The following is a 63,766-nucleotide window of genomic DNA, read 5'->3' on the forward strand; positions in this document are numbered from 1 at the left end:
AGTATCTAGAAAGGAGTGACGTTTCACCTTAATTTTTTTTGGCCAGTTTGTAAAACCAGCACGCAGTCGTGGCCTAGGTATTTCCCGTTGGCTCACTTGGGCCTCACGAGAATGAGTTGTTCTGTCACCCCACCAGGGGTGAGATTAAGAAATCAGCTATCGCAGTTAGCAAAAGTGCAGGGCGCCAGCCTGCCAGGGAGCTACGAGGCTGTCCGGAGGGCCCTGCAGCCGACGCGCCGCTGTGCAATACGGCCTGCCCCAGTTCTCACTTGCAGACTCAAATTTAGACTAGCAGCTTTCAGTTGTCCTGAACGTAGCAATAGGGTCGGGAGGCCTGCTCTCCAGTGTGCTGATTTCGCGTGTTATTTCCTGAACCTGACGTGTCCCAGCTAGGACACAGATAAGGGGCAGTGGCTAAAAGCCGGAGGAAAAGGTTAGGCGTCCTCGGCTCGGCCCGGGCCCTCCTACGGGTTCGCGACACTGGCAGCGTCCGTCCGGAGAGCACCAACCCTGAGAACTTGGGCCGAACTACTTACTCCGACTCGCTCTAAGCTTGGCACTTGCTAATTTGGGGCTGGGCCGCCAGCGCAGCCAGCAGAGAGGGCCTACATGCCACCCGGCAGTCTGCAGCGCAGGACCTGGTCCCCGGGGCCCAGCCGGCTCTAGGGTGGGCGAAAGAGCAACGCTCTCGCGAGACCTGGGCCCAGAGGGGCGGGGCCAGCGCGCGTGCACGCGCCCAGCGGCCGTTAGGGCGGACCTCTTCGCGGGAGGGGCAGGGCGGGGCAAAGCCAGCTGCGTGGCGATTGGCCGAAACCTCACGGGAAACGACTCGGCGCGAGCGACGTGCGCGCTCCCGTCGCGGTGGCGGCGGTGGCGAGCGGCGTCAGAGCTCGCTAGGGGGGGTTGACGGCTTCTGGCGGGTGTCGGTGTCGGGAGGCGGCGAGAGTCGGCCTAAGCCCGTGTCGCGCCTGTCTCAGGAATCTGACGGAGAGCGAGGACGCGAGGGCTTGCTCTCGAGGGTGCTGCCACCTTCCGCGTCCACGCCGTCGTGAGAAGCGCAGCCCGGACTCTCCCGCGACTTCTCCGTCTCCCCACTCGCAGGCCTCGAGGCCGCGGCGGCCACCGAGACAGCGCCGCACCTCCCCCATCCCTTCCTCTCGTTCCCCCCGCCCGCCAGGGCCCGCTCGGCGCCCCACCCCCGTCCGCTCAGTCGCCCGCCCGCCCGCTCGCTCCGCCGCCGCCATGTCGGCGCAGGCCCAGATGCGCGCGATGCTGGACCAGCTAATGGGCACCTCCCGGGACGGTAAGTCGCTGCCAGAGCCCTGGGGGTGGGGGAGGGGACGCGGCCGGTGCGGGGGGGAAGGCCTCCGGGGGAGCACCGGGCGCGTGCGTGCGGTGGAGTAAGGGGGCTCCCAGATTGGTAACACGAGGTCCCGGGCTCCCATCCAGACCAATCAGGGCTCGGCAGGCGGGCTTGGGGGCGGTGTCCGTGCAGATTGGCGGGAATGGCTGCCAATGGGCGAGGCGGGGCCTGGCCGCAGAAAGGAGAGTTTGTGCTTTTTTTTTTTTGCTGTTGACTTGGCCGGGTGTGGAAGCTCTCTACGCGGTCTTGCCTAGTGGGACAGTCAGTTTTGACTGTTCACCGGGGACCGGCGGAGCACTAAGGCCTCCGCCCCCAGCTCTAGCTTTTTCACCCTGGGCTTTCGGAAAGATCACCCCTCGTCGCCGCCCTCTAGAGTGTGCAGAGAAGCACCCCCTCCCCTGAGTCTCCGAAACCTTTACTAAAACCCCCAGTTCCAGGGACGCCTCGTCGAGCCCTACAGAATCAACCTTTTTTTCCTTTCTTTTTTTTTTTTTTTGGTGGAAAATCTGACCCAAACCATGGTTTCTTAAGGTGGGCGTGTTTGACCCCATTTTGTAAGTAGGAAAGTGTTTAGGCCTATTTTTTCCCGAGAGACTTCCATTTTGTTAGACAATTTAATAGAAGCTTTCTTAGTAAATATTGACAGATTTTACGTGTACCCTTAACACAGCTACTTTGGAAATCTGAGGCTTACCGAAGTAGAATTGAAGGAAACAAAGGGCTTTTAAAAATGCAGTTAGGTTAGAATTTTTACATTGCGTTATCTACGCATTGAATTATTCTTTGTTTTAGATAATTTCTAAAGTGATGAAATGTTGCTTTTGGGGGATAATTAGTATTGTATTTTCAAAAATGTCAAAGTTCAGTACTTACTTAAAACCAATCCAAAACTAGATTGTGGTGGTGCAAGCCTTTAATCCCAGCACTGAGGAAGCAGAGACAGGCGGATCTCTGTGAGTTCAAGGCCAGCCTGGTCTACAGAGCAAGTTCCAGGACAGAATCCAAAGCTACAGAGAAATACTGTCTTGAAACCTCCCCTCAAGAAAAAAAAATTAAAAGCGGGATGCTGGTGTTATACACCTTTAATCCCAGCACTCGGGAGGCAGAGGCAGGCGGATTTCTGTGAGTTTGAGGCCAACCTGGTCTACAAGAGCTAGCTCCAGGACAGGCTCCAAAGCTACAGAGAAATCCTGCCTCAAAAAACAAAACAAACAAAAAACCAGTCGAAATCATGACTTCTAAAAACTCGTTTGGGCAAATTTTTTAGCAATCAAAATATATTTTGATAAGTTGTTTAATTTATCAGAAAACATATATATTATATATATATTTAGTTTAGTTGTAAATCATGTTGAGATAAAACCTATTTCAAATCTTTTTTAGCAATACTGACACTGCTTTCAGTGAATGGTTAAGTTTTAATAAAACTCACTGGGAACTTTTCTTACTAGAACATTAAGATGAATGAGGTGGATAACAGATTTATTCTATATAGAGGAGGGAATAATTGGAAATAAGAATTATTTGTGTTGCCGTGCGGTGGTGGCGCACGCCTTTAATCCCAGCACTCGGGAGGCAGAGGCAGGCGGATCTCTGTGAGTTCGAGGCCAGCCTGGTTTACAAGAGCTAGTTCCAGGACAGAAACCAAAAGCTACGGAGAAACCCTGTCTCGAAAAATCAAAAAAAAAAGAAAGAAAAAAAAAGAAAGAATTATTTGTGTTTAGTAAGTAATCCCTTGAAAATTAACGTTAATTACAAACACCACTGGAATAACCTAACTGAAAATATTTGGGTAAGAATGCTTATAATTGCAGCATGTCTTAACATCATAACCTGTATCTTTTCCATCCAGAGAGAGGGTGTTTAGAAGGGCCTTCATATAGGATTTTAACAATTCATCTTTGTAATAACATTTTAGAAACTTTGAGACTTACTTTTTGCAGTCCTTTTTAATTTGGATGGATGCCATTATTGGTATCTTTTGCATAGATAGGATTCCCTTATATTACTCCAGAGGGTAGTTGGAGCAAGGCAACTATGAACTATCAAGGTAACAATTCTCTGATAACAGCCCCTCTAGCATTGCAAAACTGAATACAACATGTATGTATATGTATGAATTTGTTTCTGTGTAGTACTGGCAGGAAGCTGAATTATTAAAATTCATTGTATTCAAATTTACATTTGTGTCTCTGTCCCTGGATATCTTTTTAATTCTCCAGACCAGTTGAACTTACGGATGAACTCAGAGTAAACAATAGTATTTAGTTGAAATGATTCCATTTTCAGTGCTGTATTGATTCAGAAGAAACATCAATTCTGGCCTGGTGGGAAACTGAGACAGGAGGATTTCAGTGAGTTCAAGGCTAGCCTAGGCTACCTAGTTACAATCTAGTCCGAATTAGGACAGAACCCTGCTTGAACAACAACAAAAAAGGAGCAAACTATATGTATGAAAAAGTGGGAAGAAATGATTGAATATTTAGCCAGGTATGGTAGTACAGTGAGACCATTAACGCAATAAAACAAAAAAGACTTTTTAGATACCCCTGTTCTTTCATATATGCAGGATAATATATTACATTTCCTTCTTATCACATATTTAATAAATATGTAATTAATGATTTTGTTTTTGTCATACAATAAACTTAAAGTTATCTATCTAAGGATAGGGAAGTATAGGGATATTCAATGGGAACTATGTCACTGAATAGTACCATGTAATTTGAGCCATTTAGTGGAAAATCTTGTGTTACATACACAGACAACTTACCAAAAATGCTGTTTGTGTGTTTGGTCTGGGGACCCAGAAAGTGGGAGAGAGATGGAAAGGTAGGTGAGGGTGGGTATTTAAAGGCGCTTTGGTTTTGTTTGTCCCTGTAGATGAACTATAAACGAGCAGTTGCGTAGTGGTACCTAAGATGGCAGTTACCCCCTTATCCTTTAGTTTTGAATTTGTGAAGGAATTTGAAATGGTAAAGGAATCCTGGTTCTCTGGGAAAATGTTGCTCCCTCTTTGCAAAGATTTCTTCCCTCTCACTTTTCTAAAAGAGTTTTTAATTCCATTTTAACTCTTGGTTAAGTGCAACTTCAGTTACTTAAATCAGTTAATCACTTAGGTGACTCAAACCTTACTAGCATGTCAGGAATAGGAGTTATGGTGGTAGTAAAATAGATGACTTGGATTACTGGGCACTTCAAGAAAGGATAGTCCTTGGTGAGTGGGGGGTTTGGACAGTCAGAAGGGCAGCATGGTGGCATTGGGAGGTCGGGCAGGGGGATGACCAGGAGGTGGGAAAGAAATGCATAAGGGAGATGGGAGGGCCAAAGACAAACTTTGCCTTCTTTGCAATTTTGCCTAGGGCCCTGGTGGTGGCAACCGCCTGTGTGCCACTGAAAATCGTGCCGATGCCTGGCATACTGCATAAATGGAAGCAGGGTACCGCGTGAGTTGAAACATTGGTCACACTATATAAAGTTTGTATATGTGAATCAGTGTAACTCAAACCCATGTAACTGGGGGTCTGTCTATATTTGGAATTTTCTAATAATACATTATAAGTTAAGGAAAAGAACACTGGGCTGAGACTCAGGAGACCTGGTTTCTAATTAGAAGCTTGGGTAAGTCACATAACCTTTTTCCTTCAAGTTAAATATATAATTTGTTATATGGAAAGCCATATAATTTCCTATGTTAACACTAAAAAATGTTGAATAAATAATTTTTTTGAAAAAGTCACAAGCGGATACCATTACTAATATTTTACCTTAAGTTTAAGATTAATTACATTTTAAAAATCTTATTTTTAGAAAAGAGAGATAATTTGCTTTCCCTGAACTTATTCTAGATGCTAGCAGGAGGGACCACATAGGAAATTTAAAGGAACATTTTGAGAGTTGTTTTGTGGCAGTTGAGAGAAAACAGTTCACTGCCCTCAAACAGACCATAGTCATTTTGACTAGATAGAATTAATTACAAGAATGTCCCTTGGCATAAAGTCTCTTTGTGAGCACATAGTTTGGTTGGTTATAAGTCTCTGGCCATGATTCCAGAAAGACTTAGGAAGGCACAATTAATGAGAACTAAATAAAATTCACACCCACACCCCCAGTGATAGGGCTCAAACTCTAGGCCTTGCACATGCTAGGGAAGCTCTGAACCACTGAACTGTACCCTTAGGCCTAGGACCTGGGCCTAGATTACATCCTAAATGTAGAAGTGTGAAGTTACAGAAGGTTATTCTGAAGGTACCATGTTTTAAAATTGGTTTAAATGGGAGCACAAACCATTTCTGAAAGGTTAAAATGAACCAGGAATGGTGAGGTATATATATAGTATAGATCATAGAAATAGAATTGTGTGGTATCATCCATAATGATGGACTGTTTTGATCAGACTAAAGTTGCCTTCAGCCGGGGATGTATCTCAGCAGTGGAGTACTTTCTTAGCATGTCCTCCCCTGGGGGACAAAGGGTGCTCCAGTGGCTCTGTAACTCCAGCAGGGCTCTCCTGTCAAGTCAGTGTTCTTGGAGTAGAAGATCATGATTGCTGTGCATGGGGCCCTCCTCTGATCCCAGCATTTGGGAGGCGGAAGCAAGAGGATCAGGAGTGCTCCAGACTCAGCTACATACTTAGTTTGAGGCTACCCCAGGCTTCAAGAGATACCATCTCAGAAAACCGAATCAGCATAGCACCAAAAACATATAAAAAATATTAGATAATTTTAGCTATTTGAGGTAGTAATTTTATTGAGCTGTATGATAATACTTCAGTTAATACAGAATGTTAATCTTAACTGCTATTCAGTTATATAATGTGTGATAACATAAAATTGAAAGGATAGTCATTTTAGGTAATATGCTTTGGAAAGTGCTGTGCAGAAAGTAACTTACCTGTTCTTAACACAAGCTTAGCTAATGGATCTACATCTGTGTCAATAGAACAGTACCTTTGCAAAATTATTGAATCAAAGATTTGTAGTATCTTCTGTGGGTTATCTTCATTGTAAAATCATCTTTATTGTAATATGAGTTTCTCTTGTCATCAACACACATACTCTCTTAATTTTTTTCTCATCTTAATGAATCATATCTTGGTCAGTTGTAAGCCATCCTTTTATCATACTTGGTTCATTTCATTTAAGTAAAAGAGGTACAGCCTTTACTGTCCAAGTACACATTTTAAAAAGCATAATCATAGGATATTTCATAGTCTAGAGCATGTTCATTCTTTAACATAAAAAATTTAGTAAACCTAAGGCCAGTTTTCCAGTGTCTGTAACTGATTTTGTCAGGGTTCAGGAATCTCCAAAACAGTGATCAGTTAAAAGTTTCACCCCTCATTTTGCATTTTGAATTCTAAATAATATTTCTATCTACAGAATAGCCCAGAAAACAATACAGTCTCACTTTATAGAACTGTTGTCTTGGAACTCTGCAGTTAAGCACTCCTCAAGTAAGCCTATGTTTCTGAGACAATATTTCAGGTAAAAAAATAAAATAAAAGAAGAAAGATTATTTTGTGTGTATGTGCAAGCACTGTAAGTGGCAAGTATGTTTTTAGGTAAAGAAGGATGTCAACTAAGATTAAAAAGTATTTAGAATGGGGACTACAAAAGCAAGTATGTGTTATCATGCTGAGGTTCATTGAATCTTTGTACAGTAACATGCTAAGAGTGAAACCTGAAGTTGCTGAGGGTTCAGACAAGCAATGAAACCAAACATATATATAGATGGCTTAACACTAAATGAAGTGTGGCAAGACTAAGTGACACATACCTCTGTAATCCCATCACTTGAGAGGCTGAAGCAGGAGTACCTAGACTTCCAGGCTGGGCTACAGAGTGAGAGCCTGTCACAAACAAAAAGCAAAATCCCCCGTCCCCAAAAAGGTGAATTTGTAAACCTGGAAGGATTACGTTTTTAATCCTCTACCACTTGGGAGGCTGAAGCAGGAATTCCGATGGTGAGAGGTTAGCTTAGGTTGCAAAAAAACAAAAAAAATTAAAAAGATGCTTAAAGCAGCAGGTCAGTGCTGAATTTGAGGAAATATAAACAGTTCTGCTCACCCTAATCAGTATATGAAGAAATTGTAGGCAAGAAGATGAAAGAAGTTAGAACATCTTGTTGGAGAAAAAAATGAGGGAGAGAATTCTGCAGGGTAAGTTTCTAATAGGAATCTTACCACTTTAACACCCTAGCCCTGGCCTCCCTCACACACACACAAAAATGTACCTTTTTTGGTATGCTTGGGTATGTGTCTGTGCATGCAGGTATGTATGTGTAGAGGTCAGAGAACAACAGCTTCGTCTGTGTCTCTAGGCAGTTTGGCATTTACAAGTGTGTACCACTATGGATAACTTCGGTTTACATGGGTTCTAGGGATCAAACTTGTGCTTGAAGAAAAGCACTTTAGCAGTGAAGTTATTGCTCCAGCTGTTTGTTTTATACTGGTCTTTAAACCCCTAAGACACAAGCAATCCTCTAACCTTAGCTTCCCAAATAGCTGGGACTACAGGCATGTGCCATTCATTGTTCTACTCCTGTTCTTTTGGGTTTAAATGATAATTAATTTACTAGTGACTGCTTGGGTAGAAATGGGAAGGCAAGTCTAAAATAGATTAATTTTGTAGTATTATTGAGGATATAGAGGAAAGTAATATTTTAAAAATTAAAATTTACATCATGGTTTTGGTTTAGCTGAATAACTTAACAAGTCAAAAGCATCAGAAAGTGACATACAGCTCAGTCAATTGATTAAATGTTATATTTTATTTCTTAACATTGATCAGAAAAAGAACTTTTTTTGTAGAAAACACTATTGACCCATATTTTTTAATTTAGTTGTGAACCATGTACAACTGATGTTTGACCTATTTGACTCATCGTGAAAAGAATTTAACCAGCTGCCCTTGCTGAATCTTTTGTCCTGTCTCAAGAATATGGTAAATTGTTTGTTTTTATTTTCTTGAGACCTCATTTCTGTAGGCCTCAATTTTATATTTTAAACTATTCAACACTTGGCTTCTGAGTAGGGAGGGTGGATAGTTATGGAGGATGCATAGTGTATCAAGTTTTGTACTGTAGACTGTCATGCTGTTTATATATTATGCCCTTTGCTGTTAGTGTTTAAAGATGTTTTAAATAAAGGTTTAAACTTAATTATTTTTAGAAGTATGAATTGTTATAACCCTCGGCAAGTGCTTTACAAATAAACACTCATTTCCCAGATATAGTGGCTCATACCTGTAATCCTGCCTAGTGGGAGGCTGGGCAGGAGAATTTCTGTGTTTGAGGTCAATCTGAGTTACAGAGTGAAACTGTCTCAAACTCCAAACCCCCCAAATCTAAAACATTTGTTGGCTACTGTTCTAGATCGCAGACTAGCCACAGTTACATACACAGTTAACCCCCCTCCCCCACAGTTTCTCTTGGTAGCTCTAGTTTGCTCAGACCAAGCTGTCCTTGAACTCATAGAGATCCTCTTGCCTCTTTAAAGGCACAGGCTGCCACCCCCCAGCTCAAATTCTTATTCTTGAGGCGGGCCAGAAATCTATGTTTAAAGGTGTTTTTTTTTTTTCCTTTTTTTTTTTTTGAGACTTGGGTTTGTGTGGCCTTGGAACTCCTTATCTAAACTAACCTAAACTAGACTGGCCTGGAACAGAGATCCAACTCTCCCTGTGTCCTGAGTGCTGAGATTAAAAGCATGCGATACCATGCCTGGCTCTTACAGTTTTTGTTTTTGCTTTTTCAAAAAGATTTTATTTATTATGTATACAGTGTTCTGTATATATGCCTACGTGCCAGAAGAGGTCACTAGATCTCACTATAGAGGGTTGTGAGCCTCCATGTAGTTGCTGGAATTGAACTCATGATCCTTTGAAGAGCAGCCGTTGCTCTTAACCTCTGAGTCATCTGTCCAGCCTCTAAAAGAAAAATTTGTTTTTCGAGACAGGGTTTCTCTGTAGCTTTGGAACCTGTCCTGGAACTAGCTCTTGTAGACTAGGCTGGCCTCAAACTCACAGGCCGTCTCCCTCTGCTCTTACAGTTTTGATGTAACTAAAAATTCAAGAAATCTTATTGTAGATAAATATTTCCCACCCTTACTGTTTATGTGTTTGTTTTGTATTAATAATTTTATTTTTTCTTTCTGTTCGTTTGTTTTCAAGACAGATTTTCCCTATGTAGATCTGGCTGTCCTGAAACTAGGCTGGCCTTCAACAAAGAACACTGCACTGCTTGTATTATATTTCATCTCTTGATTTTTGAGGGTTTTTCTTGTTTTATTTTGTTTTTGTTTTTTTCGAGGCAGGGTTTCTCTGTGTAGCTTTGGAGCCTGTCTTGGAACTCATTCTATAGATCAGACTGGCCTCAAACTCACAGAGATCTGCCTGCCTCTTCCTTCTGAGTGCTGGGATTAAAGGTGTGTGCCATGGCTGGCTGGCTGGATTTATTTATTTTTTAAAGCAAGGTTTTAGTGTGCTTATCACATTGGCCTTTATCATCCTCTGTAGTTCCAGGCAGATTTTTAAATTGTGGTGCTGATTCTTCAAGCAGTTGACATTACAGGCCTGTGCCTCAAACCCCTGCTTAAGTTAATTATAGAAAGATATTTGTATTGCCATAAAAATAAATACAAATAAAAAGGTATGTTATAATGATAATGATACAGTTGAACTTCTTTTTTTGGAGACAGAGTTTCACTATGTAGCTCTCACTAGCCTGGAACTCAATACAACAGGCTGGCCTCAACACAGAGATCTGCCAGTTTCTGCCTCCCAAGTGCTGGGATTGAGGGAATACATTACCATGTTTAGCTTGTTAGAATTCCATATATTAAAGGTTAGAATTTGTCAGGTATATTAAATAGAATAATATTGCCAATAGAAACTTCTTTGTTGAGTTAATGTTTCTTTCTGTTTGGTAAGTATCTTGACGAAATTGAAAAACACCCCAAACCTTGTGCCAACTCCATATTTTGGAAAATACTGTTCTAGGTATTCATATAAGATGTAAAGTTTAATAAGAAGCCTGAGCTTCTATTGGTCAGTCATTTTATGACTTAAAAAAAAAGATGTAAAGTTATTTGCCAGTATATATCCAGCATATATCCTGGCCCATGAGTAGGAATGACTAACCAGAAATGACAAACTTTTGAAATGGAACATTCTCAGTTATCTCTAGGGAGGTCATCTAGACCTGCAGAATGAAATCACTTTATTTAACTTGGCTTCTCAGTTTTTTCTTCAGTGTTTTGGTTCATGAGAGTCACCAGTTCTTAAGATGTTACTAACAGTGGCAATGTGAAATAGGAACACGACAATAGAAACCCCGGGGAGAGCATGATTCTGGTTTATGGAAGGGGACAGAGAGGGACATTCTTCCTAGGAAAGAGATGATTTATCTAAGGCACTAGAAACTTAATAGTATGATGAATCTGTCACAACTTAATTTGTAGTATTAGAGGAAATATTTATGGCTGGTGGTTTTTTGATACTTGTGTTGTTCTTTGCTTTTAAGTTTATTTGTGTATGTATGCTTGTTTGTATGTGCATCATGTTAGAGGTACCAGAGGAAAGCAGAAAAAGTCATTTGATCCCTTGGAACTGGAGTTACAGGCAGTTGTGACTTGCCTGGTGTGGGTGTGGGAAAACAAGGCTAGGTTTTCTCTTCAGGAGCATTCAATTTTCTTTAACTTTTGGACCATCTTTCCAGCCCCACAGTAGTGTTTTAATTGATTGTTGGTTGACAAACTTTAGGATATAATTCATTGATAGCAGTAGAATCTCAACTACTTTGCTTGGTGTCCCCCAGTTTGCTTTAGTCTTTGTGTTTTTGTTTTGTTTGAGATAGGGTCTCTGTGTTTTGGCTGCCCTGGAAATCCCCGTATAGATAAGCTAACCTCAAATTCACAAAGACCTACCTGCCTCTCTCTTCAAGTTAATTCTTTTTCCTAGAAATTTGAGGTGTATTTGATTCATTTGTTTGTTTGTTTCTCTGTCTCTCTTTGTCTCTCCCCCAAGCTATCCTTGAATTTAGGTGGTGATCCTGCCTCTGCCTCCTGAGTGCTTGGATCATAGGCATGAGCCTACCAGTAATCCCAGAAAGACCAAAAATCTAATATGTAAATATTTACAAACATGTATGTTTAACGCTCTTTAGTTTGTTTTTTGAGACAGGGTTTCTCTGTGTAGTTTTGGTGCCTGTGCTGGAACTCACTCTGTAAACCAGGCTGTCCTCAAACTCACAGATCCACCTGCCTCTGCCTCCTAAGGGCTGGGTGTAAAGGTGTGTGCCGCCACCATCTGGCAACACATTTTCTTTTCTATCTTTCTTTTTTTTCTTCTTATTGGTTTTGAGAGATAGGGTTTCTCTGTGGTTTTGGAACCTGTCCTGGAACTAGCTCTTGTAGAGCAAGCTGGTCTCGAACTCATAGAGATCCGCCTGCCACCACCACCCGGCATGAAAACAAGCACTTACATTAATAAACAAGTAAAACTTTGCTTATTTTGGTCATATTATAAAAAGAATGGCAGAGCCCCCAGAGACAACCCTTGTGAATGTGATGTACACAATTTTTCTGCTGTCCTGTTTTTAGCGTCAGGGCTCACCTCTTTCCTGATGGCAGTGTTTTTCAATCTGTGTCGTACTTAGGTTGCCACTTGTTTTTCAGTACTTTTTTTTTTCTTCTTCTTCTTTGTTTATTTTTGATTTGGGGGTGTTTATAGTTATTTCGAATAATTGGGAGCTTGATTGTTTTTTTGAGGCAAGGTCTCAAAAGTAGCCCTGATATCCTGAAACAGCCTCAGGAGTGCTGGGATTAGAAGTGAGCCCCAGCATACCCAGCTCTTTGGGAGTCTTTTTAATGGATAAATCATCTTTTGGTTCTTTTCAGCTATTTCTTTAATAGCCTTTAATCCGGATATGCTATACACCCATAATTCCAGAAGCTGGGAAAGCTAAGTCAGAAGAATCATAAATTCTAGCTAACCTGGTCTACACTGAGAGATTCCTTGTCTCAAAAGAAACTAAAAATGTGAAAAGGTAGCTTGTTGCTTCTAATTTTTATGTAGAAAATTCTAGATAGACACCAAATAATCAGAGTACAAGCGTTGCTGTATCAGAAATAAACTGCAGTTCTGATCGAAAAAGGTTTAGTAGGCTGCAGCTTTTGACATATGTGCTTATGTATATTAATTCTGTATAAGCTTATTATGCAATATTTTGAGACAAGGTTTTACTCTGTAGCTCCTCAGTCTGCTCTAGAACTCACTATGTAATATCACTGTTCAAGCTAATGGCAGTCCTACTGCGTCAACTTGCCAAACTCTGAGGCTGCAGGCATGAGGCCCTATGCCTGGCTGTGTGTTAATCTACTTGTTGGTTTAATTAGGTAACAATTTAGTAAGGTGTCTCTTAAATCTGAGAAGTATGCTGATAAAAAGCTCTTAAAGTAGATGTCCCCAAAATATAATGGCACTGATTTTTGTTATTTGGCAAGACCCTTTGCTTTGTATAAATGAGAGAAGACTAGACTGGAGCAGTAGGTGAAATGTAGCTTTGGAATGTAGTTTCTTTTTTTAAAGATTTATATATTATGTATAGTATTCTGTCAGCATGTAAACCTACACGCCTGAAGAGGGCGCCAGATCTTTTTACAAATGGCTGTGATCCACCATGTGGTTGCTGGGAACTGAACCTCTGGAATAACAGTCAGTGCTTTCAGCCACTAAGCAATCTCTCCAAACCTGGAATAGAGTTTCTTTAGAATTTCTGTCCTTATATTTCCATCATTACTGTTCTGTTAGCATCTTAAATTTGCTGTAAACCCTTTCTCTAGCTTCTTCCTTTTTTTTTTTTTTTTGGTTTATTTATTTGTTTTTTTTGTTTTTGTTTTTCGAGACAGGGTTTCTCTGTGGCTTTGGAGCCTGTTTTTCCACACAGGGTTTGTCTGGGTAGCCTTGGCTGTCCTGGAATTCAGCTCTGTTGACCAGACTGGCCTTGAAGTCGTAGAGACCCGCCTGTGCTCTGAATGCTGGAATTACAGGCAGGCAAGCGCCACTACCTCCTGGCCAGTTTCAGTTTTTTTTTTTTTTTTTTTTTTTGTGTGTGTGTGTGTGTTTTAAGATTTATTTATTTATTTATTTATTTATTAAGCATACGGTGTACTGCTGGCAAGGAAGGCATCAGGTCTCATTACAGATGGTTATGAGCCACCATGTGGTTGCTGGGAATTGAACTCGGGACCTCTGGAAGAGCAGCCGCTGAGACATCTCTCCAGCCCCCCAGCTTCAGTTTTTAAAATAATTTTGTTACATGGGTTTTCATACATAAGTGAGATTTTTAAAGTTTGTAAAATATCAGAAGTCTTTGATCATATACAGCAGCATTGAAATTACTAGCTATGCATGGTACATGCTTATAATTCCAGAATTTGGAGGACTGGGGAGGGAAAGTGTTTGAGTTTGAGACCAGCCATGGCTGCATAGTTAAACTCTATTTCTAACTCCTATTCTTTCCCACTAACTCCCACAAATATTTACTTTGGTAGTTCTTTTTTTCCTTCCTTCAGATACAATTATTTGAAAGTTTTTAAGCTTGTCAGGAGGATTATGGTTAAAATTATACTAGTAACTATTAATGATTATTAAAGTGTAGGACTAGCTGGACGGTGGTGGTGGTGGCGCACGCCTTTAATCCCAGCACTCGGGAGGCAGAGGCAGGCGGATCTCTGTGAGTTCGAGGCCAGCCTGGTCTACAAGAGCTAGTTCCAGGACAGGTTCCAAAGCTACAGAGAAACCCTGTCTTGCAAAAAAAAAAAAAAAAAAAGGCAAATAAAGTGTAGGACTATATTAATCAAAGCCTTTTTTAAACTGTAAATAGCATTATGTTTACATTTTCTGAAGAGAGAATGCTGCTACTACTAAGTGTGACCTATACATTCAGAAACAAATATCTTGACATTCAGTTGGAAGACTTGTAACTTTGCTTTTGTATAAAATATATGATGTTATTATTTAGATGTCTTGAGTTCTTTTATAAAGTATAATGTAAATTGCTTAAATATACAGTAGCTCAGACTGAATACATTTACTAAGGTAGCATGAAGGGAAAAAGTATTTTATAAAGTAGCTTAAGAAAAACTGGGCATGGTGATGCACACTTAATCCCTTGGCAGGTGAAAGCAAGAAGAGCGGACATTCAAAGTCATCCAGCTAGATAATGAGTTTTGGGCACCTGGGCTACAGGAGACTCTGTTCTCCCCCAGTCCCCAAAAAAACCCCAAACAAGAAGTACTTAGGGACTGGAAAGATGACTGGTTAAGAGCACTTGCTGCTCTTGTGCTCTTGTATCAGTTTCCAGTACTCACATAACATCTCACAACTAGCTGTGCTGCAGTTCCAGGGGAATTTTGTGCCCTCTTCTCACCTCTAAGAGCACCAGGCACAAGTATGATACAAATACATACATGTATACTCATACACATACATATACATAAAAGTAAGAGCACAAGTAATTATAAGGTATAATCCCAGTACTTGAGGAGGCTGAGGCAGAAAGATCATGAGCTATAGTTTGAGGCACTAACCTAGCTTCTCTGTCTCAAAAGCAAAAACCAGTTGCAGAAAGGTTTATATAAGTGAATGTTAAAGGACTTAAAGATAAGTGAGATTTGTAAGGTGCAAGGAGGACTGTATTATAAGAATGATCAGGTTGGCTGACTTTTCAGTATAGTAGATAGTGGTTAGCTTTGCTTATGGGAAGATGCAAGGTTTTAATTGTACACTTCTTAAATTATCTCCTTGCCCTGGAATAGTTGAGAAACTGGATATAGGTTTTTATGTAATTCCTACACTATTAATGTGAATGTGCAGCTTATATTGGAAGAAAGAGTATTAATAGCTTCTCTTTATATTTGGGGGATTCAAAAGAGGGTAGGCAAACAAAAAGCTAATCATTTTCAACTCTATACTTCTTTCTAGCTTTAGTTTTCCTATCACTGAGGGATATTATTTCAGAAGGAACGAGCCTGTTGTGTACCAAGCTAATTGAGTGATAAAAGGTCCTACAGATGGTGGTGGTGAACACTTTGCTTGTTATACTAGAAAATGTGGGAGAACATTCCTGTCTCTGCCTTTACTATTAAATATGGGATACTTTCATTGCTTTGTATGCTGATGCATTTCCTGCTCTACTCTTTGTTTTTCCTAAGCTGAGCTCTGAGCTAAATCTGTACAAAGAAATATTGATTGCTTTTATAATGCTTGCCATTAATGCCTGATGATATACAGTAAGATAGGATTCTGCATACAATTAAATATGTCAAGTATTACAAACTTTAAGGTTCTTTTGAAATTACCATACTAAACTCAGTTCACTTTTGCTAACTTCACAGTTGTTGATCACATAGCATGGTCATCCACTCACAGCTTAAAAAAATACAGGGAGCATCGGAGAGAATGGGTAAAGTAAAATTTTGATGTTTTTAAAATAGCACCTAAATAAATGAAAGTTGATTTGGTTTATTGTTTGTAAGGGAGGGAGAGGGTGGGAGAAATTGAGGGGGAGGGGTGGGTTTTGGGGAAAATAGCATGCACTGTGTATAATGTCAGATACTACTTAGGCCAAGGTTTTATGTGCTACTAATAAAATTTATATCAGGTCATAGGATCATAATTCAATATTGGGTATTGCAGTGGGGCTCATTTTTCTTCACAGCAGATTGAAGGGAATTTTGAGAGCAATATTGGATACATTTGAATGGGAACCCTGGTTTTAGAGGAGGCCTTTCTATTTCCCCCTGTGAAACTGATGCTTCAGTATCACCTTATGTTCATTTCTAACTAGAGAATTAAGTAGCATGCATTTCAGTTTTATTGTATACTTGTGACCCAGCTGTTTTCAAGTTTTACAATTTATGACGCCCAAGAAGGGATTGTACAAAAGAAGGCAATGGAGTTGTAATTCTGAAGATAGTTGTTTGGTGGACATTATTAATAGAACTTTGGTGCTTCTATTCAATGAAAAATTTGTGACCACCCAAAATTTTAAATCAGAGTCCTCACTGGATGTGGTGTTACATGATTATATATAATTCCAGAATTTTGGAGGTAGAGGCAGGAACATCAGAATTGTGATAATTTTTTATCTGTATAATTAGTTTAGTTGAGCTACCTGAGACTGTGCCTTCAGTATAAAAAGCCTAATTCCTCATTCTAAAATCTTGCATTGTGGTTATATGTAAAACTTAACTAATTTTTGTGGAGGCCATGGGTCAGAGAGACATGTTTTTATAGGTAAAATGATTTGTTTTTGTTGTTGACTATACTTGGTCTAATCACTGCCTCATAAATTTTTTTTTTCTTCCAAGGTAGGGTTTGGGGTCTCTGTATAACCATGGCCTTACTGGAACTTTCTCTGTATACCAGACTGATGTTGCTGAGATTTGCCTGCCTCTGCCTCTTGAGTGCTGGGATAAAAGGAATGTGCCACCACTACCCAGCTCAAAAATTTCTTGAAAAGTTCATTTATATACAATAAATACATATTGAAGAAAGATCTTAAGAACCAAATTTCACCTTCCAAAAATTGTTCCCTTGGCTCCAATTTGTATTCCCAGACATACTCTGCCATTTGCCAAAGCTGACTATGGTTTACTTACTGTTCCCCAAACCTTCAAGCCCTTGTAAACTTTGTCAAAGATACTATTCTGATCTGGAATGTTCCTCTTTCCTCTTAAGTCTTTCCTGAAGCGTTTAGATTTTGGCTTCTACCTACTCCCTGAAGCCTTTCCCAGTTTCTCCAACCTTTACATGGTAGTTCTAGTATGTTTAAAATATCCCTTTGACACTTGAATCATGTTATTTTGTGTTATCGTTACTTATTTCCTAGGGAAAATGTGGGCTCTGTAACTCCATTTTGTAGAGGATAGAGTAACTAATAGGTTTGATTCAATGATTAGGATCTAGCTAGTATCATTGTGACAGGATAGTTTCCCCCATAATTTATTATTAGTTTTTAAACACGTGAAAATTTATTGGGAGAATTAACTCATATTTGTTTGTATGATTCAATGACCAGGAAACACAAACATAAAGCATGTTAAATTGATAAAATCCTGTATTGTAAGAATCTTTTGTCATTCTCTTTGTAGTTTTTTTTTCCCCCTTTATTTTTTTTCTCTAAGTGGTTTGTATTTTACCTAGTTGCTTTTGAAAAACATGGTTTGGGCCAGATGTTGTGACAAAGATAAAAATACAAGCATTTCTGTTTTAAAATTGTGTAGTTAAATTATACTATGTCATAAGCCCAAATTTATTCAAATGCTGCATGACTTTGTATTTTTTTAGCCAAATTGTTTGAAAATATTAGCCATAAAGTCCTAAGTAGAACTTTTAAAATATCAATAGCAAGATCCTCATTTACATGTCCTTCTCAAAGTATTGTTTTATTTTGAACTATTAGTTTTATTATTTTAGTAAAAAGATTTTTATAATGGCTAATATTTGAAAGCTATATTTCATATTTTTTTCTACAGTTACCAAGTGTTAATGGAATACCTGCTTATTTGTAGTGGAATATTTTAGATGCTTTTTTGGCATTTATAGAAATTGATTTCTTTATTATTTTAAAGCTCACTGGGGCTACTGTTACTATGTTTATATATTTGTAATTGTTCATGTTTTTCTGATAGTGTTCTTCAGGCCATGTATCCCTTGTTAATACACCTAATGTGATTTCTTAAGCAAAAATGGGCACCCTATTAGATGAGATGTTTGATTAATAAAACATCTGTAAATTTTAACTCAGTCTAAGACCTCATTTTTACCCCTTCTACCCATGAGTCTTGTTTTACAATAGACTGAACTGGCATTGCTGTTTCATTACCAGAAAGCTTAGACAGGTGTAGCAGGGTGATTCCTAGTAAGTTCCCCCCCTTAGAAATTTATTACTTTAAAAATTCCTAACATAATCACAGTAGAGTTTTAAGCAAAGCCTTTCTAGGATCAAAAAGCTTCTATTATAGTTTGAGCTTTCTCATGTGAGCTTGTGGTTAGTTTGGTTCTTGAATGAGATTGAGGCACTCAACTTGTCTTCCTTGAAACATACTTTGAAAGAAATATTTCTCATGTAACCCAAGGTCCACTTGTAGAGTTCCAATCTTGGGCTTTAGCTATCTGCAGTAATGTTTTTTTTCTGGGCTTATACTTGTTAAGTCAGATATTGTAAAAAACAAAACAGAAAATAAACACTCTGATTTTGTTCACTTTTGTTTTCATATACAAGAATCTTTACAGTCAACATGTACTTCTAGGTGCTGTATTGAAATTGCTGGCAGAGTCTATTCTATACAAACTGAACAATCTGGCCCCTTGTTTTATTTGTAAAGGTTCAATGTATCTATGCCTGCCTACTTCAATCTGCAAGGGAGTTTCAGAAAGGCCCCGCATTCGCCGAGCCGTGAGTTATCACTAACTTTTCAGATGTGTTAATGAATGTGGAACAGAAGCAGCTGTGTTTAAAAGAAAATAAAAGTCCATCAAAGTGACATATTATAGTAGCAGGCTTGAACACTAAATAGATTATTCCAAATTGTGTCACAAATAACATACTAGAGATTAGCCTCAGAAAACCTATTGTTGAAATGCTCTGAAGCTATGAGTTTAGCAAATTATCTTCCTTAAAAATGTATGTGTCCTAGTTGCAAATCAGAATGTTCTTTACATCTTCTTAACCAAGCTAAAACAATCTGAACAAAATCTTACCCCATAGTGTTTAGTTGACTTTAAGTTAAGCTCTTCAATATAAGACCACTTAAAGGGGGTAAAGTTTGAACATTTTTTTTTTGTTTGGTATTCACATATGAAAGTACTTAACTTAATTTAAGAATTGCTTCCTAGTTGAAATGTTTGGAGTACTTTAGGTATCATGTGAACTACAGAGGTATTTACAATCTCTCTTGGTTTGTTTCAACAGTTTTCGCTTCAGTAATTCACCAGTAGGTTTTCATTTATCAGTGATACCAATTTAAGGCTAAACCACATTCTTTAGGGCTTATCATTCTGCATAAAGGAAACGACCGTGTGAGTTTTTCTTTTATTTCTTCAGAGATTCTAAGCAAAAAAAAAAAAAAGTTGTAACTAACATTTGTATTTTTACTCTAGCTAGTTACCTTTCCTTTTCTTAGACTCTTTAAGCTTTTGAGTAAATAGCTATATTTGATAAGCAGGTTGGTTGCTTCTGTTTAGGAGTTGTGTTCTTTTATGTGAGCACAGAATATATTTTATTTTGCCTGGTTTGGCAATGTAGCACAGACCACATAAAACATGGAATATGGAATCTTTGGAGGTATTAAAGTTAACATTTCATTTAGGCAATGTGCCCTTGTTTGACTGGTGTGTAAGTCCTTCTTCCAGGTTTGTACACTCTTAAACACCTTATTCTACCCTCTAACTCCTCCCAGCAGCAAAAGGGAGACACTTCAACTGGAACAAAATAGTGGAAGAAATGGCGTCTGGGGTTCAGTGGGGATTCGCAGTGTGTATGCAATGTTTGCAAGATTATTTTTTTATGTTCTTCAATTAATGTAAATAATTACAAAATAAGTTAGTGTTTACTGTCAAGAGACCATTGTATACCAGTAGAAACTCTTGGTGGGTCTGCTGCAAGTTGCTTAACCTGTTGGGGCCTCATTTTTTTCATCTGCAGTATGAAGGAGTTGGACTTGATAACCTATAAATAAGTAAAGTCCATTCCTGCTCTAAAATCCTATGCTTTTCTGAAGTACTTTTATTTAACAGAATGCTTTGCTTTCCCACTTTGACTATTTGAATTACATTTGCAGTACATATACTGCAATTGCATGTTGTCTAAAATAGTTTTTCTATAGGATGGCATATAAAAAACTAATCCCTCCTGGGTTGATTTATAAGTGTCTGTAAGTAGATAGTCAGACACCAAAAGCTAGTAATAACTAGGACTTTCAGAATATAAACACTGTCTGTTTGTCTAACCTTGAGTATTATTAACTTTCCTATATTACAGGAGATACTACTCGACAACGAATCAAATTCAGCGATGACAGAGTATGCAAGAGCCACCTTCTCAACTGTTGTCCCCATGATGTCCTTTCTGGAACTGTACGTGGTTAAGTTGTTTTATTACTTACTAGTGTGCTACAAAAATGAAGTTCTTGGTAAACTCTTAATTTTTTACCAAATTACTTACTTTTTTAAACAGTGTTAGAAAAGATTTGCATCCCTTTCATTGCTTGTTTATTCCCACTGATAATTTAAATGTTCAATAATGGGTTTCCTTACAGAAGTAGTTGTCTTTTCCATTTTCCCCCACCATTCTTCTACTGGTTTTATTATTCTTGTTTTCTCTTTTCTTCTGGTCTTAGAGATGAACATGGAACCTTGCACATGCTAAGCACATACTGAGCCACTGAGGCACATCCCAAGTTCTCTGCTATTTTGTTGTGGTGATGGTGGTGGTTGGTTGTTTTTTGTTTGTATTTTGGTTTTTCGAAACAGGGTTTCTCCATATAGTCCTGGCTGTCTCCAAACTCTTTCTGTATACCAGACTGGCCTCAAACTCAGAAATCCACCTCTCTCTGCCTCCTGAGTGCTGGTATTAAAGTACCATCACTGCTAGACTGTTTTTGTTTTGTTTTGTTTTGTTTTTTTGAGGCGCGTCTGATGTTTCAAACTGGTAACCTTGAACTTTTGACCTTCACACTCCCAACTTCTTGGATCATAGGTGTATCAGAAAACTACACCAACAATGGGTTTTTTGGTTTGTTTGTATTTTTTTCTTCCCCTTTTATTTATTTACTTATTTTTATCTAAAACGGGTATGTTGGATTGGTTCCCCTATGGAGTTGGGATTTAGGATACTTTTAGTGCCACTTTCTCCTGAATTAGCATCCTTCTATAAGCCTTGCTTTTCTTTCTGTCTCTAGGCTGACAAAGAGGACAGTGTGATAGCCAACACACAAGACCTGTGTGATCTTACGGCATTCTGGGTATTTCGTTAACTGGGAATTGGGATTCTGTACCAGGTGCTTTTTCTTATTTCCTCTTCTCTTCTGAAGAGAGGTGAAGAGATCTTACAAGTGGCATCTTCACATAGGGAGGTGGTAACTGTCTCTTGGAAAGCATGCCCCCTCTTCTTTAAATGGTACAGAGGATCTTTAACTTCTGAATTTGATTGAAATTACAATGAGTAATTTCCCTTCACAGATACTTTTGTTGATGGGGAACTGTAAGGGGTTAAATCTTGACTTCATTTTATTTCTCATTTGCCAGAAATATCTAGAATAAAGAAAGGATTTCCAGATTACTCTTTCATAAGCAGTGAGTAAGTACGCTTAGGCACGGATACCCAAATGAAATTTTTTTTTAAGTGAGATTAAGGATATCCCCCAAACATAAAAATATCAAGACATGTGCAATAGGAAGCATCTTTGTCATTTCTTAGTGGGAAATGCAGTTGAAACTATTATGTGCCTAAGTCTGGTATGGTGATCTAAATGCGGAATTCAGCATATTGCCAGCCTGAAGACTGAATCTGAAGTGTGACGCCAACAGAGCTACTGAGTGAGACCTTGTCTCAAATAAAAGAGTCTGAAAAAAGTTTTAAGTATAATAGACATAGTAAGAAATTTAGTTTGTGGGCAAGTTTAATACTTGAATTAGGACTGTGACAAATATTAACAGGTAATAAAATGATTCTGTAATGTTTCTGTAAGTACTTCCACTTTAAATTTTATTTTCTTTATAATCCTAACTTCAGGGATCTAAGACATGCACTACTGCATAGCTTTTTAAATATTTTCTGTTCTATTAATTCATTTGTAATCTATGACAGATCTCTCACTTGTAGAACACTGTTATTGTCCACATTTAAATCATTTATATTACGTGTAGGAGTGCTTTGCCTGCATTATATCTGTTCACTATGTGTGTGCCTGGTACATGAGAGGCCAGAAGAAGGTATTGTATACTCTGGGACTGGAGTTCTAGGTGGCTCGGTGAACGACCTTTTATGTTTGGGTACTTAAACCCTGGTCCTCTGGAAGAGCAACCAGTGCTCTTAATTGCTTAAGCCATCTCATCAGCCCCACAGTTAGTGTTGTAGGAAATTTGATGATTAATTTGTTTCTATTTTATTAGGAGTGCATGTGTATGTTTTGGGTTGTGTTGGCACACGTGTTCACTCAAATATATATGGAAGACAAAAGAGAACATTGGGTGTACTCCTCAGAAACACCCCATACCTGCTTTGTGATAGGATCCTGGCCTGGAGTTTACGGATAAGGCTAAACTTGCTGGCCAGTGAGTTCCAGGAATCCCCGTGCTTTCATGTCTTCAGCACTGAGATTACCATGTCTGCCATTTTATATGGGTGTTAGGTGTGCTGTCTAGTTTTATGTGAGTTTCACACAGCTGACGTTATTGGGAGAGAAGAAAGCCTCAATTGAGGAAAAGAGTCAAGTGAATTCTGTCCCTCCAAGTTGTTTTTGGTCATGGTGTTTCATCACAGCAATAGCAACCCTAAGATACTGGGGCTCATCCTCAGATCTTTGTGCTTGTAAAAGCAGCACTTTACCAAATTTATCTCCCTAACTACAAAAAGACTATTTAGTGGATAAATTATCACTTCTGATAAGCGTAGAAAATAAAAGCAACAAAATTATTTCTTTCTTTCCTTCTTTTTCTTTTTTTTTTTATAAAAAAAATAATAGGAAAGGATATTATGTAACATTGCCTGTCTTTGAATTGGTTCTGTAGCCATGGGTGGCCTTGAACCTCAGATCATCCTGCCTTCACCCACCAAGTGCCGGGGTTACAGATTGTATCCTAACTCATCTCTCTTTAAATTTCTATGTAAAAAACAATTTAAATTGTTTTTTCATGACAGTGTAGTTTTTAAGAGTTTTTCCTGGAACTTGCTCTGTAGACCAGGCTGGCCTCAAACTCAGAGATCCGCCTCCTGATCTACCTCCTGAGTGCTGGGATTAAAGGTGTGCACCATCACCGCCCGGTTATTGCATGCATTTTATGTGTGAGTGCTTTGTCTGCAAGTATGTATGTTTGTGCACCACATGAGAGTCTGGTTCCAGTATTGGATCCCCTAGAACTGGATCCATCTGTCTCTGCCTTCGGAATGCTGAGAAAGGAGTGTGCCATCACTGGCTAGCCAATTTTTTTTTTTAAGATTTATTCCCAGCAACCACATGGTGGCTCACAACCATCTGTAGTGACGTCTGGTGCCCTCTTCTGGTGGGCAGACATACAGACAGAATATTGTATACATAATAAATAAATAAATATTAAAAAAAAGATTTATTTATTATGTATACGACATTCTGCCTCCATGTATGCCCTCACGCCAGAAGAGGGTGCCAGATATCATTACAGATGGTTGTGAGCCACCATGTGGTTGCTGGGAATTGAACTCAGGATCTCTGGAAGAGCAGCCAGTGTTCTTAACCACCAAGCCATATCTCCAACCCCTGTGTTTTTTTAAATTTATTTTTAATTTTTTAATTTTTTTTGATTTTTTTTCAAGACAGGGTTTCTCTGTAGCTTTGGGGCCTGTCCTGGAACTAGATCTTGTAGACCACTGCCACCACCGCCCCTGCTCATTAATTTTAAGATTTAATTATTATGTATACAGTGTTCTGCCTGCATGTATACCTCCATGGCTGAAGAGGGCACCAGAACTCATTATAGATGGTTGTGAGCCATCATGTGGTTGCTGGAAATTGAATTCAGGACCTCAGGAAAGAGCAACCAGTACTTTTAACCTCTAAGCCATCTCTCCAGCCCCCAGTAATTTTTTTTCTTCTTTCTCTCTCTCTCTCTCTCTCTCTCTCTCTCTCTCTCTCTCTCTCTCTCTCTCTCTCTCTCTCTTCATTCAAGTTCTATAGATTTTTGGGAGACAAGATCTTGTATATGCACCCTGAACTGGTCTCAGTCTCCCTTTGTATTGAAGGATGGCTTGATCCTTTGGTCTATCTTCCTACGAGGCACCTGGCTTTAGGTGGTGCTATAGATAACTGAGTGGTGCTGACAACTGGTTATTGTCTTAGTTTCTATCCTTACTATGAAGACACACTATGTACCCAAGGCAACTCTTACAAAGGAATGGGACTTGCTTACAGTTTCAGAGGATTAGTCCATTATCGTCATGGCAAGGAGACAGGCAGACAGCATGGTGCTGGATTGGTCACTGAGTGTTTCATTTACATTCTACTCCACGGGCAGAGACAGACAGGGGACCTGGTGGCATGCTTTTGAAACCTAAAGCCCACTCCTACTGACATACCTCCTTCAACAAGGCCATACCCACTAATACGTCCTAGAGAGTTTACCAGCTGGGAACTAAGCATGAATATATATGAGGCTGAGAGAGTCAATGCCATTCCAAACCACCATAGGTATCCACATCAACTTTAGCATTAGTGTAGTTAGTAACTCATGGCTTGGATTGGGGCTTGAACTGTAACAAGTCAAAATTCCTAGCTGATCAGTAAGTGCTTATTACAGAAGGACCAAGAATTGTCCTCTCATTTTCCGCTGAACACTAGAGACCATTTTAAGAGATTAGTGGTGGTGGTGCATGCCTTTAATCCTAGGCTCAGGTGGCAGAGGTAGAATGATTTCTGTGCGTTTGAGGCCAGTCTGGTTTGCAAGATCTAATTCCAAGACATCTAGGGCTATACAGAGAAACCGTGTCTTGAAAAACCGAGGGGGGGGAGAGATTTGGTTGAGTTTTATAAGCAGTATTCTTTTTTTTTTTCTACAGCTGTAGCACATTCCTCTACAAGAGAGGATGCAGAAAATATTTTTAATATGAGTGGTTGTGTAGAAGAAGGTTTTTGGATCTATATCAATATCATAAAAGATTGCAGCTGCTGGAAACACTGAAATTTGAAAAACTCAGGAGGCTTAAGTAGTAAAGAATGCCAACATTTTGATGTAATGAAAAAAGACCCTGTTTTTATTCAGCTTTGTTTTTGACACATTTTTCCCCCCTGTATCATGTTTTGTGATCCTCCTGCCTCAGCCTTCTTAAGCAACTACTACCACCAGCATGTGCCACAATAGCCAGTGACTGTTCTGGCATTAATTTTCATGGGTTTTGTTTTTGTTTGTTCTTCGTTTTTATTTAATATTTATTTATTTATTTATTTATTTATTTATTTATTTATTTATTATGTACAAAATATTCTGTCTGTATGCCTGCTGACCAGAAGAGGGCACCAGACGGCACTACAGATGGTTGTAAGCCACCATGTGGTTGCTGGGAATTGAACTCAGGACCTTTGGAAGAGCAGGCAATGCTCTTAACCGCTGAGCCATCTCTCCAGCCCCCTTTTCTTCGTTTTTAAAGCATAGATTTTGGTTTTGTTTTGTTTTTTTTTTTTTGAGACAGGATTTCTCTGTGTAACAGCCTTAACTGTCCTGGAACTAGCTCTGTAGACCCAGACTGGCCTCAAACTCACAAAGATCCACCTGCCTTTGCCTCCTGAGTGCTGGAATTAAAGGCTTGCGCTACCACCTCCTGGCAAAACATAGATTTTTTTTTTTTAAATCATGACTTATTTCTCCTATTAATCATGCATTCTTCTCTTTAGAGTAAATTTTGCATTTTACTAATTTTTAGAATTGTTCATGCTATAGTAAGTGGTAACAAACCATTTTAACATTTCCCACAATCCTCTTCTAGAAGTCATTTGATTCTAGTTTTATCATTCTTTGTTCTCCAAATAAGATAAAATTATTCTCCTTGGGGCTGGAGAGATGGCTCAGTGATTAAGAGCATTGCCTGCTCTTCCAAAGGTCCTGAGTTCAATTCCCAGCAACCACATGGTGGCTCACAACCATCTGTAAAGAGGTCTGGCGTCCTCTTCTGGCCTTCAGGCATACAGACAGAATATTGTATACATAATAAATAAATAAATATTTAAAAAAACACTTAAAAATTATTCTCCTTTCAAAACATATGCTAAAATTTTTGCCTCTTTTTTTTTTAAGATTTATTATGTATGTAGTGTTCTATTATGTATATAGTCTGTGTATGCATGCAGGTCAGGGCACCAGCTCTTATTACAGAGGGTTGTGAGCCACCATGTGGTTGCTGGGAATTGAACTTAGGACCTCTGAAAGAACAGTAAGTGCTCTACAGCTCTGAGCCATCTCTCCAGCCTCTCTTGCTAATTTTTTGCCTGTGTAAGTCATCTGTACTTTTCCTGCAAACATACCTCATACATACCGATACTTGATAAAGATAACTTTTTTAAAAAATATTTATTTATTTATTATGTATACAATGTTCTGTCTGTGTGTATGCCTGCAGGCCAGAAGAGGACACCAGACCTCATTACAGATGGTTGTGAGCCACCATGTGGTTGCTGGGAATTGAACTCAGGACCTTTGGAAGAGCAGGCAATGCTCTTAACCACTGAGCCATCTCTCCAGCCCCTAGAGATAACTTTTTATGAGTTGCTTTGAAAAATGTTGGCACTTGAGAGTTATGAGCCAAAAAATGAATTCTTTATGCATCAATACTTAATATTGCATAATAAGATCCTGAGCACCTGTTAAGTGGTAGCACATTAGAGGTCTCAGGTTTATTAACAGTGATCAAAACTGATGAATTTATCATCTCAGTTTGGTCAGTATACACTACATTGATAGTATCAATGTTCTTTTTTAAACATCTTAGTATACATAAATCCGGAAGTACTTAAGAGAAATGAATTTTTCAGGATCAGGTAATTGTTAAGAGATGAGTAGATTTTTGGTTTTTTGCAATTATTTCAATGCCCAATATATTTTTATATCATATCCATGGTTTTCTCCATTTACAAGTGTGTGTTTGAGAAATAGCATTTTATTGTTTAAATTGTTTTGACATTTAATTGATTTATTTCTTGAGACAGGGTCTCTTTTAATCTAGTCTTCTTGAGTGTCCTGGAATTCACTATGTAGACCAGGTCAGCTTTGAACTCACAGGGATTCTTCTATTTCTGCCTGCCCAGTGCTTGGATTAAAGATGTATATTACCATGCCCAGCTTGTGTGTGTACACATATGTACGTGCCTGCCTGCCTTCCTCCCTCTCTCTACCTACCTCCCTACCTAATTAAATGTTGTGATGCACACACATACAGTGTTTTTTTTTTTTTGAGACAGGGTTTCTCTCTGTAGTCCTGGTGTGTTGGAACTCACTCTGTAGACTAGGCTGGCCTCAAGTTTGCAGAGATAGCCTACTTTTGCTTCCTGAGTGCTAGGATTAAAGGCATGTTGCCACCAACATGTGATGTAATTTTGTATTTCTATCCACTGATTATTAGTATATTAATATCAATAATTTATTTCATTTGTTTTTAGTTTGGGTGTACAATATGACAGTAAAATATATATATGTTTGTGTATGCCAGTAGTGATAATTGGATCTGTGTAGGTGTAGGTACATGTTTTGTCAAACTCAGGTAGTGAGGTGCTTAAAACTTTGTTTTGTTTTTTGAGATAGGGTTTTTCTGCATAGTGACTGTCCGGGAACTTGCTCTGTAAACCAGACTGGCCTCGAACTCAGATTTGCCTGTCTCTGCCTCTTCTTCCTTTTAAGGCATTGGCCACCACAGACCGCAGAGAGGCTCTTAAAAATATTTCCTTTTTTCTAAACCAGAAAATGGCATTGTAAAGCTTATATCCATGTACTTCTGTGCATGTTTTATTCTTTAAGTTCTTGGAATTGCTTATTCAAACCAGGTTTGTGTAATAGTCATGATTTGGACAACATGGGGAGTATAAAACATAGTCTGTAGAGATGAACAGACATAGACCATTTTTCTTAGGAATCTTAGAGTCTTTTGAAATGATAACATTGATTTTTCAGAAATTAAAAAGTTAAAAGCACTTAACAGAATCTACTTTATTAAACAGAAAAACTAGAATGTGTGGAATTTTAAAGAAGAGTTATTAGGATCAGATTTGGGGAAGCTTCTTGAATAAACAAGTTTATAATGGGGAAAATAAAATGTAGAGCTGAAGTTTTGCAACTTATAACTTGAATGTCTGTTAATTACAATACCTGGAATAAACTTGTGGAAAATTATAAGAAGCAAATTATTCATTAATTTTTAAGGAAACTCTTTTAGTCATTTGAAATCAGTGAACAAAACATTTTATTTTGTTTCATTAACTTATTTATAAAGAGAAGTACCACCACCAGCAGCCAATGTTGGATCATTTGTTGGAAGCAGTAGTACTTCATTAAGTGTAATGTGAGGATAGATCTTGAGAGCTGGAGAATTGTTTCCTATTCCTTGTGTTTCTATTGTGTTTTTTTCTCTAGTGACTTTGTACTGGTTAGGAGACTAGGGTTATGGAAATTGTTAGCCATGGTATGATTTCCCTTGGATTGACGTTTACAATGGTAGGTAGTTGTTGGGAGTTTCTTTTTGGGCTTGTTTGCTTTTTTTAATGCCATGCCTGGTACCTTGTCAAAGCAGATATTTAGTCATGGTGGTATAGAAAGAGAAAACAGATGACTGGTTTCTAGAATTCAAAGACTCTATTTTGTAATTACAGAAATGTGCCACTATATGAAATTGTAATATTACTACAATTCTGTTCCTTCATCCTGTCTCTTCCCTTCCTCCCTTCACCCTATTGTTAAGTTTCATTTTTATTTAATGGGTATTTTGTCTGCATGCCCAAAAAGCCACTGTACCATCTCTCCAGCCCCAGACTCAATAGATGATACTTGGTGCCATACCCAGCATTGCTTCCCTCTCTTTGGATCCAGTATAAATGCATTCTCATGAGAAACATTTTTTGGGGGGGTCACAAGATGGCTCAGTGACAGTATGTGAGTCAGTCGATCCAGGATTGGTGGAAGGAGAGAATCCCATGTGTGATTCTCTACCCTCCACATACATACCATGGCAAGTGGCCTTTTTCTGGCTTCCTCATTGCAAAAAGCCTCTCATGTAGTATATTGGTATTATTAAGACTTGTAGTTGTTTTTCATAGTGTTTCTTTTGGTTCATTTTTCTGAGAGATGGTCTCATGTATGAGGCCAGGCTAATCTTGTACTTGCTGTGTCACTACGTCTGGCTTTGAACTTCCAGTGCTCCTGCCTCTATCTACAGAGTAGATAATACAGGTCTGTACTACTGCATCCAGTTCATGGAGAGCTAAGGGATTAAACCTGGAACTTTGTGTGTAACAGATAAGCACTCAGCAACCAAGTTAACTCCCCAGCCCCAATTGTCTGATTTATATTTTGAAGGTCCATTAAATGAACATATGAACTATAGGACGTAACATATACTCTGAAGAGAACTGTGATACTGATGAAATTTTATAATACATATTTTCAGTGAAATGTCTTCTTTTTTTTCCTAGAGAATGGATCTTGGAGAATGCCTGAAAGTCCATGACCTGGCTCTAAGAGCAGATTATGAAATTGCATCCAAAGAACAGGACTTTTTCTTTGAACTTGATGTATGTGATTTTGCTTTCATGTTACATTGTCTCTTGCAGTAAAAATATTTTGAACATGAATTAATGTCTCTTAGAAGGAAAGACTTAGGAAGATACCTTTGTAATTAGATGACAGTTAATAGATGAATAATGTACTGCCTCCCTCCCCCCCCCTATGTGCTCAAACCAGCCTCAAGTTTACAGTGATCTAATTGCCTCTCCCTCCCAAGTGCTAGGATTAGATATGTGCTACCATGCCTAGGTTAAAAAGATCCTGGTTTTTTGTTTTTTTTTTTTTAAAAAATCAGTTTATTTTTCCCAACAAAAGTAAAAATGTTTAAGAAAATAGTCGTTTCATCAAATCTAAGCCACCTATTTTTGTTGTATTCAAAGTCTTTGTAATGAAGTCATCTACTGAATTTTTCCATTATTAGTTACTTTTACTGTATTAATAGATCACTAACTAGATGTCTCCAGTTCTGGGATGAAATTCAGAGCCCTGTTTACAGTAGGCAAGCACTGTATATATATTGCCAGGCTACACCTGCAGCCTTGGGACCATATTTTTAGTTTAAAATATAAAAGAAATAGAAAATACTGCTTAGGCATCAGAGGTACCAATGTGATTTAATATAGTTGTTATATAGAAGCATTTCATGTATAAAAATAGAAAAATTTGAGGCTAACAAGATGGCAGAGAACCCAAGTACACAACTTCCATCACTCAACATTTTGGCTCTCAAAGGATAATTCCAGTTTTAGGAGATCTAATGCCCTCTTCCTGATGTTTGCAGATACAATGTGTACACATGGTTCACATAGATACATGCAGGCAGAGCACTCATATGAAATAAATAGTTTAAAAAATAAAAATAGAGAAACTAAGTTATATAAGATGTTTTAAAGAACACAACACCTTTCAAACTTTTTGCATTTTTATGAAATACATGCACATAAGACAAAATAATACATTAGGTAATTTTATTTAGTTGAAAATAGCAGTAAATAGATCCTTGTGACTTTTTTGAACATTTAAGAACTTTTTCTTATGGATATGAGAATTATCTATAGAATATATTTAATACTGTCTGGGCATAATATACAAGAGATTGTTTGCTGTTGAACGTTGTGGTTGGATAATGAGGTTATTTTCAGTCTTTCTGCATTATTGGTGAAAATTATAGCTGAGCCAAAAGGTAATTTTATAGAAAATGCTTAATTGCTCATTGTGACAGTATCAGCTATTTATTTTTGAGTAATACATTAGACTTTCCTTGGGTGGGCTACACAGTGTTGTTATACTGTCTAAATACTGCTTATAATACCAGTTTGAAAGATCTTTTCTGTTTTGACCCAAAAATAATTCTCACCTATGGTTTCGTCTCTGCTATATATTTTTAAGTTTTAGATTTATTTTATGTGTATGAATGCTGTGCTTGTGTGAGTGTGCCAGGCACATACATGGTATCTGTGGAGGCCAGAAGAGACAGCATCAGGTCTTCTGGGATTGGAGTTCCAGATAGCCGTGAGACACATGTGAATGTTGGGAACTAAACCGAGGTCTTCTACAAGAAAAGCAAGTGCTCTTGACTGCTGACCAGTCTCTCTCAGCCCCCATGAGTGATTCTTTTTGTATACTTAAATCCTTTGTACATCTTGGATTTATTTTGCTGTAAGAAACAGGTAGCTGGGGCTGGAGAGATGGCTCAGAGGTCAAGAGCACACTGTTCTTCCAGAGGTCCTGAGTTCAATTCCCAACAACCATTTGGTGGCTCACAGCCATCTGTAATGAGATCTGGTGCCCTCTTCTGACCAGCAAGCATACATATATACAGAACACTGTATAATAAATAAATCAATCTTTTTTTTTTAAAAAAAAAGGAAGAAAAACATTAATTAAAAAAAAAACAGGTAGCCAAAATACCTCCTTCATAGAACCAACAGTATTTCTTGATAAGGTCATTGTTATTTTCACTACTTTAGGATACTATATTTGACTTCACGAAATGAAAGTAGATTTTTGCTATGATTTAAAAGGTGATAGTCACTCTGCCTGTGTTATTTTGTTGGAGTTCTTATTTGGCCAGTTAAATTCAGTGCGTGCAGAATAAATTTCTATTGTTATTTGATGTATGTACTAATCTCTTTTCTTTTGCTATGATAAAATCACCAGGATCAAGGTAACTAATTTGGATGTGAAGTTCATCATCATAATGGCAGGGTGGGGTGGGGTAGAGGTGGCGAAGCGGGCTGGCATCAAGTGAGCTTATATCTTAAAAGACAAGCAGGAGGCAGAGAGAACTAACTGAGAATGGCCTTTGAAACCTCAACGCCTGACCCTAGTGGCATACTTCTTCCAACAAGGCCACACTTCTTAAACCTTTATGACCAGGATTACCAACTGGGGTCTGAGTCTTCAAGTGCTTGAGAATATGTAGGATATCTCTTCAAACCACCACAGTTGAACATTTAATATTCTTCCTTTCATTTTTGGAGAAATGAGTTTTGTAGCACTATTTGTCCTGGAATTCTGTAGACCTGCCTGGACTTAAACTCGGGGGTCTGCATGCCTTTGTCTTCCAAGTGCTGTGATTAAAGGTGTGCGCCACTATGCCTTGCTTTAAAGTTTACTTTTATTACTATTTAGCTATAAATATTAAATATACCTCAAACTAAATACAACTTTGTTAGATTTTTTTTTTCTGGTGTAGGCATTGTTAAATTTCTTAATGGTGTATTTCATCTTTACTGTAAAAATTCGAAAACCGCAGAATACAGGAAGTTATCTAAATATTGAGAAATAACTCTTGTTGACATTATAATGGTCTTACATGGTGTGTGTGGGATGTGTGCATGCCTGTCATCAAAGATTAGCTTTCAGGAGTTGGTTCTTTCCTATCGTGTATCCTGGAGATAGAATTTGGGTCATTAGGCTTAGTAGCAATCGAGTCATATTTATGACTCAACCATTTCTCTTTGGTTGGTTGTATTTTTGAGATAGGATCTTGGCTGTATTGCTTTGGTTGACTTGACACATGCTATGTCACTCAAACTGTTCTTGAGCTTGTTATTCTGCTCCAGTCTTCCAAGTACTGAGATTACAGGGGTTCACTGCTATATTATTACTGGGTGTTTGGTTTTTGTTGTTGCTTTGTTTTTTTTTATTTATTTATATGATATTCTGTCTGTGTGTATGTCTGCAGGCCAGAAGAGGGCATCAGATCTCATTACAGATGGTTGTGAGCCACCATGTGGTTGCTGGGAATTGAACTCAGGACCTTTGGAAGAGCAGGCAATGCTCTTAACCACTGAGCCATCTTTCCAGCCCGTTGCTTTGTTTTTTTGAGACAGGGTTTCTCTCTGTAGCTCTGGCTGCCCTGCAACTCACTCTGTAGACCAGGCTGGTCGCAAACTCAGAGATCTGCCTGCCTTTGCCTCCACCTCCCTGATGATGGGATTAAAGATGTATGCTTCCTCTATGATAACATTTTTAAGAATGGAATTATTTTTATTGTTCTGAGGTTTTATTTTTAAAAGGTTCTTTTCTCCAGACTTTATATTTAATTAATTTTTAATTTTTTTTTTTTATGTGCGTGGTTGTGTTGACTGCATGAATATCTGTGTACCATCTCTGGGTACCATGTGTGTGTTCAGTGCCCCCAGAGGCCAGAAAAAGGTATCAGATCCTCTTAGAACTGGAGTTATAGACAGCTGTTAGCTGCCATATAAGTGCTGAGAATTGAACCATGGTCCTCTGGAAGAACAGTTAGTGCTCTTGACCACTGAGCCATCTCTCCAGCCAACTTAATTTATTTTTTTATAATTACTAGAAATCCAGGGCTTTACACATTCTAGCCATATGTTCTATTACTAACAATTCTTCAACTTTGTGTTTTTCTTGTTTTAGGGTTGGGCTGCAGAGAGGAGTATAGCAGATTCAACCCAGTGCTTTCTACATAATAGGAAAGCACTTCTGTGCTTAGAGCTTCATTCCTTACCAAAAATACAGTGTTTAGTAAAAATATTTCTGGATAACATTGACTTTGTGGCAGTAATTGTTTTGTATTAAATTTTCTAGGCCATGGATCATCTGCAGTCCTTCATTGCAGATTGTGATCGAAGAACTGAAGTGTCTAAGAAAAGATTAGCAGAAACTCAAGAAGAGATAAGTGCTGAAGTGGCAGCAAAGGTAAGAATTTTAGTCATTTCATTAGTTCAAAGTATGCTTGTTTTTGTTTGTTTTATTTTGTTCTTGTTATTATTGTTCGAGATGCCTTTTTTGCCTAGGCTGTTCTGGTGCTCACTTTGTAGACCAGACTAGCTTCAAACTCATAGAGACCTGCCTGCTTCTGCCTTTGCCTCCCAAATGCTGGGATTATAGAGTATAGTTTTAATTTTAAAATATGTATTTAATTTTAATTTTATTCACTCCATTTTTAAAAAATTTTCCCTCTTGTATATTTGAGACAGGGTCTCACTGTGTAGTCTGTGGCTGACTAGGAACTTACTATATGGCCAGGCTGCTCTTTAACTCAGAAATCTACCTGCCTCTGCCTCTGAGTGCTAGGGTTAATAAAGGCATATGCCATCATGTTAGGCTCATTCCAACTTTTTGATTTTTCAGTAATTAGATAGTAAACTTAAATAGGGAATTCTCGAATTGTTTTTACTTACTCAAATGCTAACTAATATAGCAATCATATAACAAAGTAACACTGATAATTATGTTTTATTCAGAATTGCCAGTCATACATGCATTCATTTTTATGTGATAAATAAATGTATAGTTCTTCCTTCCTTCTTTCATTTATTTAGTTTTTGAGAGGATTTTTCTGTAGTCCCAGCTTTCCTGTAACTAGCTCTGTATACCATGCTGGCCTTGAACTCACAGAGAACTTCCTGTCTTTGCTTTTTTAGGTTTTGTGTATACAGTGTTCAGCCTACTTGTATACCTGCAGGCCAGAAGAGAGCATCTCATTCATTACATATGGTTGTGAGCCACAATGTGGTTGCTGGGAATTGAACTCAGGACTTTTGGAAGAGCAACCAGTGCTCTTAACCGCTGAGCCATCTCTCCAGCTTCATGAGTGAATCAGAACCCCTGAAACTGGAGTTAAATTGTGAACCACCTGATAGGGATGCAGGGTGCTGAACCTGGGTTCTCTAAGTGTTGAAAGAGTTCTTAACCACTGAACTATCTAGACAGTTTCTTGATTCTTTTGTTATTAAAACACATAAGCTTGTGTAGCTACCTCCACAGTTTAAGATACTGAAGTAGCAATGAAAATAATTTTATGGCTGAGGTCATCATGATATGAGAAACATATTGTGGCAATATTAGAAAGGTTGAGAACTACTGATATAAGGGATCATGTATCTCATGCTTAAGCTGTCTACCAGTGGTTAGGTTCTACGAACCTGTATTGGTTATAACCTCGAACATAGTGACTAAAACTGTGTAATAGATCAGTTAGAGTAAACTTGATTGCACAGTACTCTTGTCTTAGCAGTCATGTCCTGGCACATGTTCTTTAGTCAGCTGGAGGCTGCTGAGATATTCTTTGAGAGCTAAACTAATCATTTTCTTCTAGTAGTTGCAGAGGCAGAAGCATCATACTCAGTTATGCCATGATTTTCAAGCCTTTTCTTAGGACATGCTTGTTCTCCATTGCTACAGTAAAAGCAAATGTACGAGTAAGTTTAGAATCAAAGTACAATTGTGGGTGCATATGTAAGGAGGATTGAAGATCTTTGGTTAAATTATCAGTGTTAATTTAAAGAAAACATCACTTTGATAAAGAATAGTCATAAAAGAGTTGGGACCCTTGAAAAAAGGAATGTCTTCTTGGATTTTGGACACTTTAAGAAGTAAATATTATTGAAATACTACTTTGTTAAGATTGAATGTTTCTATTAAGTTAAGCTTTTATTTATAAGTGTGGTGTTGTACTTGCGCTATATAATGAGTCCGAAATACATTGTTTTGCTCCTTTCAATTTTTTTTAATGTTATGGTTCTTTTGTGTATGTGTGTGTGTTTTGCTTGTGAGTATGTCTGTGCATCATACACGGGCCTAGTGCCTGTGGAGGTCAAAATAAGGCATTGGGTTTCCTGGAACTGAAGTTATAAATGGTTGCTAGCTGCAATGTGGGTGCTGGGAATTGAACTCAGGTTCTCTAGAAGAGCAGCCAGTGATCTTAACTGCTGAGTCATCTTTTCAACCCTTCATTCTGTTTTTCTTTATTTTTTTTTAAAGATTTATTTATTTATTATGTATAAAGTATTGTTATTATCCTGTATCTATGCCTGCAGGCCAGAAGAGAGCATCTCATTCATTACATATGGTTGTGAGCCACCATGTGGTTGCTGGGAATTGAACTCAGGACCTTTGGAAGAGCAAGCAGTGCTCTTAACCACTGAGCCATCTCTTCATTCATGATATTCTCTTTCGTTTTTTCCAGGCTGAACGTGTTCATGAGTTAAATGAAGAAATAGGTAAATTGTTGGCCAAAGTGGAACAACTAGGAGCTGAAGGAAATGTGGAAGAATCTCAGAAAGTCATGGATGAAGTGGAGAAAGCACGAGCAAAGAAAAGAGAAGCAGAGGTAAAATTTGTTTGTTTGTTTGGGGGGGGGGGGTTGGTTCTGTTTTGAGATAAAGTGTTACTGTGAGACCCAGCCATTTTAGAAAGAGTTAAGTTCTTAATAGTGGTAAAATGTTAGTGTCTGTACTTCTTACAGAACATATATTTAACTGGAAATTATTCAAAATTTTATTAAAGGAAATTAAAACAATTCAGAAATGTTTAATTGCTATTATAATGTTGGGTTCTGTTTTAAAGTAGCTTTTGGAAAATTGGAGCCATTGCTATATTGAAATTTATAATTCAAATGTAATCAAACCAATTACCCACATAAAACAAACACACCTTTAGACAATGTGCTACCTACCCTTTTCCTCAGTAGTTTTACTTACCTAACAGTATCATCTGCTTTTACCTTGGGGGGCCTTCTCTGGTTCATATTTTATATAAGTAAAAATTCTAGCATCATGTAAACAAATTCTGTTGTGATTGGTATACCCCCTGATATGTTGAAACTCAAATATATTTTGTGGAGATTGTGGAATAGTTTTTTTCAGTAGTTTCTATTGGACTTACAAACTGATGACATCTAGACTGCTTCATGATGATCTTTGTCTTTTCAACTCTGGGCAGTAAGCTTTTTGTTTTTTAATCCTTAAATCTCAAATTTAAAATACTTTCATGCTTAGAAGTGCAGAGTTGCAGATGAAGTGATTCACACCTGCAATCCCAGCAGTTGAAAAGCAGAGTAAGAGGATCATAGATTTGTAACCAACCTATCTATTGAGACCCCATCTTGAAATAAAGGAAAAGATGGCAAGATCTTTTGTGACAAGATTAAAAATGAAGCCCTATCATTCAAACTAATGTTGGGTACACACTGTTTTTACTTCTGTTCTGTTCTTGTACTCTGGTTCTTCATACCAGTGTGGAAAAACAGCAAAAGGAAGCAATTTTAGTAAGTTCTTTAGCATATTATATATCTGAATGTAAGAATTTAGTACAGGAAGGAGGATAAAAGGAAGAAGTCATCATTGTTCCTTATAGCACCTGTATAACACCCATATCATATGATGACCCTCAGACATTAAAGAAAATATTATCTGGAGGAAGAGAAAGGCCTATGACATTGGATGCACGTTAGTTATTTTCACATAATTCCTCTTTCTTGGAGTTTAACCTGGGGCTTCATGCAAGCAGGCAGGGTAAGCACTCAACCATTGAGCTTATATTCACACCCCGCTTTTTTTTTTTTTTTTTTGATTTTTTTCAAGACAGGGTTTCTCTGTGTAGCCCTAGTTTTAGAACTGGGAGATTTGCCTGCCTCTGCGTTCCAAGTGCTGGGATTAAAGATGTGTGACCCCAGTGTCTGTTTTATCCCCTTTTAAAATTTCCTTTTGAGACAGAACAGGACCTTGAAGCTGCTCAGTGTAGCCTTAAACTTATGATTTCCCCTGTCTTCATAGTTTGTGTAATTTCTGATGATAATAGCAATTCTCCCATTGTGAAGTGTTTTCCTTTTGTGATTAGTTAAGTACCTTATTTATACTTTGAAATTACCCCCCCCCTAAAAAGTCTTAATTGTTTAATATATATGAGTGTTTTGCTTATATGTATGTATATGTACTTTGTATATACCTGATGCTCATAGGCTGGAAGAAGGCAGTATACACTTTAGGGTTGGAGTTATGATAGTTGTAAGCTGCAATTTGACTACTAAGCATTGAACCTCTGGACGGAGTAAGTAGCCAGTGCTCTTAACCACTAAGCCATCCTTTATAATATTTTTAAATTTATAGGTTATATTATTCATTGATGATTCATGTGTGTGTGTGTGCCTATGTGTACATAAATACATATTCTCACATGTGGGTCCATGTTCATGTATATACATATGTGAAAAACAGAGGATAACCCCAGGATCTGTCTGCTTTTTATTTTGAGGCATAATCTCTCAATGGCTTGAAATTTGCCTGGTAGGTAACCTGACTAGCCAGCCACTCAGTTCTAGAGATATATCCACTTGTCTTTAATCTCCTCGTTATTGAGATTACAAGCACACCCACCATGCTGTCATTTAGAGGAAAGGGTTTGTGTGGTGTGTAGGTGAGCAGACAACTTCTAAGAATCAGTTTTTTTCTTCCACCTTGGGTTTTCTTTTACAATGTGGGTCTTAGGAATTGTACTTCAGTGATCAGGCTTAACAAGTGTCTTTACCCCCTAATCCATTTTTCCAGCTTTGCCTGGCAGCTTTTTGTTTTTTTTTTAACTTTGGTTACAGGGATCAAACTCAGGTCTTAAGGCTTGTAAATTAAGCACTTACAATTGAGTTCTTAGCCCCTTCATTGGTGATTTCTTCTTTGATCTTTTAATTCTCTTTTAAAGAACTCTGTACATTTTTATCCAGCTATTTTTATCAATATTATTCTAGCTAAAGCTACTTAGGATTGGAAAATGTTCTTAACTGCCATAAACAAAAGAACAGAATCATCTTAGTAAACGAAAGGAGGATAGTGGATTGGCAAATTTACCAGTATGTATTTTTCATTGATGAACACCATGTCAGTGTTTGGCAACAACTCATCAGAATCATGATGAATATTAACCTTTCATCTGTTGTCTTGGGGAGGGGGAGTGAAGGATAGATGAATTTTTGATCTTCAACAGAGCTCTCAACGACTTTGAAAACATTTTGTGTGTATACATTATATTTTCTTACAGAACTTTTAAGGACATTTGTGTGATCATTGTTTTTCTTATTTTATTTAGGAAGTTTATCGGAATTCTATGCCAGCTTCCAGTTTCCAGCAGCAGAAACTTCGAGTCTGTGAAGTTTGTTCCGCATATTTAGGTCTTCATGATAATGACAGGCGACTTGCTGATCATTTTGGGGGTAAACTGCACCTGGGATTTATTGAAATAAGAGAGAAACTCGAAGAATTAAAGGTACATTGCATAAATTAATATTGCTTACTTTATCCTGGTTAACCTAGTTCTTTTACTCTGTATCTGTTTTCTTTTGGTTTCATTGACTAGGTCTTTGCTGTGTAGCTCTGGTTCATCTTGAACTACTGACAGTTCTCTTGTCTCAGCCTCCCTAGTATTATAATTACAGTTAGTTTTTGAATAGTACTGTGCTGAAAAAAAGAAGGTCATGTAGATGTGATTTAAAAAAAAAAAGGATTTTATGTGTACATTGTTCTGTCTGATTGTTTGCCTGCGTGCCAGAAGAAGGCATTGGATCTTATTGTAGATGGTATTGAGCCACCATGTGGTTGTTGGGAATTGAACTCTGGACCTCTGGAAGAACAATCCTTTCTTCAGCCTGTAGTTATGAGTTTTGTTTTGTTTTTTTCTTTTTTTTTTTAAATATTTATTTATTATGTATACAGTTTTCTGTCTGTGTGTATGTCTGCAGGCCAGAAGAGGGCACCAGATCTCATTACAGATGGTTGTGAGCCACCATGTGGTTGCTGGGAATTGAACTCAGGACCTTTGGAAGAGCAAGCAGTGCTCTTAACCACTGAGCCATCTCTCCAGCCCTTGTTTTTTTTTTTTTTTCCAATGTTAACTAAGGAATGATGGGGGACGGACGAAACTCAATGGTAGCATCCTTGCCTTTCATGCTTGGAAAAAGAAAAATCATGATGAAATAAGGTTTTAACATGTTTTTCACAATTCTGGAAAGCTAACTTAGAAGGCTAATAATTGTACATGACAAAATTTTAAATTGTGTTAGTTGTATTATATGAGAAACCAGATAGAGTTTAAAGTAAGCATAATTAAGGATTTGTCCAGTAAATTTACAACTGGTTTTTAAATTATTCATTTTAAAGAGAGTTGTAGCTGAGAAGCAGGAGAAAAGAAACCAGGAACGTCTGAAACGAAGAGAAGAGAGGGAGAGAGAAGAACGGGAAAAACTGAGGAGGTATGTTTGGGTCAGAAATAGTACATGTGTTTGAAACTCAGTCTCTAGCCTAAAGGGTATATGACTTGAAGGTGCTATTAAACTGGTTCTGGGCATAGAAATTTAGAGATTTTTGCCTTTAAAGAATGTTGTTACCATGCAAGCTGGGCATGATATTACTCAATCCCAGAAGGTGGAAAGTGGAAGACAACCAGTTCCCAAAAGTTGTCCTCTGACCTCTAAGAGCATGCCATGGCATATGTGTCACATGGGGGTGTGCAAAATAAATTAAAATTAATAATTAAAAACAAAACAATTAGAAATATTAAGTGGCGTGAATATAGAATGAGGCAGTCAAACACATTTATCAAAGGTTTAGAAAAAAGTCAGAAACATAGTGGGGCTGGACTGCAGTACCTGCGGGGGGCGGGCGGATAGGCAGGTGATCTCTGAGTTTGAGACCAACCTGTTCTACATAGTGAGTTCTAGGACAGCCAAGGCTACACAGAGGTACACTATCTCAGAATACAAAAATAAAAGCAAAACAAAATTACCTTGCAAGACCATTTTAATAGGAATGATACAGATTCAGTAGCTTGTATTTATCTAAAATGTTTTAACCCAGAAATGTTTCAAAATTTGGAGTGTCTGAATTGGGGTATATATGAGTAGACAAACCTCACCTGTTTAGCATCTCTAATTTAAAATCTGAAATGATCCAGAAATTCTACTATTTGAGTGTCATGTCTGAATTTCACATTTTCCTGCTAGGGGTGTTCAGCCTTTATAGTTCTTAGCTAGTCAACTGAGCTAATATGATTTCCTTCAAGATTGTAGAGAAGCAAATAAGGAATGTTTCATGTCTTTAGGGTGAATGAGTTACAGTAAAACCTCTTGCTACCCATTGATTATTTTTTCCCCCCATACTGGGCTCAATTTGTACCTTCTTAGCACAGAACTGTGGCCTTTCCTTATTTTGGTGGTGATGGTGGTCTTGGGACTTGAGCCCAGGGGCGGTATATGCTAGGCAAGCACTCTAATATACCACCACCTTTTATACTTTTTGAAGAAGGATTTAGGAGATTTTGGGGTTTTGTTGTTGTTGTTGGCTTTTTTTTTTAATGTTAAACTGTTACTGTTTTCTCAGTTGTAGGAGCCATAAGTTATTATTTTGTTTTGTTTTGGTTTTTGTCTTTTGTATTGTTTTTTCAAGACAGGGTTTCTCTGTATAGTCCTAGCTGTCCTGGAACTTGCTCTCTTCCCCTTCACCACCACGTCCAGTGGAGCCATAAATTATAAAAATTCATTAACTTGATATAGCAAGTCTGCTTATATCAACTCATTAATTAGTAAATTTAGTATTTTCATATTTAGAGTGTTTGAACATCCTTTTAGTCATTGTTGCCCATTAACATGTTCATAACTTTAAGCATTTTATAATAGACTGTCATACCACAAAGAAATTTACCCTTTCATTACCATGTACATTGCTCGTGTACATGGTGGGCATACATGTGTACCCTGCTTAGGTGGAGGTCAGGACTTTTCACCATGAGAGCTGAACTCAGGCCACCAGGCTTTTATGGCAATGCCTTTTCACTAAGCTATTTCATTGGCTTTTGCTGGTAGTCTTTTTATTTTAAGAATAGACCAGAACAATGCTATGTTGTTGACATCTGTTTTGAGAAATCTTTTGTCTCTTGCTCTTTTTCTTACTGCCTCACCCCTTCCCCATTTCTAATTCCCTGTGTTTTACATTTAACAAATTTTATTTCAGGACTTGCTTCTTTGTTTTTAGTGTATGCTGAGGTTGTACTCCCTTATCTCCCCAGTTTTTTCTGTTATGGGGATGTGTCAGTATCTTTATGTATGTGTGTACTATGTGTGTGCGCGCGCGCGCGCGCGCGCGCTCGCGCCCGCACCTATGCCGCAGCAGGGGATTGATGGGCGGGGGATGTGAAAGTCCGAGGACTGTTTTCTGGAATTGGTTCATTTTTCACCTTATTAAGGCAAGGTCTCTTGCTTCTGCGTTTTTATCTGCTGTTTTACTTTTATTATAGTGACACGGTCTCTGTATCCCTAGCTGTCCTGAACCTCTGTAGAATAGGCTAGCCTCGAACTTACAGAGAACCGCCTGTCTCTTAAAAGCATGCGTACCACCATATCTAGCTTACTTGATTGTTGATTCTAGGTCTTGTGTAACCCGGGCCAACTTCTTGAGTGCGTAGATTTCAAGTACTTTGTCACTATGCTTAATCCTAGGCTGTTTTTTCTAGAGATATTGTTCAGAATTGCATTATTTAGAATAGTGTAGATAAGCATTATATATGGTGTAGAATAGTATAGATAAGCATTTTACATAGTGTTGGAATTCACAATTTAAGATTCGACTGATATAGTCAAATGACCTCATTTTTTGTTGTTTGTTTGAGAAAGGGTTTCTCTGTGTAGTCCTGACTGTCTGCCAACTTACTCTGTACACCAGGCTGGCTTCAAATTTACAGAGATCCTCCTGCCTCTGCCTTCAAAGTGTGGGATTAAAGGCATGTGCCACCAACACGCAACTACCTCACATTTTTTATAGGATTGTAGTATTTGTAGATGGTGAGAAAGTTGGTCACTTATTACCTCTCTTTTTTTTTTTAATTTCAAAGTATATCCCCATTGAAGAAATATTTAGCTAGGCATGGTGGTGCATGCTTGCAATCCCAGCACAAAGGAATCTAAAGTAGAAAGGACCTACAGCCTTGCTGCTAGTTTAGGCTATGTAGAGTTTGGTTACATAGTGGGTCTTCATTCAAAAAAAAGAAAAAGAAAAGAAAAGAAAGAAACAACAAAGCAGGTTGGGTGGTTCATAACTATAATCTTAGCATTCAGTAGAATACCTATTTCAAAGCCAACCCAGCCTGCTGCAAAGTTGAAACAGTTTTTTTTAAATGCTGTGGAATTGAGGAAGTACTGTAAATATGTTCATAAGACAGAGTTATAAAACAGTATAACATTATACAAGCTGGTTTTTAATTGCTCCTAATATAATCATTTACTAAAAATAAAAATGTATGTCACTTACTAGCTATTTATATGCCAGGCTATGTGTTTAGAATTTGCCTTCGTTTATCTAATCTGTGTTAGTTAGGTTTTCACTGCTGTTTGAAGATTCTTGAGGAAACAGTTTAAAAGGAGAAAGATTTGTTTTGCTTATAGACTCAGAAGTTTGAGCACCTAGTTTCTCGCTTCATTGTTGTGGGCCTGTCATTAAAGCCCACACCATAGAGACTGGAAGACACAAAGGATCATGGTAGAGAAAAGCTACTTACTGCAAGGTAGGCAAGCACAGTAAGCTGACATGAGAGATTCAGACTTAAGATGCTCCCTTCAAAGAACCTACTCCTTTGAACTAGGTCTCATATACTGGTTTCTATAACAACAGAACCATCAAATTAAGAATCTTTTATCTGGGACTGGAGATATGGCTAAGGATGCTTGCTGCTATTTCAAAAGACTGAGTTCAGTTCCCAACAGCCACATTGAGTAGTTCACAACTGCTTGTGACTCCCAACTCCATGGGATCCAACACCTTCTGTCTTCCACAGCTATCTACATACACACATTTTAAATATTGTCTTTAGATTTTATATCCATTGATTTGGGTAAGAACCCTTATGATTGAGTTGGCCTTTGATGATTAGATATACCAGTTGGTGACTAGATCATTAGCACATTAAATTTTGAAGGACATTGCATAGCCAGTGACATTTATATTGCTATTCCTGTCTTTCAAATGATAGATTAAATCAAGGGAGGATATATAACTTTCTCCTAGCTGCACAGACAGAGCAAGGATAGAATCATAGTTAATATAGCTCAAAGCATACTTTAAAATATGCTTGCCGTTATTTATACACTCACACTACAAAATAAACCCTGCAGTGTTAGAAAATAGAATTGTTTATTAAGTGCTAACACTGCTGGGAAATGTCAAGGGTTGTTATATAAAGTGATAATCTGGGGTTGGATCATTTGGAAGGTAGAGAGATGGTTTGCTGGTTTAAATGTATTTAAACTCACATATTTCCATTTCTGGGTATCCAGCCTCTTCTGACCTCAGACATGCACACGGGTTACATGCATACATGCAGACAAATATGCACTTTTTTTAAAAAATGGAGGAATATAATCATTTTGGGATTGGAAAGATGCTTAGTGATTAACAACATGCACTTCTCTTCCAGGGGACCTGAGTCCAGTTGCCAGTATACACATTGGGCAGTTAACAATTTCCTGTGACTCAGGCGCCACAATATCCAATGCATGCTTCTAGCTCCTGAGTCATGCATAACTAGGCTTACACGTACACATACACACTTAAAAATATTATTTTCTGGGCTGGAGAAATGATGGCCCAGCAGTTAAGAGTTAAGAGCGCCGACTGTTCTTCCAGAGGCCCGGAATTCAATTCCCAGCAACCACATGGTGGCCCACACCGTCTATAATGGGATACAGCCACCTCTGTTGAGCAGAGGACTATGCTGGCAGAGCACTCAATATACATAAATAAAAATAAATTATTTTCTTTTTTAAGGAATATAATTCATGTTAATGGACAAAGATGTAAAGTTGAGTTCCTTTTCTTGGGCCTGTAGGTTGTAGGTTCAAAATGGGCGTTTTATAGATCATGAGACATTTTTCTTTGTTCCCAGAAGACAAAAGCACAGTGAGAGTGTGAACGCTATAGAAAAATAGGTATGTGTGTGTGTGTACTTTTAGGTATGTGTGTGTGTGTACTTTTTTTAAATTGTTATTTGTTTGTTTCTGTTGGTCTAGTCTAGGAAACAGTTTCTGGAGAATTGCTTTTGTGATAAGCACACAGTTTCAGTCTCCAGAAGAATATTCTTTTCTAAGTCAAGTGTCTATCTAGTTGAAGGAACTGCTGTGACAAGGTAGAGAATTCTATAGAGTTGTTTTTTTGTTCTTTTTGCTGGGGGTAGACTCCAATGCATAAGTACATGCTTTGCTTTTATAGAAGTAAATGTCAGAGGCCAGGTGGTGGTGGCACACGCCTTTAATCCCAGCACTCAGGAGGCAGAGGCGGGTGAACCCCTGTGAGTTCAAGAGCTAGTTCCAGGACAGGCTCCAAAGCTACAGAGAAACCCTGTCTCGAGCTCCCACACACACACACCAAAAAAAAAAAAAAGAAGAAGTAAATGTCAGAACTCAAGGAAAATATCATTTACAAGTACAATGTACCAGTTTAAAAATTTATATAGTCACTTTTCTAAAAGTAGATATTCTTTTTTTAGGTCCCGCTCACATAGCAAGAATCCCAAAAGGTATGTACCATAGAAGATGGATAAAATAGTGAAGCTGTATTTTTCAAATGTATGTTCTTTGGATTATGTATCTCTTAAATTTGAATGACAGTAAATTATTATTGACTGAGCTGGGCAGTGCTGGAACACACCTTTAATCCCAGCACTTGGTAGTCAAACCCTGTCTTAAAAAAGAAAAGTCAAAAGCTGTGAGAGCTTCTTAACTTAATTCTTTTTTTAACTCCCTTCAGAAATCTGGGAACCATGTGACTCAGGATGGAGAGCAATGGAATCAAATCCCTTAAATAAAAATTTATTTACAATAAAAAAAAAAAAGGAAAGAAGTTATTACTGACTTATTCTTTTATAGTTCAGGTTTGAGCTGTTTCTTTAAAAATCTTTTGGAAGTTCAGAAAATATATGATAGGATTTTTTTAAATTTTATTTTATATACATTGCTGTTTTGCCTGCTTGTATGTCTGGGTGAGAGTGTCAGATCTTGGAGTTAGAGGCAGTTGTGAATGTCCATGTGGTTGCTGGGGTTGAACCAGGGTCCTCTGGAATTTCAGCCATTGTTCTTTCCTGCTGAGCCATCTTTCTAGCCCAGAATTCATTCATTCATTCATTTCTTTCATAGCAGGGTTTTTCTATAACCCAAGTCCTGGAACTAGCTCTTGTAGACCAGGCTGGCCTCAAACTCACAGAAATCCACCTACCTTTGCCTTCTGAGTACTGGGATTAAAGGCGTGCATTGCTACTGCCCGGAAGAATTTTTTTAAAAGACAGTTTGAAAAAAATAAATAAATTTGAGTGGTCCATTTGAGAAACAATAGCCTAACATACCTGTTGGAAATACAGATAGGCTAGCCAGCTGGGGATTTTGTTATTATTGTGTGGGTTTTCTTTCGTTTCGGTTTTTGAGACTGTATCCATGTTGGCTCCAGTTTGTCTTCTGGAACTGTTAGTAAGGATCACAGGCATGTGTCAACATACTTGTTTTTTCCAGGCAGGGTCTTGTGTGAATTATCTTCCTACTTCTGTATTCCTTAGTGATAAGATTACAGCTGTGTACAACCACATCTGACACTATATCCTTAGTGGGTGTCTGTGTATGTCGTCCAGTGTGCCCTGAGAAAGTTGTTTATATTTGTTTTCACATTAATACCATTTTTTTTCACAGTAATACTTCCCCCAGTCAATTTCTGTAAGCACCACTTAGAGCTTCTTGGTTTGAATGATAAAATACTTGATCTTCATATTTGTTAAACCCTAATTTTGCTATTTACTCACTTCATTGTAGCCAAGCAGGTTTTTTCAGCCTTCGGCATGTTCAACTTGCTCTCATTCCAGAACTTTATACCCGGATGGTCTTCTCTATGCTGACTGATTTGCTTCCCTTTTTTCAATCTTTGCTCAAATGCCGTTCTGTCAGAAAATCCTTCTATGCCTGCTTTATGTAAACTCTTACTACCCATATCTGTTTGCTTATTTCTTTACTAGAGGTAGAGAGATCTCTAGAGACTTGTTTCTTAGACTATGAACTCTAAGTAAATAATAAGTTCAGGGACTTATTTTACTGTTCTTTTTTCTCTTGTAACTAAAAAGGTGCAATGGGCTAGGTACCTAGCAAATACATTTTCATGAATAATTATTATCTAGACATTTTTTAAAGTTGCATTAAATTGGACTGGGTAGTGATGGTGCACGCCTTTAATCCCAGCACTTGAGAGGCGGAGGTAGATGGATCTCTGTGAGTTTGAGGTCATCCTGGTCTACAAATGAAGTTCCAGGACAGCCAGATCTTTCTCATGAAAGATCAACTTATTTACCTATGTATCTGTCATGAGAGGTCTGTCTGTCTGTCTATCTATCTAGAGAAAATTATACAAAGAATCCCTGTCTCAAAACCAACAAACACGCATAATAAATAAAAATTCATTTAAAAACAAACTATCACAATTATTACACTTTTGAAGTTATGAGAAAATACTTTTTGTTTTTGTTTTTTTGTTTGTTTGTTTTTCAAAACAGGGTTTCTCTGTAGCTTTGGTGCCTGTCCTGGAACTAGCTCTTTTTAGACCAGGCTGGCCTCGAACTCAGAGATCCGCCTGCCTCTGCCTCCCGAGTGCTGGGGCCGCCCAGCTGAGAAAATACATTCTTATGGTAATTTGAAACTTTCTTTTTCAAATTAGTAGCTATAGTATCCTAACCTGTCCATGAATTTGCTGATCTTCCCACTTCCTCCCCGTGAATGCCGGGATTACAAATAAGCATCACCGTGTCATCAGTTTTGTCGCTCTGAAAGAAGTAAAACAGTATGCTTTTTATCTTTCTGCTTTCCTTCACATACTTCTGTTCTTTTAATGCTGTCTCCATCCTCATCTCTGTCTGTCTATCTGTCTTTCTCTCTCTCTCTCTCTCTCTCTCTCTCTCTCTCTCTCTCTCTCTCTCTCTCTCTCTCTCTCTCTCACACACACACACACACACACGAGCTTTAGAAAAATGCTTAAATTCTGTTTGAATTTTAGCTTATTATAGGCATTCAAAACTTTAGTGGTCAAATTGTAATTTAAGTACGGAATGATTTATTCTTAAGTATTCTTTATCATTCTCTTTATATGCATCAGATATATTTAATTTTTTCTTTTTTTGTGGGGGGTTAGTTTTTTGGTGTTGGTTTTGTTATTATTTTTGAGTATATGCTATGTGTGTAGAGGGGTGCCCTTGAAAGACAGAACATCAGGTTCCCTGGAACTAGAATTATAAGTGATTGTCTGCCACCTCATAAACATGTTGGGAATTAGACTTATATTGTAGAAGAGCAGCATGCATTCTTAGCTTATTGAGCCATCTTTCCTAGACCCCTAAATTTCTTAAGTGTGCTCAGAATTAAAAAAAAAAGAAATTTCAAAAACTTGGCATGAAGTGGGAATACTTATTGTTGCCTTTATTTTTCATTCATATTCCTGAGGTAACTTTTAAAAAAAAAATTTTGCCAAGCAGTGGTGGCATATACCACCTCTAATCCCAGCACTCGGGAGGCAGAGGCAGGCGGATATCTGTGAGTTCGAGGCCTAGTCTACAGAGCTAGTGCCAGGACAGGCTCCAAAGCCACAGAGAAACCCTGTCTTTGGTTGGGGCGGGGGGAGTTATTTATGTATGCATGTGGGTTTTTTGTTTGTTTTGTTTTTAGGTATGAATGCTCTGCATGTACGCCTGAATATCTGAAGAGGGCATCAGATTCCATTATAGATAGTTGTGAGCCACCATATAGTTGCTGGGAATTAAACTTAAGAACTTTGGAAGAACAGTTGTATTCTTAACAATTGAGCCATCTCTCTAGCCTCATACATCTTATTTAGAGTCTCACTATGTGTATGTAGCTCTGGCTGGCCTCAAAACTCAGTGTGCCACCACAACTTCCCCTGGTTAATCTTTTTATTACTATTTTTGTTGCGTATGTGTTTTTGCCCGTGTATCTGTGAGTCTATGTGTATATGTATGTTTGGTGTGATTTTTCTGAAGAGAGCTTTGGTATTGTCCTCTCTCTCTAACCCCTGTCTGAATCTGGGGTTTGTGTTTTCTCAGCTAGGGTGTAAACTAACAAGTCTCAACGGTCCTCCTGCCCTTTGTTTTCTGCTGAGGTTACAGGTGTGTGCTGAAATCTACACTCTAGTATTCATGGTTGTGCAGCAAGCACTTTTATCAACTTAGCTTTTTTTCCCTGTCTAATAGTGGATGTTAGCAACGTCTGTACTACTGAGCTACAATTGTAGTGAGTCTATTACTGTCCTGCCTGCCAGCTTCCAAATAATCACATGGAGAATCCTTAATAGTTATGAAACCTCAGCTGGTAGCTTAGGGTTGTTTTTAGCTAGCTCTTATGAGGCTTGTCCACCTCATCCTGCTTCCTCTGTGTCTCCTCGTCTCTGCCCTTCTTTCCAGTGTCCTCTGTGCCTGGAAACCCAAGCTATTGACCATTCATCTTTTTATTAAACCATCTTCACAGTATATGAAGAGATTATTCTGCAACACTACCCCCTTTTTGTCTAAAAAGGAAAGATTTTAACTCTAACACAATAAAAACTATATACAATATGAACAATTACCAGGTAGGCATTATACTCACAATGTTCAATTCATTTGTATTTGGCAAAGTTGGAGAAAGTACTGAATTATCTATCCTATTTTAGCCCAAAGTCTCATAACTAAGCCATTTTATGTTATAACTTTTATTACCACTGTTAAAAAAATTTTAGATTTTAAAAAATCTTTTAAGATAAACAACTTAAGCTTTTGTTTTTCAACCTATATATTTTGCATCTCTTTAGTAAGTTTTTCTCTTTAATTTAATGATAGTGAAAACTGTCTTGTCTTCAGCTCCATCTGATACCCAAGAAGGATAAATTTTTACTTGAGTAAACCAGAAGTACAGAGCAAACAACTTCCAAAACTATAGAAATGGCAGGGACATCTGACTGTCTGGACAGTCACCCTAATGTTCCTCTGTAATGCTGGGGCATTTATCTTTGGCCACAGGACTAGAATATATGACAAACATTGTAATAAAGCAGGAATTTTGAAGGCCTGTCTTACCTTGTCTTGACAAAGTTTGGTATTTGCTTTCTATTTTGTCCTGTTTGTCCAGTTTGAACAGCATACTGTCAGCAGTCGAGGCAAGGGCAGTTTCTTACTCAAATGTCTAGCTTTTGTCACAAAACAAACTCCTTATGGAGCTTCTTTGATGCCCTTCATCCTTTTATGAAGAATTGGTTCTGCCAGGAACAAACATGTCTCATTGTCATATAAAGTCTTATGTTATTAAAACAGGTCTTTGAAGTGTTTGAAGACCATCTGTTTAAAATATATCTTTGTTTGACTTTGAAAATATACCAGGAATGACTATAAATCATGATTATTACAGATGACTAACTACTAACCTATATTTTTTTAATATCCTAAATAACTTTGAAATACCAAAACTTTACATAACCTTTTTAAAAGAGCTGCATAGGTAAAATACCTTAAATAATAGTAGACATTATATATATATATATATATATATATATATATATATATATATACACACACACACACACACACACACACACAGTATAACAAAAAGACCTTAATTTATATCATATACAAAAATCCATACTAATATAAAATATTTGAGGCCAGTGGTTGTTTAAAAGTAGATTCAAAGGTGCTGGAGAGATTAAGAGCATTGACTACTCTTCCAGAGGCCCCGAGTTCAATTCCCAGCAACCATATAGTGGTTCACAACCATCAGTAATATGATCTGGTGCCAACTTATGTCTTCAGGGACACATGCAGGCAGACCATTGTATACATAATGAATAAATAAGTTTTTAAAAAAGTAGATTCAAAAATCCACGTTTTTATCTCATCTTTTCTATATTATATCCCCCCTTTTTTCTTCATTGCATTCCTAGTTAACTGACATAAATTTATACAGTATGCATTGACTTCTGGCAATTAGTGTTCTAGGTTTTATTTTGAAATCCTAGTTATTAGTCATTAACATACTAGCAGTGTGTTGCCATTGAACATATAATTTATTTAGAATAGAATTGCCATCAAGTACAGCTACTGAAGAATAACTTCTCAGTCCTGGCAAGATAGCTCAACTAGCTAAGGTACCTAACACAAGCCTGATAACCTGAGTTCAATTCCTGGGACTCTTATTGTGGAAAGAGTCTCCCAAAGTTTGTCCTCTGACCTACCCCTCATATCCTGTGATATGCTCATTGGCACACACATCCCTTTGTTTCTTTGTTTTTTCCATGTAGTTCTGGCTGTCCTGGAACTCACGCTGTAGAGGAGGCTGGCCTCAAACTCAGACATCTGCCTGTCTCTGCCTCCCAAGTGCTGGGATTAAATGCGTGTACCATCACTACCTGGCCACACAAGACTTTTTTTTTTTTTAATAAGAATGAGCTTTGGGCTGGAGAGATGGCTCAGTGGTTAAGAGCATTGCCTGCTCTTCCAGAGGTCCTGAGTTCAATTCCCAGCAACCACATGGTGGCTCACAACCATCTGTAATAAGATCTGGTGCCCTCTTCTGGCCTGCAGGCATACATGCAGACAGAATATTGTATATGTAATAAATAAATATTTTCTTAAAAAAAGAATTAGCTTCTTTTTGAAGAAAAATTTAAGTGTGAAATAAAAATTGTAGTACTAACAATGAATGAAGTAAATTATTTTCTTGTAGATCTAGATCCAGAGAGCATCGTAGACACCGATCTCGCTCCATGTCACGAGAACGCAAGAGGAGGACTCGATCCAAGTCTCGAGAGAAACGACATCGCCACAGGTCCCGTTCCAGTAGCCGCAGCCGCAGCCGCAGCCACCAGAGAAGCCGGCACAGTTCTAGAGATAGGAGCAGAGAGCGATCCAAGAGGAGGTACTGAAGTGCCGATCAGAGGATGCGGAGCTACCTTTAAGTTTTAGCCTTTTAAGTTTACTTATGTTACTTATGCTTAGATTATTGGTTTGAAACTTGCACCTGGTGTTGATATGTACTCAATTGTAGGTGTATACATTTTTTTCTGATTGTATGAGTAGTTCATGCAGAGTAATGTGTGAGCCAGAGTAAGAAATTGGAGCCAGTATGTGCAGAGGTTATTGCTTTTTCTTTACTTGGGATGTTGGGAGTTGGGAGGGGTGCTGATAAAAACAAAAACTATTTACAGGCAAATAATTTTAGGTACTAATACTCATGAGGTTGTGGGGATTTTTGTTTTCCAATGTGTATTAACAAATTAGGGACTCTGAGGTCCTTTCATTAAAAGAATTATTTAGTTCTGTTTGCCTGTTTTCCAAACTTGGAGCTGGTGCACTTCTAAAGAGCAAACACATTCTTCGATGTCATTTAATCTGCAGTATAAAGCATAACATTTTGTGTTCACCTTTAGTGTGATGGGAAGATTCTGAGTTTTGAGATGCTACAACACTTCTTAGTATATCAGGAAACCTCAAAATATGCAATGAGAGAAGACACTGGACCTGATCATCTGGTGCGAGCAGATTAAGGATTAGAATATAGTGGAGCTGTTAAGCTCCCAAAACTCAGGTCACATGATAATCCTATGGAACATAAATTATACTTAAAATTACTTATTCCCTTTCTTGACAACCATGCATAGGTTTATGTAAGAGAAACACTTGGAGTGCCTAGTTACTAGTCTTAGGTGTTCTGTGGCTTACTCCACATAAAGTTCATAGCTGAATCCAGAGAAAGTTGGCAAAATCTTTTTAGACTGAATTACCCATTCCCTGAGATCACAAGCTTAGTTTCTTAATAGCCTTTCAGTCAACATTTTATTACATATATATCTGTCCTTGTTCTAAGTAGTCCTTCAAGTGATTCTAGTTAGTTTTTGTGTGTGTGCTTTTTGGGGGGTAATGGCAGGGGAGCAATGGCTTAATTGTAGCCCAGATTGGCCCGAGATTCATAATCCTTTTGCCTCAGCTTCCTTTTGAGTGCTGGGATTATAGGCATATAAGACCCTGCCTGCTTTATGAATTAGATAACTTTCCTCTGTGCTAGTCTTAGTTAAAAAAAAAAATAGCAAAGAAATAATAGTATATTATACAATCATATTTATGTTGCTCTAAGCTGTTTTCTGTTTGGGAGCATACTTGACCATGGATTATAAAGCGCTAAACTGGATATCATAGGGCAAATTTTATTAGATGATGAAAATTTCAAAATGAGTTTTAAAAATGTTTTCAGATAATGGATCAGTCTTGAATAAATGGTGTAATTAGGTTGTAATTAAACAAGTAGGCAGATACCTGTAGGTCTCTTTCTCATATTTTGAAACTGGAATTTGGAGACTATCTTCAGTGCCATGTTTAGAAACAAACATTTTCTTAATGTTCTTGATGATTCGAAATCTGCACACTAAAATCTGAGAATTCATGCAGCTAGGTGGTAAAGGATCTACATGATTCTTTGTTGACCTGCCCAGTTGTCATTTCTCTGGTATTTACCTACATGTCTTTATTGGTGGTGGAAATGGGAGGGATGTCCTAGCATTGTGTCATCCTGATGCTTCCTGAACTTGTGAAGTTTATTTATATAGGAAAACTTCCTACCATACTCAGCATGTTTAAAAGAGGATTATTTTTGTAAAACTATTAAAGATTTTGCTTTTCTCAAAAGTATTTCATATCATTGAATTCAAATTACTTTTAAAACATTGTTTTTTTTTAAAAAATGATTGCTACTTGTTATTTCATATATATAACATCAAATTATTGGTATATATGTGAGTTTTTGATGATAAAAAAAAGTCCATTAAAAGTCTTGACATTTTGCTGTTTTCTTGCCCTTGCTGTGAAGTTCTGGTCTCCGCTATAAGTGAGTTATCTATATGAATCTTGTCTTGGCAGCAGTTCCCACAGGTCAGTGAAGACCTTCAGCAACCTTGTGCTTTTCAGGTGTTCTGTCATGTAGTACATACTTCAAAGTTAAACTACTTGGGTTCAGAATTCTTTGCCAAATAATTTAATTACATCCTATTGTTTTACCCTATTTCGTTAAATAGAAGTAATAGGAATATTTGGCTTATTAGACTTTCAGCAGTCACACTTAAGAAACTTACTGCATGTAGGGTATGTGTGATCTTGTACAACCATTAATTCATCTTTTTCAGTTACTATCACTGACCTCAGGGACTTGCCAGCATCTAATGTCATTGTTCTGTTGATCATTTCTATGTTTAATAGTGGCTTTGGAGATAGATGGCTTGTGTGACTTGGAATATGACTTTTTGTCTTTTAAGCATATTATTTTTTAAATGCTTATTAAGCATGAGCTCCTGTAATGTCACTCTAGGGCCTGAGGCAGGAGACTTGCCACAAATTGAGGCCAGCTTGGGTTAGGGAGAAAGACCTTAACTCGGAAAATAAAACAAAAGGGGGAAAAGGGCATATAAAACCTCAAGTAGAATGATCTAAATTGGTGTTAATTTTTCAAGCTTTTGTTTTAATCATTTATGTTACCATATTTTTGTATTATGACAAAGCACTTGAAAACAACATGAAGGTATTTTGGTTTTTTTTTTTTTTTTCTCACATTTTCTGAGATTTCAGTTCTTCCTTTTGGGCCCGTGCCTGGTGAACGAGAACACCAGTGCAGAGAGCCTATAGTGGAGTAAAGAGGCTCACCTTCTGACAGAAGAAAGACATAACAAGGGGTTAGGCACAGGATATAAGATACTCCCTTCTTGACTTATTTTTGTCCTGACAGAATCTTTTTTTTTTTTTTTTTTTTTTTTTTTTTTTTTTGGTTTTTTGAGACAGGGTTTCTCTGTGGCTTTGGAGCCTGTCCTGGGACTAGCTCTGTAGACCAGGCTGGTCTCGAACTCACAGAGATCCACCTGCCTCTGCCTCCCAAGTGCTGGGATTAAAGGCATGTGCGCCACCACCGCCCGGCCTGACAGAATCTTCTTAATGGCTATTTAGCTATGAACTTAGAGTGGATTAATTCATTGGCTGTACCGTCTTCATGACCTCGACGTTTTCTGTAGCACCACCCAGCAGTTTCAAGTCAACAGTACATGAGCCTTTTGAACATTTTATATTTGAACTACAATGCTCTCCTTATCTATATTTTTAAAACTGGTTATAGTAGTATTTTTATCTTGCCTTATGTTTTCCTGAAAGTATTGCTTTTTTAGGGCTAGTAGCATGCAAACTTAGCATATTGAGGTTCTAGGTTTAAACTCCCAATTCTTGACAAAAAAAAAAGTATTATGTAGTAATTGGCAGTGCCTCTGATCATAATTCTAAACCCTGGTTGAGAAATTTGTGTAAACATTCTGTATCACCTGTAAAGAATAAAATAAATGTAATATTTGTTAATTCATTTTAGGTGTTGAAAGTATATATTCTATGCTAATCAATATAGTTAGATTCTATGTAATGTCTGTATTTTGTTTTCTGGTTGAATTTCTGATATGAAGTTTTGTTTTTGTACTTTTTTTGAAAATGGGTATGAGAATGGAGATAGTATTAGAAACAGTATTTTATTATGGCATAATCAGTTTTTGATACCTTCCATCTTGGTTTTAATGAATTCACTTGAGGAGTAAAGCAGATTTTGAAATAGCAAATGGTTATTTAAAGCCATATTATTGAGTAGTTCTATTTCTTGAGTTTGCAAAGTGCTGCCTGTAGAACAAATGTGATGAGAGCCTGTTTTTGTACAACCAGCAAGCTATGGATGGTTCTGCATTTTTACATTTTAAAAGTTGATAGAACAGAAAGACTCCTACACCCTGAGATTGTGTATGATTTACACTTCCTTATTGTCCGCCCATTTAGCCCAAAAGATATGAATCTCTATACTAATTCATTGATCTCCATCCAATTTGGAATCTGATACCTTTCACTTTTAAAAGCTATTACCTATACATTATTTTTATATTAAATATCTATTAATTGGAGAATGTTCATGGTTATCTCATACTAAGGATTAAGTCATTGTTTAATTTAGGCCTTTTAACCAATCTTGTTTTGGTGCCCCGTGAGCTATAGTCATGCTCTTTTCTGTCAGAAAGTCTGCCGTCAGATGTATTCTAATCTCTTTCTTCAGCTAGCAGAAACGTAATATTTCTCCTCGTCTTTGATTGGATTTTGGGTGTCCCAACATATTTTGCTCCTCAAATTAATATTTTTCAGATCCTCAAAAGAAAGATTCAGAGACCAAGACTTAGCATCACGTGACAGAGACAGATCACCTCGTGACCGAGATCGAAAAGATAAGAAGCGGTCCTATGAGAGTGCTAATGGCAGATCAGAAGACAGGAGGAGCTCTGAAGAGCGGGAAGCAGGGGAGATCTAATTAGCCGTGTATATACCTTCATTCCTTAAGCTTCCTATGGAGTTAACATGCTATTATTTAGTTCACAACCATTTGGGGTGACAGTTCTAGATACTGATCCAGGCTAGATATGAACCTATTTTCCTTGATAAAGCCTAAAACTACATCCATAGTTTCTGGTGAACCTGTAATACCATTCTGAACGTACAGTTTTACATAATAAAACGCTGATCTCTATTCTTTCAAGTAGGAGTGATAGTGTATGATAGTGAGTGATAGTTAATGCCTTGCAATTTTTGAACATTTGTAAAATTCTGTCTTCCTTTCTATTCCAAACAGCAGCAGCTTTGGGAATTTTTCTTTTATAATTCTTCTTCCTTTGACTTTTGTATCTCCTAATACCTGTGCCTCCAACTGTAAGAGAAAAGGGGGCAGGGAAGCAATATAACTTCTGTTCTAAGGTTCTGTTCACCTCAATTACTAGTTGATTATAGTTGAGCATTTCTACCGGATTGTGTGCTGGTGAAACTTACACAGGGCTGTCTTGTTTGGGGCCCTATTAGAGTTGGAAGTTGAACAGCTGTTGCATTACTTTTGCTTTTTTATTGAAAGTTTGAAACCAGACTTGTCCTTTTTATTTTTTTGTTCTATTAAAACTGCTATGTTCAGTATATTGGGGATGGGGCAGGGACTGTTTCATAATAAGCACTTGTTTTATTGTGTGTGTGTGAGTGTGTGGAGTATAAAGGCTATACTCTTAATTGTAAAAATAATAAAAGGAAAAGACACAATCATCATCACTACCGTCATTACTCTGTAACCTGTTTAGTAAGTTGTCACTAGAACTCTGCTGTGCTGTGTTCCTCTGTTCTGTAACATCCTTAACAGTGCCTTACCGTACAAGGCACCAAAGGTAGTAAATGCGTAATTGTGGATTTCAGATGAACGGCTGCTCCACCCCAATCTCTCGCTGACTATACTCCACTACTTCAGAGCTGTGTTTAACAGCTTCTATAAGGAAAGATTGGACCTGTAGAAGCAACTAAGAGTCTCTTGTTTGTATTCCTTAATTGACAAGCCTGAATAAAATCAATATGTAACCAATATAATGAAACCAACAGTTTCTGCATTAAAGTGCTAATTACTTACTAATGACTACCTAGTAGTTAACAAATAACTTTTGTCCTTCTAGAAACAATATATTAACTAGTAAAATTAGTATATATAAGATAATTTTTGGGAGGAGTTAGGTCTCATGTAATCCAAACTGACCTAGAATTCACTCTATAGCTGACCATGAATTCCTGACCACTGTACCTTTGCCTCAGTGCCAAGAGGCACTGCCTGGTCTTTGGGGGGGGGTGGACACAAATTAGTGGCCTGCTGTAGTCTCCTTTGAGACAGGATCTTATTGACCTGGAGTTCACAAATTAGGTTAGATGTCTGGACAGAGCCCTATGGAGGACACACGGGAATTGCAAGTGGGTACTACCACACCTGGCTTTTTGCTGGGGGTCAGACAGGTTCTCATGCTTACAAAAAGTGCCTTCTTAACAGGTCCAGGTTCCTTGCTCCATCTTTTGGGGCCAGGCTGACCTCCAGTTCACTGTGTGGTCAAAGATGACCTTGAACTCCTGGCTCTCTCGCCTCTACTATTTAGTTTAAGGGTTATAACCATGTGCCACCATACCTGGTGAAAATACTTTAGGAGACCAGTAAGACAATCCCAAGTCCCTTTTTAATATTTCTTCTTTCGCCTGTTGTTTGAGACAATAGTTGTTCTTTGGGTGTTAAAACAGGTGATGAGGGCTTTCTGTTTGTAGAGATAGGGGGTCTATCAATGAGCATTGCCAGGGCCAGAAGATATTCCTGAGCTTTGCGAGGCCTGCATGACAACCATGTCTGAGGATCAGCCTAATTTCCCTAGCTAGCCTAGTAGGTATTAGGCTGAAAGCCAGACATGGATCAGACCTGGATCAGTTGAGTTTCTAGGCATAGTGTGCCTAAGCTGGGAATGACAATAAAGGAGCCTCAGGAGTGCCTGGGACAAAATGAAAATGAAAGAAAGCTGTATGTGGTACTGCCCTGTTTGTAAAACCCCTTTGTTACAGTCTTGCTTTACTTCCAACTTTTTCTTTTGAACCTAGAATAACATGAAAATAATTAGGAAAATTGGGATGTGAGTTATGTTGGGTCTCAGAATGTTCCCCCAGAAAGTGTGGTAGAAATTACTTGACAGCTGGAGTGGAGCTCAGTGATTGAGCACCTGTCTGTCTGTCTGATGTCCCAGAATTCGTTCCAGCGTTGCAAAAACAAATCCATGATATCAATAGGAATTACCCAATATCTCAGAGTAGTCTGTCAAAAGTGTCTGCTGACGAGCACTCCACTCCCAAAGTCCAGGCATGTTGAGAAGTTGAGGCGGGAGAATTTCAAGGTGAATACCAACTAGCCTGGGCAACTTTTGAACGTTAGGCAAGGTTTGTTTGTAAAAATGTGATCTCTGAATAGTCAGTATCGAAATCATATAAGGACCCGGTCTTAAAAACAGGCCCAAGTTCTAATTTGTAGGAAATAAGATAAATTCAGAATGTATGTCATTTTACAAAACAACTGGTTCAAATTCTTCGAGACTAAATAGCCAGTTGGGGCTGTAGAGATGGTTTAGTAGTTGGGAACATTGATGAGGACCCAGGTTCAATTCCCAGCACTCACATGGCCACTCAAAATTAACTGTAACAGTTCCAGGGGATCTGATACCCTCAGACAGACATGCATGCAGACGGAACACTTATGATGCACATAAATAAAAAAAAATTAAAGAACCAAACTAGCCAGTAAGCGTGTTTGTGGTCTAAATTAGTTGGGCATGGTGGTTTATACCTGTTTGTTTGTTTGTTTGTTTTTTGTTTTTTTCGAGACAGGGTTTCGGTGGTTTATACCTGTAATCCAGACACATGGGAGGCAGGAGATTTTGAGGCCAAACTGGGCTACCATAGAACCTGCTCCAATGTAAGGGGAAAAGTAGAGAAACAGGGAGATTGTATGGACTGAAAAGAACTTTTTAATTTGTTAGGTGGCAAACTTGCATTATATAAAAACAGTTATTTGATGTCTGAAATATCACATGAAACATGGCCCAGTTGTATGCACATATACATAAAAGTGAATGTGTAAAATGTTAAGTATTAGAGAGCTTTATGAGTGTTTATTTACAGTTTTTCAACTTGTGCGTTTTGAGAATTTTTTTGTTTATTTATTATGTATACAATATTCTGTCTGTATGCCTGAAGGCCAGAAGAGGGCGCCAGACCTCTTTACAGATGGTTGTGAGCCACCATGTGGTTGCTGGGAATTGAACTCAGGACCTTTGGAAGAGCAGGCAATGCTCTTAACCACTGAGCCATCTCTCCAGCCCCGCGTTTTGAGAATTTTTATAAAGTTGAGGAACACTTAAATTTTCATCTAAATTGCCATTTTTAAAATGTTCTAGGGCGGTTGTGGCGCACGCCTTTAATCCCAGCACTCGGGAGGCAGAGACAGGCGGATCTCCGTGAGTTCAAAGCCAGCCTGGTCTACAAGAGTTAGTTCCAGGACAGGCTCCAAAGCTACAGAGAAACTCTGTCTCAAAAAACAAAAGTTCTGTCCTGGGCTGGGAAGATGGCTGTCAGCACATGCCTACAATATAAGCCTCAGGACCTGAGGTGGATCCCTAAATGCCAGGCATGGTGGTATGGACTTATGATCCTGACTGTGAGGATCACAGGTGGGCTCCTGGGGCTCACTGACAAACCAGACTAACGAACTGGTGAGCTGTAGGCTAATGACAGACCCTGCCTCAAAAAGACAAGGTGGGCTGGCTCTGAGGTTGGCCTCTGGCCTCCACCCAGTGCCACCTGTACACATATGTGAACACAATACAAGTAAAATGCTCTAACCTGGCAAATACATGGATTTTTTTATACCTATTAATGTATGTTGTATGTCAGAACAGGGCACCAAATCTCATTACAGATGGTTGTGAGCCACCATGTGGTTTCTGTGAATTGAACTCAGGACCTCTGGAAGAGTAGTCAGTGCTCCAGCCCCCACATATGGGTATTTTAAGCAAGATTTCTCAATATTTGATCTTTGAACATAATGAGAATCACACAAAGGAAATGATCACCAAGTGTATACACACACAAAAAGTGCCTGAGGCCATCAGTCATGAGGCACCACCGCATACCCACTGGAATGCCCCACAGGAAATGGAGAGCAGTATTGAGTGCCAGTGGAGACAAGCAGCAGCCGGAACTGCCAGCAGGCCTGAAAATGGTACCGCTGCTCCAGCAAAGGAGGCTCGTCCTTACCACAATTCATTAGCAATCTTTGTACCCAGGGAAACGAAAACATGGGTCCACACAGGTTTGTATTTTAATGCTTGTAGCAGTTATGTTGATAGTAGCCCCAAACTACAAATACTTGAAATGTCCATCGATTAGAAATCAGACAAGTGATCCATCCACACAAGGGAAATGATTGTTAATATAAGTAGAAACGAGTAACTTGAGAACGTACCCAGCGGAAGGAGCCAGACCTAGAAGAGGGCAGTGCACAGTTCTCTTCATGTGAACTAGAACAGGCAGAAGTAGCCTTTACGCTTTGCCTCATAACTGGGTATTAGAAGATATCTGTACCTCGAGTGGCAATGCTCATGGGCTGCCTACATTGTCAGAAGGTACTCCGTGTGCTGGGCATGGTAGTACATACCTGGAAAGCCTGACTGGCCTATATGAGATCTTGTCAAAAATGGCTCCTGAAATACTCTGTTTTGTGGAAGTCAAATCTCAGTTACTGATTTAAAACAGGCCTAAATTTTAAAACTCCTTGGAAAAATTTTTGCAATATGTTTTGGTCATGTTTTCCCTTCTCCCATCAAATTATTACATTTATTGACTGTATGCATGCTTGTGTCACAGGGTACATGTGTAGGTCAACCTGAGGGAGTTGATCCTTTTACTATGTGAGGGATCAAACAGGTCCTCAGGCTAGTGACAGTATCCACCGAGTCATCTCAATGGCCCACCAAGTTACACAGAGAAACCCTGTGTCAAAAAAACAAAAAAAGGCTGGGCAGTGGTGGCACACGCCTTTAAGCCCAGCACTGAGGACGTAGAGGCAGGTGGATCTCTGTAAGTTCAAGGCCAGTCTGGTCTACAAGAGCGAGTTCCAGGACAGGCTCCAAAAGCAACAGAGACACACTGTCTCAAAAGAGAGACAGACAGACAGACACAGGCACACAGAGAAAAAGTCCAAGAAGCCTGGTAGAGTCGCACACAACTTAGTGGTACAGTGCTTGCCATACAAATGTAAAGATCTGAGTTTAAATCCTAGAACTTACATAAAACCTGGTGTGGTGGCTCCTACCGTGAGATAGGAGCCACAGCCAGCGAACTTGGCATGTGCAGCAGTGAACAGTGAATCTCTGAATCAAACAGGGAGGTGAAGATTGTCTTCTTCCACATGCACACTGTCACACCCCACCTACATTCATGTGTGTACAAACACATCATACATGCTTGCTCACACATACAAAAATATACTTTTTTTAAAAAAGAGAGATGTGGCCAGATGTAGCACCTTCACTCCCAACACTCAGGAGGCAGAGGCAGCTGCATCTCCGTGAGTTCGAGGCCAGCCTGGTCTATGTCGTGATTATCAGGACACCAGGAATACATCCATCTCCAGGGTCAGTACTCATAACCTCCCCTCTGCTGCCCTGTAAATCCTTTCTCTTCCCTCTTTGACTCTCAGCTTTAGAATAGGGGAGTAGCATATGCTTGGAAGATTCTCACTGTCCGCTGTGCTGTTTGCTTACTCTCCTGTTCAGGAAACTCACCCTTCCTCCCACTGTACTGGCACTGAAGTGCGGTGTCCAAGTTCCCATTTTGGTTGCAGTGTAACTGACTTCAGCAGTCCAGAGTGGCGCTTGCACCTGCCTGAGAGGTCACCTTTCTGTGACTAGAAGCTTTCATCTTGGGTTGTCTATCTTTTGATTTGAGGATGGGTTAGTGAAGCACTTTTGGTGACTGTGTTACTCTACTGAGGAAGTGGCCCAAAAGGAGGAAGGTAGACACATGGAGAGAAGCCTCTTCAGTTCCCCCTTTCTGCTTGGGCTACTTAGAATCGTTTTTTCTTGTTGTGTATAGTTATAGTTAGAAGTCCAACTTAACCCCTAGTTTACTAGGTCGTGGTGGGAATTAGATGTGCTAATACTGGCCAGTACACTAGCTAGAGCACTGGAACTGTTAATGGATGAAGGTAGACAGTTTTCCTGGCTGGAATTGCTCAGCATTGCTGTTTGGATTCTTCACTGTTCTTGGGGTGTCCTTGGACTTACACACACGTACTTTAACTCACAGATTCACGTGCATTGGGGGAAATGCCTTTGCAGTTTGAGGTGAGCCTCTCCCCAAAGCATAGGTTGTCCTCTGCTGGTCAGAACTTGGACAGGGACTCAAGTGTACCTTTAAGTGGGGGCTGACACCTGTGCAGCAAGAGCTTCTACCCGCTGAGCAATCTTGCTAGCCACCAAATTTCACCAGTCATGTTTGATGGGCCACACAGATGGCCTCATTTTTACCTGATTGCACTAAAAAGATCACATTACAGGTACTGGGAATTAACCTTCCATAGTTTGGGAAGGGACCCGGGTCAGTCGAGGGGCACAGTTCTGATTGTAGCACTGCTGGCTTCATTTCCCCCACTCATCCCAGCGCTAGTAAATTGAAGACTCAAAAAGCCAGGCTAATGGTCTGTAAGGGCATGGACTTTCCTCTTCTTCCGGACCCATCGCTCCGCTCTCTAAAAGGATGCTGGCTGGTTGGACAGACTGACATACACAGTAGACTTATAGTGTGGGGATGCTGGGATAATGCAACTGTGCTTGCTTCTCCAACTATACCCATGAGCAAACACCTCAAACCCTTCTCCAGAGAAGCATCAGGGAAGGGGTCCTAGTGACAGGAACACCTAGCAGCTTGTGGAAGACATTAGGGAGCTGGTAGAGCTCGGGTCTTCAAAGTCAGTGTCACACTGGGGAGCAAGACGTGACAGGATGTTCCAGTGGTGTGACGTTAGTACGCGATGGTGTTGGCACCCAACTCATTTTATTCACACCAGATCCCAGCCCATGGAATGGTCCAATCGCATTGAGAGTGGGTCTTTCCACATCAACCCAGCCTAGAAACTCCCTCACAG

General features: G+C 38.5%; 1 protein-coding gene across 6 annotated transcripts; it reads left to right on the plus strand.

Annotated features, from left to right (window-relative positions):
- Positions 1 to 839: 839 nt before the first annotated feature.
- On the plus strand, positions 840 to 57,672 carry Luc7l2 (LUC7 like 2, pre-mRNA splicing factor). Of its 6 annotated transcripts, XM_075953544.1 has the most exons (13): positions 4,726 to 4,809; positions 8,207 to 8,307; positions 15,759 to 15,826; positions 18,753 to 18,823; positions 20,408 to 20,502; positions 29,790 to 29,888; positions 33,946 to 34,056; positions 36,329 to 36,472; positions 39,220 to 39,396; positions 40,287 to 40,378; positions 45,658 to 45,687; positions 51,905 to 52,096; positions 56,383 to 57,672. In XM_075953544.1, exons 4-13 carry the CDS (start codon positions 18,766 to 18,768, stop codon positions 56,543 to 56,545), a joined length of 1,161 nt encoding a protein of 386 aa, XP_075809659.1. In that variant the 5' UTR covers positions 4,726 to 4,809; positions 8,207 to 8,307; positions 15,759 to 15,826; positions 18,753 to 18,765; the 3' UTR covers positions 56,546 to 57,672. The 6 variants fall into 6 exon arrangements, with proteins under 6 accessions (XP_075809656.1, XP_075809657.1, XP_075809658.1 ...); XM_075953541.1 differs by lacking the exons at positions 8,207 to 8,307; positions 15,759 to 15,826 and adding an exon at positions 840 to 1,303; XM_075953542.1 differs by lacking the exons at positions 8,207 to 8,307; positions 15,759 to 15,826; positions 45,658 to 45,687 and adding an exon at positions 840 to 1,303.
- Positions 57,673 to 63,766: the final 6,094 nt, after the last annotated feature.

The sequence above is a fragment of the Microtus pennsylvanicus genome, chromosome 19 (genome assembly GCF_037038515.1).
Source record: "Microtus pennsylvanicus isolate mMicPen1 chromosome 19, mMicPen1.hap1, whole genome shotgun sequence".
Classification (NCBI taxonomy): Eukaryota; Metazoa; Chordata; class Mammalia; order Rodentia; family Cricetidae; genus Microtus; species Microtus pennsylvanicus.

What these genes read in the sequence shown, in the direction of transcription:
- Luc7l2 (XM_075953541.1), top strand. Translation starts at nt 4,772, where the DNA reads ATGCCTGGCATACTGCATAAATGGAAGCAGGGTACCGC. An exon ending in AAATGGAAGCAGGGTACCGC is followed by an intron (nt 4,810 to 18,752) that starts GTGAGTTGAAAC and finishes TTATTTGTAAAG; the next exon opens with GTTCAATGTATCTATGCCTG. An exon ending in AGAGAGCGATCCAAGAGGAG is followed by an intron (nt 52,097 to 56,382) that starts GTACTGAAGTGC and finishes AATATTTTTCAG; the next exon opens with ATCCTCAAAAGAAAGATTCA.